Source organism: Aplysia californica, unplaced genomic scaffold (genome assembly GCF_000002075.1).
Source record: "Aplysia californica isolate F4 #8 unplaced genomic scaffold, AplCal3.0 scaffold00229, whole genome shotgun sequence".
Classification (NCBI taxonomy): Eukaryota; Metazoa; Mollusca; class Gastropoda; order Aplysiida; family Aplysiidae; genus Aplysia; species Aplysia californica.
Window position 1 is genome coordinate 420,148 of NW_004797499.1, and position 68,117 is coordinate 488,264.

Sequence of the window (68,117 nt, forward strand, 5' to 3'; positions counted from 1 at the left end):
TTAGACTGCCTACTGTGGGCTATGTTTCGTGGGTGCACATTTGAGATGTGCCGTCTTATTACAAATATTAATGTACCGCCAAACTCTCTACGAGTGTCGTCATCGTTTGGGTTATCCCACAGAGCGATTTATAGGTCAGGTTACCACTGTTGAATACAATGTATCCTATTATGTTTAGGTAAAGCGTGTGGACTTTGGCATGGCATAGTAGATGTTTTATGGCGCTTTTAACACAGAAATGATAGTTAAGGCGCCAGCGACGACCTTGTTTTGAAATAATACTAAAATTTGGCTAGTGTTTGTTTCTGACTTCTTTTATTTTTTGTTTGGGGATGCTTTTCTAACAGAACATTAAAACATTTTGGGCTGCACTGTACGACCGTGCTCTATGGACGAACGGCGCCTGATTTTTTAACCTGTGGTCAGTAGAAGGTACCTGACTGCACTACCAGAAATGTGACTTAGGACCCCTGATAAAAGTGGCATTGCATTCAGTACATATGAATCCCTTAGACGTGACTGAAGAACTTGTAGCTGGCTTCCACAGGAACCTAGTAGCTAGACTCTAGTTCTAAAATTTCTTGAGTGCTCTTCCATAACAAGGGATGAAGCTGTGTAAGAGGAACGAACGTTCAGACAAAACTACTCAGTTCCAACTCCATCCTGTCCCAAATGATTTTGTAGATTGCTAGCATAGCAAAACAGTTACTATGACTATGAGTATGAGTTTTTTTCTCAGACGAGAAAGGTGTAAATTTTTACTGATAAGTTGTAAGTTTTATGAGAAATTGCGTAGATCTATCTTTTTTCCCCTTTTCCCTCCTCCTGAACGTTTTCTCAACATCAAAAATATGAAATTAACAACATCAAAATCAAAATGAGACTCAAATTACTCAAAAACATTTTGGACTTCAAAAGGTGATTTTAGCCTCATTCTGACTGTTTGCATGAGACTTCATGCTTCATGCCCAACAATATTACACACAAGTGAGTACTCTTGTACTTGTACAGATTAAAATAAACCAGCAAACAAGATATTTTATTTGAGCACTGTGCACCAAAAGTAAAAAGAATCCACCAGTATCTGCACAAAGAAAATGTTTATTTCAGATAAAAACGTATTACAAAGACAATCTCATCATAATGAAATCAGAACAACATACAATTTATAAAAGGAACTTGAGGAAACAGAAACTACTAGTAGGACATCTCCAGGTCTAAGTAAGTTTAGTAAGACACAATTTTCATAGCAATAAATCTTTCACTTGGAAACTCAAGGTGTATGGGAATTATTTTGAAATTGAAGGAAACCTTCTCAAGAGGTAATAATTCAGGCTGTGCCCTGTGAAATTTCTGTGAAAAGAACAGGAACCCTCAAATGTAACATTAGTACAGGATGTAATAGTTGCGATATAATATTAATATTAATATAAAATTAAGACTTAATAGTATAGTATAAATTTACATATTATTAAGGTGTGCATTTTTCTTCGTTTCCCCCTCACTCTCATCCCCAACAACAAAATTTTAACCTCTCCTTCTTTCACTACCTATTCATATCAGTTTCAAAGAGGGAACTGTGACAAAATAAGGTATGGTACACTTTATTAATAATAATCATAATACCCCTCTTGTGAGTACTCTTTACACTTAACTTGTATAAAAGAAAAGACATTGCTACAGGCTGTATTTCCACAAAAGACTTTGCTTCGTACCGGGGTACAAATTAACATACAGTCAAACCTGCTCTTTGGCGCTCATATGACCTTATTCAGTTGCGAGCGCCATAAAACCTCTACTAAAACTTTTTTTTTTTAAATCCTGCTCTAAATAAATGGTCACCTGTCCACCAAGACAATCATCTGTACAAATGACAACTTCCCACTTTCCCCCTTTTTTCTATTTCAATGGCTCCGATGTCTGTCCACCTGTCTTAAAAAGGAAATCACTTTTTCCTCGACAATGGGTAGCTGTCTTGGACAATTCAACTGCTCTTCATTTAGCCAGGAAAGCCCTAGACATGGGAATTCACCCCGTGTGGGGACAGTAAAATTTAGGAAATCACTTTTTCCTCGACAATGGGTAGCTGTCTTGGACAATTCGACTGCTCTTCATTTAGCCAGGAAAGCCCTAGACATGGGAATTCACCCCGTGTGGGGACAGTAAAATTTAGGAAATCACTTTTTCCTCGACAATGGGTAGCTGTCTTGGACAATTCGACTGCTCTTCATTTAGCCAGGAAAGCCCTAGACATGGGAATTCACCCTGCGTGGGGACAGTAACATTTATATGTATCTTCTTGCAGGTAGGTAAAAAAAAAACAACAACACATTCTTATATTATCTCTGAATACACTACTATGTACTTGACATGTCAGAGAACAGTAGATCCTGAGTCTCTGAAAGTTTGAAGGTGGTTGGTGGGGAACACCACTGGTAGGTCCTGGTTTTTTTTCTTTCTTTCTGTTGTTTTCTGTCTGTCTGTGTTACTTTTTTAAAATAAGAAAATAGAAAGTTTTGCTTGACAGAAAATAGATGAGCTATAATATATACAATGTCAAACACACACACTGAAATGATTGAAAATTGATGTATTTTACCTATGAAGAAATAGGCCCACCATCAGGCATTCATTTAATTTGCCCACACACTCAGTATTGAGTGTCATCCAAACACATAAATACACAAACTAACTTGCTTAATGTTTACAGACAGCACTTCATACTCCACGTTACAGTCACAGTGCATTCAGATAGAAGGTCATTTGTGGCAGAGACAAGTTTTACCTCGGCCACATCCTGAACGCAAAGTTAACACATCAAAAAGCGATGAACTGTCATTGTCATTCTAAAGAGATACATTCAAGATTCTGTCTTTCCTTCACTAGTGCAACATATTTTTCACTGCATAATATCCACTTTATGCCGTTATCAATTAAAATGCACTTGCAAAATACAGTTCACCATCACTATGATGAAGGCTGGGCTTGTTTCAGTAGGTTGCGCTGTTCGTACTTCTCGACCGACTCTCTTTGGGCCTGGTCTTTGATTCTCTGCCTGGTCTCCATGAGAACTTTTCTGTTGCTGATCACAGAGTCCCTGGCTAAGACAAATCCAGACAGGCCTGTGGCGATGATCCCTATCCTGTGAAAGCGATCAAAGTAAATTCAAAGAAAAAAAAAGGTTTTACAATAGGCAATAGGGTTCATGAGTGGAGTTTACATACCGGTATTTTTACACATATGTAACAGAGGAGAGTGATGAGCTTACTGGGACCCAAAAACCTTTTGGGTAATAGGAAGTTCCATAAACCACCGGTAGCCCTTAAAAGGCAGATAAAGATACGTTAGTGGAAATTCTCTATGCTCTATTTGAAAAGGAGGAAATACCATCCCACAGGAAGGAAGGCCACCTAATCAAGGGGCCAAAGAAGGGAGACCTCAGCAATTGTAACAACTACAGAGGCATTACACTCCTATCCATACCTGGGAAAGTCTTTAACAGGATACTCCTGTAGAGAATCAAGCTGGTAACAGATGAGAAGCTCAGAGGAAACCAGGCAGGATTCCGCAAAAAACGATCATGTGTGGACCAGATCATTACTCTGCGCATCATTGTTGAGCAATCGTTTGAATGGAATTCACCACTTGTGGTCAACTTCATTGATTATGAAAAGGCGTTTGACAAAGAGGACAGGGAAACTCTGTGGAAACTCGTGCCGCATTTCGGAATACCTGACAAAATCGTCAAGCTTGTGAAGGCGACCTATGACGGAACAAACTGCCTAGTCTTCCACAAAGGACAACTCTCAGAACCATTCCAGGTACAGACAGGAGTGCGACAAGAATGCTTGCTCTCCCCTTTTCTCTTCATACTGGCAATTGACGGGGTCATGAAAGAAGCCACTAGAGGCAAGCGTAATGGAATACAGGGGATCCTGCACGACTTGGACTTTGCTGATGACCTTGCACTGCTCTATCACACACATGCTCAGATGCAAGAAAAGACCAAGGAACTCAACAGCCCACCAAGGAGTGTTGGCCTACGTATACATCCCGGAAAGTCAAAAGTAGTGAAGCTAAGAAAAGTTTCAAGCCCTGCTGTGACAGTGGAAGACACTCCCCTAGAAGAAAAAGACTCATTTACCTACCTTGGAAGTGTCATCGATGGTAAAGGTGGAACCGAGGCAGATGTTAAAGCAAGAACCGTCAAGGCAAGGTCAACATTCAATCAATTATCAAAAGTCTGGAAAGCAAGCAACATGTCACTGCGCACCAAGATTCGACTCTTTAACTCCAACGTCAAGTCTGTGCTCCTCTACGGCTGCGAAACTTGGAAGACAACAAAGACAGTATACTGAATAAAGTCCAGACTTTCATCAACAGATTCATGTATGAGGAGTATTCTAAGAATTAAGTGGCAGGATAGAAAGAATGAAGAGCTGTGGGAAAGTACAGGACAAAAGGATATAGAAATAGAAATAGGACTAAGAAAGTGGCGATGGATGGGACACACCTTAAGAAAGCCCAGCGGAAACATCACAAGACAGTCACTGCAGTGGAACCCACAAGGAGCATGAGGCAGGGGTAGGCCACAGGAAACATGGAGGCGTGGAAAGGGACAGAAGAGAGATGAAGCTCACTTGGAACGAGCTTGGAAGGATGGCCCAGGACAGAGATAAATGGAAGGAGCTTGTATATGTGGCCTATACCCTGCCAGGGGTGAAACGCATTGATGATGATGAATATGAAGTTACTGTGGGTTTTTTATTAATTATTAAAAGGGGGAAAAATGTTGTCCCACATTGTTGTTAACTTAAGATGTAGTTCAAAAGCACCACATAGAGCCTACACAAATCACTGCCAATGTACAACAGTAACATACAATATTGTGTTCTGACTAAAAAAAAATCACTCTAAATATTCATAATTTAAAAACAGAAACAACTTCAGCTGACATACTTGAATGAATCAAAAGATTTGACCTTTCTTAAAGTACTTGGTAAACCATTCCAGATCTTGGGGCCTTGGTATTCAAATGCCCTTTCACCCATTGTTTTAAATTTCATTGAGACGGTAAAACAAATTTCGTTTTGACAGCTGATGACCTTAAACTGTGAGTTGGAAAGTACAGTCTTTTTTTAATTGATAAATAAGATGGCGCATTATCATTCAAACATTTGTGACCTAGGGTGGCCAACTTGTACACGATTCTTTTCTCAACAGGAAGCCAAAACAATGTCCGTAAAAGAGGTTTTGCAGAGTCTCACTTTCTTCTCCGTAAAACTAAACGTGCAGCGTTGTCTTGGACAGTTTGAAGTCTTTCAACTTTCTCCAGTGATATTCCAGATAACAAGGAGTTACAATAATCGAGTTCTGATAGAATTGAGCTAGTTACAGTATACCCCCCATCCCCTCGCCCCTCCCCTCTACGCATCCAACTTAAATACCCCCCCCCTCCAAAAAAAACCCTATCCATCTCCCATTCCGCTTATTGGAGAGAGTTTAAGGGGGGGGGGGGGGGGGGGGGGGCAGAATAATCTAAATTATTAGAGGGGCGGAATTAAAAAACTTTGTATGTATAAATAATGGCAGCCATATGAAATGACAAACATACAAAAGTTGGCACTGTTCTGGAGAAGTGGTCCGGGCCTAACTCCATAGACATTTATACAACGAAGTGGCTAGCTGTACTTAAGTACGACTAGCCTGAGAGTCTAGCCGTACGACTGCCAGTCTAGCCGTACTTAGATTTAGGTTTGGCCTTATTGACTCAAACCTGCTGAGTACAGTAGTCTCCGCCTAAACGCATGGTGCTCGGGATGGCTCCTTAGTGTGTGTTTATACGGAGTGTGCGTTTACATGAACCTTAGTAAAGGGAGGAAGGGACACAGTCATCTCAATTCCTTATTACTCTAGTGATCTCCCTTGGAGGAGGGAGTCATTTTTGCAGATAATGTGACGACACGTGACTGTTTTGTGAAGGATTCCCCGACAGGGATTAAGAATACAAAGGCGTTGAATGGGGGGGGGGGGACAAACTCAATGTAACGAATTTGCACTATAAACGTCGGGATCAGATAGCCTAAAAGGAAACTGTTGGTCATAGTCATAGAGACAACGGACAGCCCCGTGGCTTTCCAAGCAACCACCTCTGACCGTAAATTTATGCAGAATCATCCTCGAGAAACATTTTCTCTTGTGATTCGTTGAACAAGTACGTTATAAGGTCTTCGAGCGCAGCTTATTAGGCTTACTTGGCTAATCTTTAATCCTATAGAGGCCTGTCTAGTGTTTTACGTCATTTACGCATGTCGCGTATCAGGCCTAGATCTAACTTCTAACTAAATACAGTGGAATCCTATTACAACGAGAGGGAGGGGACCGGAGCAAAATGTCCGTTATAGCAGGATTCTCGCTATAAGGGATCGAGTAATAAATTCAAGGGAAACTGTAAAGTAGGCCAAATCTATGATTTTGCGGTTCTGTTTATTTCCTTTTAATATCTCCCCTGATGATGATTTGGTGGTTTCAACATGACCTTTAGGTCTTACTTGATCAAAAATCGAATCAGGTTTCTTTCTCTAGTGCTAGATCTAGCGATGTTGACTGACAGCTCGGCGTTGGCGATCAGAAATAAAGGGCTCGTGGCTAACTCGCCTGCATTCCGTCAGCTTGTGCACGTCACTCATTCACTCCACCCATCACATTGCTGTGACCTCTCCATCTTCATCGGAGAAGTGAGAGGCATGGTAGGCCTTGATTATCTAAACTAGGCTTACACTGGCCAATCAAGCGATGCGTTCTGCTTGTCTGCGCATGCCACACCTTCCCTACTCAATCGCTCCGGCCTTCATTGTTGACACATATTGGCTCTCCCATTCTTTGTTTCGCTAGATCAACAGCAAGTTTCTCAACTGGCGAGGTTTTTTAATTATGTATACTTGGCCTATGCACTGTGCACAGCAGCAGCAATATTCCGCTATAGCCGACTCGTATGTTTGTCTGATTGCGCTATAGCAGTATTTTATTTACAAAGGTAAAGAAGAGAAAAAAACGGGGTTTTAGAATAGTGTCTTTATAACAGACTTCTCGTTTTTTCCTAACTCGTTATAAGTGGACTCCACTGTATTACACGCAGTCACTCAAACTCAAACACCAGTCAGAAACCTTCTCTCAAAGATACATTTCCAGTGACCAATCAAAAAACATTTCAGTTCCCCCAATCTTTAATTCTATAGAGGCCTGTCTAGTGTTTTACGACGGCATTTACGCCCCAACATTTATCCGACTAGCCCTAGACCGAGACCTATGCGTCAGTGGAAAGTAGTAGGGTGTGTAAACGCTGTCCATCACTCTCTTTGTACAGCATGAGGAGCACTCTCACCAAATATCCCATTTTCTAGTAAATTCTAGGCTTGTCTTATGCAGGCTGTGCAGGTTGGCGTGAAAATTACCCCTTGCCAAGCTTAACTTGTCGGCGTGTTTCAGATCGGAGCGTGAGTTTAGAGGGAGTGACCGTGCGTTTGAACGTCATAATTATATAGTAAAAAAACCCTCAGATGACAAAAGCGTGCGTTTGAGCGGAGCGTGCTTTTGTATGGCGTGCGTTTAGGCGGAGACTACTGTACACAGGTCTCATTAGATCTAGATCTAGTAATTATTCAGGTTTAAAATACATGCAAGTCAGTGAGGCACCTTTTAGTTTTGTTTGAAATACAAATACTTTAGGCATTGCAAACTAAAAATTTCATTTACAATTCAGCCATCAATAATAATAAGTACGGCTAGCCTGATATTGTACTTAAGTACGGCTAGACAATGAATCAGGCTAGCGAGTATGTACGGCTAGCCTGCCAGTCTAGCCGTAATCCTAGGCCCTATACATTAGAAAACAGGTCTCATTAGTAATAATTCAGGTTTGAAATACATGCACTGACATTAAGGCACCTGGTTTCTCTTTAGGTAGAATCTACAGCAAACTGATAATTTATTCATAATTCAGTAGGCCTATTTTTTTTTGGGGGGGGGGGGGGGAGGGGGGAGCAGTCTAGCCATCATATTAAAAATAAGCACGGCTAGCCCAGCTCTCTAAGTACAGCTAGCCAACAAGTCTATCCTAGCAGTCTAGCCGTCATTAAGACATGCGATTAAACGTAGAAAGACGCAAACTATTTTTAGGTACGGCGTCCATCTTGTTTGACGTCACACCAGGATTCCTCTCCGATCACGTGACTACATCTAATCATAGCCTACCGGATGGCACCAAAGATGGAAGTGTCTATGTTATAACGCTTAATTTACACCACGTTCTCGGAAGTTCTGATGGCCGAATAGACAGCGTGTCTGCGTTTGAAGTCATGCAATGATTTTAGGAGCGGTTCGATTCCGGTCCCTGACTATTTTTTTTTCTCTTTTTCTCCTCCCGACAGACCAACAGTTTCATAAATTATAATTTGCAGAGCTTCTTTGAAGCTTGTTTGTTTTTTAATGTATATTAGCGATGAAGAATGCAGGAAGGGGGGGGGGGGGATAGATCTAGATCTAGATCTAATCCTCTAGGCGTCTTTATGGCAATTTTCGTACACTTCCATCTTCGGTGCCGTATGCGGTTGGCTATACTTAGATGTAGTCACGTGATCAGAGGGGAATCCTGGTCTGACATCAAATAAGATGGGCGCAGAACCTAAAAATAATTTGCGTCTTTCTACGTTTAATCGCAAGTGTCATTAAGTACGGCTAGCCTCTTCCTTAAACACAAAATCAAAAACAAAAACGGAAGTCGATTAAAAAAACTGAACTGAGGTGTCTGCCAAACCTATTTGAGACTAGATCCATTTTTGGCACTATTCTGAATTATGTTTTTTTTAATGCGCTGAGAACAATATTTTGGCACTATAAACTGCCACCATTATTTTGTGAATTTAGCGGGGAGTCCCCCCTGCACTCCCTCCCCACCCCCTTTTTTTAAAAAAGGCAACTTACGGTTTTGTTTCAGATTGTGTACATACAGATCATTAAATGTTTATGGAGTAGGCTAGTTAGGCCGGGACGACTTCTCCCGAAGAGTCCGTAATTGTATAGTTACCACAGCAATAAAAAAGAACAAAGAGAGGGATGTATAATATAGAATATAATGAGTCACAACGTAGGCCTACTAAGTCTTAGAGTAAATTAAGAGTTTATAATGTAAAAAATCTCTGAAACTGAAAGAGCTTCAGAAATTAAATCAGACCAGAAGCCAAGCAGTGCATGTGGTGTAGGTAGGGGTGGGGCGAGCGGACGGACGGGTTCGTTACTCATGGACTCAGTCAGAGCGAACGGGTAACGGACGGCCATGAGAGCGAACTGCGAACCTCAAGACAGTTCGTTTTTTGGGTCCGCTCCACAATTTGACTCTCTCAGCGAGCGGACTGCGGATCTCAAGCCTCAAGCATGAAGTCAGTTGGTTTTTTGGGTCTGCTCCACAATTTTATTCACTGGGCGGGCGGGCGAATGGACGAACTCTAGCAGATGAGATACTCGACGCGAGATTAGACCCGTCGTCTATTGTTTGTTAATTAGGCCTGATGTTTCAAACCACTAGCTGTGCCACAGGGAGTGAGAGAGGCTGGTGACGTAGTACTATGTGTGTAACCTTTCACCTCATGCGTGGGGCTCACTGTGTACGTTCCAATTATCTCAAAGGCCGGGGGGGGGGGGGGGGGGGCGCGGAAATTTCCGTCATGAACGCCTAGCTACAATGTGAGGCAGGAGGGTGATTTTAAAATTATTTTTGGGGGGTGGGGGGGGGGGTTTAAAAGTTGCAGGCAATGGAAGGAGTCGTTCCCCTCCGTCCGTCCGCCCGCCCGCTCGAATGCATGGAGTCTCTCGGTCCGCCCGTCCGCTCGCTCGCTAAACGAACTGTTGTCTCTGTCCGATGTGTAGCGAGTAGCGAACTACTCCTCGCAAACAGACGATTCGTTACCCGTCCGCTCGTTTGCGGGTAATGCCAGCGGGTAGTTCGGTACTCGCGGACGCTAATTTTGCGAGCCCGACCCAACCCTAGGTGAAGGCTAGTTGAAGGGTAGGTAGGAGTAGGGTAGGCGTAGTCTGTAGTCCTCGCCTTTCTTCACTACCCCGATTACGAAGGAATTGTAATACGATACTAAATAATACATACCACCCTAGGGCTATTTTTGTGGAAGGAGTCAAGATCATTTCTAAGCACACTTCACAGATGCAGCAATCAACTGGTAATTCAATCAGTCTAACGAAATGCACTCCAGAGGATCTGGTTTCACCCTTGCTCGTCACTGTTGTTCGGGTGAAAACTGAAAACATTGGAGGTCACAGGTCAAGACTCTTTTGTTCAAGAAACTACGAACAATAAATATGGTCATGAGTAAATTTTCTCCTCTTTATTTTTCTTGCCGACATTGGCTAAAGAATAGTGTCCCTTAATATTAGGGCTGAAAAAAAACCCTAAATGAAATATAAACGCAATGGCAAAAAATGGAATTTTAAGTAGAATGGCTAGGATGTTTTGTAATTTGAACGCAAAGCGATTCTCATGTGCGAAATTATTCATTGGGTAAAAAATACCATTGCGGCACCGTAGAAAATCTTTCCGGAAGTGTAGCGTGGGCCGTGTGTGTGTGTATGTCTACTACTGAGTGTGCCTCTTGTGGTACAAGTGTGTGTTTTTATTTTTGTGTTCTTCATGGTGATACAGCAAAAACAGTCTTTGAGTTTAAGTCATACTTTTTGTGGTGAAGTTAAATTGAGGATTTAGAATGGCTGACTTCGAACAAGAAGAGGGGGATTTAACTATAGATCCGTCTGAAGTTATTCAAGTAATCGAACTCAATGACGATGGCGATGGATCAGGGGATCCTTCTAATGTAAATGATGACTCTGGACTCTCAGGTTGGTTTGGACTTGATCTAGAATCTAGACCTAGATTCTAGATCAAGTCAAAGATAACATTTTACTACGTTGATTTTGGACCTCGTTTGTCACACCCGGGATCCCACTTTTTTGGCAAAGGCTTTAAATGTTAAAACGACTGGACACTAGATTTCTAGATCTAGATATAGATATCTAGATCTAGAAAATCTAGATCTAGATCTAGATGTAGATCTATATTACATCTAGATTCTAGATCTACAATCTAGATCTAGAATTCTAGATGATCTAGATCTAGTATCTAGGGGAGGACTTCCGTAACGAGCGACCACTATGAGACAGAGCAGAATTGAGGGCTTGGGGTAGGGGTAGGGTTAGGGTTAGGTCTAGGCCTCTTCTTTATTGTGTTTGATGGGGTGGTCGCTAGTTACGGCAGTCCTTCCAGATCTAGTTTAACTTGTTTCAGATTTAGGGTTAAAGTAAGCATGCACTCATCTCTCACTCTCTCTCTCTCTCTCTCTCTCTCTCTCTCTCTCTCTCTCTCTCTAGTAGTCTCTAGCGCAGGGAAAACAGAAAAAAAGGAAAAAAGAAATTTGAGTCATTATCATTGACCCAATACACAACTTGAATTCCAATTTGAGTTGAGTTTTTTTTTTGTATCGCATTGCACAATTAGAATTAGATCTAGACTAGATCTAGATTTCTTGATCCATCCCATGATATTTGTCCCTACGCGAAAGAGGATGAAAAAAGGAAAAATGAGGAAATGCTAGATCTGGATAATTTCCATCCTTCTTTTGAAACTCCCTTTCTGCCAATAATATCTTGTTGTATTCACACACCCTGTTCGAATATAATTTCATAGTATTCACACACCCGGTGCGAATATAATTTCATAGTATACTCACACCCTGTGCGAATAATATTTCTAGTATTCACATAGTATACTCACACCCTGTGCGAATAATATTTCTAGTATTCACATAGTATTCACACACCCAGTTGGAATAAAATTTCACAGTATTCACACACCCTGTGCGAATAAAATTTCATAGTATTCGCACACCCAGTGCGAATACAATTCCATAGTATTTACACACCTTGTGCGAATAACTACAGCCATGTCTGAGACAGTATCAATGTCAAGCGCCATATGCCGATCAGCGCGATCTTAAGATGGCGCAGAACCATATATGACGATCTGCAGAAAGCGCGGCCATCTCAGATCTCGAGATGGGCGCGCCATCTACGAATTATTTCCAAAAATGAATAGAGCTGCGCGATCTTAAGATTGTGCAAAGCAAGCAAGAATTGCGCCATCTGCCGATCGCTTGGAAACACTCACAAACACATACAACATATTGTTTATTTACACACATAGAGGCGAGAGTGGCAAAGAAAAAGAGAGAGAGGGGGAGCAAAGCACTTAGAAACGAAATGCAAAAAGTCAAAAGAGAAAGGCTGTATGGGCAAGTGATACTTGCGTCCTCTTGAACCTTTCTTTTTAATTTTTGATATTAATGATAAATTCTGCGGAGTTTTGTTTGTGAACTTTGCAAAATCGTTTGTTTGTGTGTGATGGCGCGTCACGACCATTTTGAGATGGCTGCGCTTTCTGCGGATCGTCATATGGTTCTGCGCCATCTTTAAGTTAAGATCGCGCTGATCGGCAAATGGCGCTTGACATCAAAAAGAAGATTTGATCTCTATGTGTATCTCTTAACCGTTAATTTACAGTTGAACCTGTGTAAGACGGCCACCCATATCCCATGCCCATTGAAAGAGAAAAATGGCTGTATAAATAAGACAGGTGGCTGTCTTAGGCAGGACTGATCAAGATGAAGAAAACAAACCATTCCTTTCTGAGGTCCCAACCCAAGAAAGCCATATTGTTGTTGTTGTTTTTGCTGTTTGTTTGTTTTTTTTCTTTTGTTCCTGCTTTTTTTGTGCAACTGCAAGGGTGACAAAAAAGCGAAATGTGTCAGACAAGGAGGACCGAGTGCTATGGTAAAACAAGCTCATGGGTCGCCACCACTTGAAGACTGGGTAAACAGTTACCACTCATCTCACTTACGATTTGTGTATGAGTTCTGGGCGGGGCTTATGGCTAATATGGGTTATGAGAGATCACACACTTCCCTCACCAGCAGCTGAAAATTTGTTAATTATTAGGCGACAGTGGGAGGGGCTTACGCAATATGATCGGCTGGAGGGACTACCTAACATTAACAACGACAGGTGATTGGATTCATGACAGCTCGCCCACAACGCCAGGGGTCAATGCACAATTTATGACAAAACGTAATGGAGTCACTAAGTTGGCCGTCAAAGCAGGTGTTTTTGTTTGGTGTGATAGGGGTTGTGTGTTAAAATATGGTGGCTGCGGTCTCGTCGGACAGGTGCCCGTTGTACAGTTAAATTTTATATTAAAACGCAAGGGGAGAAATGGAAAGTGGTCGTTTGTACAAGTGGCCGTCAGGACAAGTTCGACTGTACTTCATGGACACCTCTATTCTAGTGAGAGGCGAGCCTTTTGGTTATTCTCACCCGGTGTGCCTCACCATGATAGGCCAACCAGTGTAGCGTTCACCTTGAACAAACGTTCCAGCGCTCTTGTGTTGAAAGCATGCAATTTTGTCTGGCCCGTGAGAGAGGGGGGGGGGGGAGAGAGAGAGAGAGACAGAAAGAGAGAGAGAGAGACAGACAGAGAGAGGGAGAGAGAGAGAGAGAGACAGACAGACAGACAGACTTGCAGAGAGAGAGAGAGAGAGGAGTAGCGTGAGAACTTTCGGGCAAAACAAAATGGTGACCCGCGTAGTTCGGGTCGATTCGAAAAGTGAAATAGCCGTAGCATCTTTGTAGACGACCAAATTAGCTCACTTTTGTGCAATAACGTCCTTTTTTCTTTGTTTTTGTCTATTTGATCATCCACACCGATAGACAGTATTCCGAAATTTAAGAAAAACAGATCTTATTTTACACTGGGTGAGAATAGGCTGGCAAGTCTCACGCGTGGTGAGAGGTCGATTGTTTTATTCTCACCCGCGGTGAGGATAGCCTCCATTACTTAACATGCTTCCCCCCCACCCCCGAAACACCCCTTGATAAAAACAAGTGAAATTTTTTTCATTACTGATTTTGTACTGAAAAATAGCAGCACATCTATGTCTCTCGCTCTCTTTCAAAAGAAACATCAATACTGAGTATTTAAGTCAGTTGACATATTCCAGTACACTATTGAGGCCAAACCCAGAGAATACCATAATTTATCAGGGTCAGACGTCACACTTACAGAGCTCATGACAGGAATTAAAAAATTTTTGCTTGTTCTTAATGAGTTTTGTTATTCGAGAGGTCAGTACAAAATGGTGTTTGACACATATAAAAATAAACCACTTAAGCTAAGGCATGCAAACGTTCTGGCAGCAGACATGCAAGTCACTCTCATATAATAATTGCTCTTTCCTCTTTGCATTCATCATCCATTGATTGTAAATTAAATTACTTCAAAAGACCTCTTTGGGAGCATAAAGGTCATGTCAGTTACTGCTGTATTGAAAAAACGCTCATGTCTGATAGTATTCAATGCCTAGTTTTAACGCTTCTTTTTCTGTGTAATGAATATTTATTTTATTTGTACCTCCTGCACATCTTAGTCGTAGGTTTATTATTGATTTTACTCGTTTTTCTTGAAGATGAAGATGCTGATGAGAATGAAGAAATGGACACAGATGAAGCAGCTGCTGGACCCGTGCAGGATGACTCCGCTCTCACTTTTCTTGGTCATCACAATGATGCAGGTTGATTTTCTGAACTGTTCTTTCACCAGTCCATGTAGAAGTAGAGTTATTGTTAACACTTTTTTGGTGCTCTCAGGTTTACAATATTCTTGAAGATGTCTCATTTCAAAGTGAAGTAGCAGAAGGAAGTCATAAAAACTATATTACTTACTTCAGTATTACATGTTGAATGGGATGCTAACATCAAGCCGTCTTAGTATAAGTGGAGATGTTACTAACTATAGTAAATATGAATATAGAGAGTTTGTAGAAGTTTTAGATGGCATTGCCAGCTCTATAGGGCTATCTGCTGCTTGAATTAAGTAATTTCCCTAATAAGACATTTTTGACATGCAACTAAACTACGGAACTTAATTTGAAGACATCTTTGTCAGTGGCATGGTGTGCCCATCTGTGTGTTTGTAAAAATATATCTGTACTTCAATTTTGTGTCAATTCTATTTTTAATGTAAAAATATTATCTCTATTTTGTTACTCATGTTTGATGCATGTTGTAAGTTGTTTCCAGGGCTATAATACTGACTATTATAATACAATACGTATATGTATTCGATTCCTTTTTCATGCAGTTTGTTTGGGTTTTTTGGTTTTATTTCCAGTAATTTGTACTGAGATCAGCCCAGTCAACAGTCATTTAGTCATCACAGGAGGACAAGATGACCAAGCCTTGGTTTGGAACAGTCGTGATGGATCAGTTATGTTCCAGTGCACTGGTATGTGTGTGTGAGACAGTGTTTGTTTGTGTGTGTGCATCATGTAGGAGTGTGTGAAGACATTTGAAAGGATCAATGCTTTTTTAAAATATATGCTCTCTTATGCAGTTATCTTTGTTTATTATAGATTACCTTGCTTGCTTATTTAAAACTGAAAATTTTCTTTTCTTTTCTTTATATTTCAAAACCACATTGAAAAGAGGTCCTTTGGCACTTATATGACCTTATTGTGTTGCAAGTGCCGTAAAACTCTTACTAAAACTAAAAACGAAAAGAGACTTCATTACCTGTTTGTCTGTTTTCTCATGTTTATTACTGATCCATGAACAGAAATCAAAGTTGAAATTTTTTGGGTAATGACAGGCCACACAGACACTGTTGTCAGCGTAGGATTCAGTTTTGACGGCTCATTTGTGGCTACAGCTGACATGAAGGGTATGATAAAGGTGTGGAAGGTGGAAACTGGCACTGAAGTCTGGTCTTTTGAGGTCTCTGATATTGAAGTAAGTGATCTGGATTGTTTTTAATTCTTACACTATGAAGCAAGCTACTAATTTTAAAAATTTGTTGTTGATGTTTTGGGGTAATGTGCATTACTGTGGTCAACGTTTGCTGTTGTGAAGTCTGTAGTTAAAACTTAAAACTTCATTACAATGCATTTATAACTTATTATACCCGACACGAAAAGGATACAGACAGAAGGGCTTTGTAATCTAAGAACCTTGAAGTTAAGCATGGCATCTTTTGATAAAATTTGGACAGTTGTCAATCACCTACAATTGAATTAACATCATGCTAAACATTGATTGTTTGCTGCTTAAGTTTTCCTATTTCTATAATATAAAGATTGACATGAATACTTGTGGTAAGTTTCAGGCTGAAAAGATCCACCATTGTTTATACTTTAGCTGAAAGTAATGTTCACCCATTACGACAAGTTTAAACTTTTATCATTTCTTTGAAAACAGCCAATCACAATAAACTTTAAAGAGAACATAAATTGGTAAGTTGTTCTTAGATATATAAAAAAAGCTTGTTCCATGAGGATTTGATGGCTGAAATAATCATATTTCTACTTGCAAAGTTTTTTGCATCGTTTGATGATAGAGACGTGTGAAAAAAAGGGCTATTAAAACTTGTGGTATGCAGGTTTTCTCCATGTTTGACAATGAGTCACATTCCCTTAAACCAATTTCGTATGTTTAGGCTATATCTTAGCATTCTGACAATAACTTGTCGCGAAAGTTTGAAAATTCTGGCCCTCCAACTGGATCATTGTATCTGTCAATGAGAAGTTACACCTACTGTGATTTTATTTTACTATTTCAACCCGTAACAGTAACATATTTTTCCATTAAGTGCTTTCATTATAGTCTGTTACCTACATTTCGTACTTCATTATCATATATAAGTCTAAAATTTCAGTCTCACAGTATTTTTCACTTGTGCTGTCTCGTGTGTTGTCAGTGGCTTCAGTGGCACCAGGCTGCTCCTGTTCTTCTTGTTGGGACCAAAGAAGGGCAGGTCTGGATGTGGAAAATCCCCTCTGGTGACTGCAAGACATTTGTCGGCTATGGGCCTTCGGCATTGTGTGGACGCATTTTGCCTGATGGTAAGGATGTAGTTGTTATCGTGCTAAGTAATGTAGAAAAGTTGAAAATACGTTGATTATTATTATAAGCTGTACCAGTTTTATTCCTTCTACTCTTCTTTTTTTCTTGCACTCTCTCTCTCTCTCTCTTTTTTTTTTTTTCCTTTCTTTTTTCTGTTCAGGAAAGGAATTAATGAAACATGAGATATGGAATGAGATAATGTAGCAGAATGTGCTGTATTCCACGTGAGTGTGTTCTTGGGGGTTTTTTTCACAGGAAAGAGAGCTTATGTTGGCTATGATGATGGAGCAGTGAAGGTTTGGGACCTTAAATCTACTGAAGCGGTGTTCACAGTATCTGGTGAGTCTTTAGCACGTGTTACGTTTTGCCAGAATAGTTTTGATTTGAGCCATAGATGAAAAGCGTAAAAGAAGAATTTATTATTTAGTTTCCTGCTCTGACAGTTTATGCTGTTTTATGACCTACACGTTGTGTCCTTTGGAATCATGAAGTCTCAATAAATAGAGCATTCTAGCATAGTGGATCACAAGTTAAATCAAGAAAAAAGAAATTAAACATTTCTGTAACTAGACCATGGCCTTATTTCTGAGTGCATGTTGTGTAAGTAGTTGTTATTTACTTCCAGAAGTTCTGATTAACCCAAGCGCAAGGTTTGGTTGTTGTGAGTTCATTATTGTCCAATATGTTGTTTTCTTTCTATTACTCTATTGAGCTTGATGCACTTGTTCTTAATGAAACATGATACAAAATGTACCTTGCCTATATTTCATTTTTCTCATTTATTATTTAATATGTGTGGCATCGTGACGGTATCAGGCACGCGTGGTTGGGCAATTTTTTTCAGCTGTTCTGTTTTTAGCTCAGCATATTTCATGTCCATTTAGGAACCCATATTTCTGTGTTGATTTTATTTTAAAAATAACATTGATCAGAGGCACAACAAATATAAATTTGCAATTCCCAAGGACACTCAAGCTTTGCAAGTCACCAAGCTTTGGTGGCCATTTTCTCACAAGTTTTGCCACTAACACCAGGCGGCCCCCCTGCTCTTTGTATCACACATATTTCAACTTCTATTCATGATAGATGGGATTTTTTTAAACAAGAAAAATAAACAAGCTTTAATTAAGATTATTACAGTAACTCCATATGCCAAAAAACTGAAGAACGCCTGATTCCACCGCATTGTGACATATATATATGGTGCCTCTCCTCCCCCCCCCCCCCCCCCCCCACCCCACACACACATACGCACACACAATTATTTTTGAAGAATTTTCTAATCCCCAGGACATGACGGACACAAGGAACCTGTTTTTTGTATGGATCACAACAATGATGGTTCCTTGATCATGTCTGGCTCTGGAGACATGACTGTGAAAATAATCAGCACAGTGAATGGAAAGGTAAGGGTGCTCATTCATGTATATATTTGTCCCTTGTTGTAAGACTTGATTGTTAGTGGGATGGGGGCTTTTGTTTGTCTTCTTACACTGCGTTTGATGCTTTGAATTGTTCTTTTTTAATAATTGAATAGTGTTTTCATAGTTGTGTGTGTGTGAGGGTGGGGGGGGGGTGTTGATGCTAAAGTGTGGTTTGTTGAGATCATCTTACTGAATGTATCTGTTTTAGACCTGCATGTTTGCCGACAATCGTCTGAAATCCGACAATCGCGACGCGACCCGCGAGGCCGCCGATGCTATCGCTAGGCCCACCTGTATCAGTCAATGTGCGAAATGCGAGGCCTGGCCGACTGCCAGCGTCCCCCTTTTCTCCCGTCGGCTTTGTCGGCACTTTCGTTTTCGTGCCGACTGCCGATGTCGGCGTTTCCGACATAATTGTCAGAACCTGAGTAGAAATGGGAATACGAAAAAGGACGACGACCTAAATTATCTACTTTCAGTTTTGTGCTCGAGCGGCCATTTTGAATTTCGCTTTGTTGACAAATTCAATTGTTCAGATCGTGTGGATTCATTTCAGTCCGACTCACTTAGATAATAGAATCTAGATCTAGATCTAGATTTATATAGATCATTATAGACCTCATTGGAGGATTCATATTCCAATTCTATTGTGTCATACCCTATCATAGGTTGTGCTGTAATATTAATGTTGGTAAAAGGCATTTCATCAGGTGCATGAATTATTTATTTATTTAGAATCTAAATATCTAGACTCAGCTGAGCCCCTCTGTTCGGAATCGGATGCGGATTTCTAGTTCAAGGCCTATTCCTAGAATCTAGTTCCAATTCACTTGTTCTACAAGATCTTGATCTAGTTTTATTTAGTTTACTAGATTTATATGGAGGATTCATATTCCAATTCTATTGTGTTATTGTATCAAACCTTATTATTATAGATCTAGCAATGTGTAGATGTAGGCCATTATATTATGCTCCTTGTACGCCTTGTTTGTTTTGGAGTGTGGTTTTTTAATTTTTAAAATGTTTTTCATTTTGGACTTTTGCTGGCCTTTTCACATGAGGCTCGTTGCAGGTTCTTTTTGGGGGTAGGGGCAGGGTTAGGTCTCTTCTTTGTTGTGTTTGTTGGGGTGGTCGCTCGTTACTGGAAGTCCTTTCTTATGACACCCACAAAAGCTCTTTTGGGGGTGGGGGTGGGGGGTTGTGCAAAATTTTCAGACAATCTGGTTGAGGCTCACATGCAGGTCTACTGTTTGCAAAGTATTTGTGGTTGCTCGATTTTTGTTTTCTTTATCGAGTTTAAAAAAAGAATTTCTGGCATGTTGGTCTTAATTCCAGCTGAATCATTATAATTGATTTCAGCATGTCTGTCTTTTGTGGCAGTATTTACTAAGCTTGGAACCAACTTTTGTCTTCTGTGCAAATATTCTTGTTCATGAGGTTTTAATAGAATGTAAAAAGGGAAATGTTGATCAGGTTGTTTTTATATTTGTGTCTCATTGTCAATGGATATATCCTTTCTGCTCAATGGACAGGTTGTAGCCACTCTCAAGTGTACAGAATCTGATGGTGATGAGGATTCTGTGGAGACTGTGGGGTTCTGTAAAACGTAAGTTGTTGCTTCCTTACCTGAATGCAGCTGTGAGTCTACAAGAAGTCTCCATGGTGACATTCATTTCAAATTTTAGTGTTTCTATAGCGTAAGTTTATGACTTTTTCTTTTTCAGAGAAAAGATAGAGTCAAAATAAATACTGTTACTTGCTTCCCCGCTCCTGATACATGATTTCTTTATGTGGCTTTGTTTTTGTGTAATGAATCTTTTACATCAGGGGATGGACTTTTAACCACCCAATATGTTTGTTTGTTGTAAAATAACCATGTATAACAAGCTTTTATTAATTGGCATATTAAGTAGTTTCCTTGAGCACTAGTTTACTGAAGTTTTTTCTAAAAACTTTCAGGTTATCGCATCTTACTGGGGCTTTTATTAATATTTTAAAAATGTCTTTATTTTAACAATAGCCCTTCAAGCTGTGAAATGTTAAGAGTGAAGTTGTTGTTTTTTTTAAAACCTCCTCTCCAGGCATGAGTATGTGGCCACTGGCACTCTGAGTGGTAACCTGGAGATTTGGAACCTGCCCTCCAAGTCTGTGAGGCACAGATGTGATCATCCGGTGAGGCTTTTCTCCTCTTTCTGTCCATCCTTCATTTCATTATGAGTGTAGTAATAACTCATACATTCACCCAGTTGGAGCACTGTCTTGTTTGTTCTGGTCATTAATTTGCCATTTTAAAGATTAGAAAATGCCTTACTTTCAGAAACATGTGTAAAGCTTCTCTCCTTTTTCTTATTGTAACTTTTTAAATTCTTCTCTTTTTCTGTTTGTGATGCCTGTTTTCTTTTTCTTTCATCATTGTTATTGTACACTTTAAGAACACCCGTTTAAAGCTTTTGATTGTAATTGTCTCTCTCAGATTCTAGGCCGCCTTATTTCTTTCTTTTTTTTTATGTGGGTAATCACAATTTTTATTCCAGTGATTATAGCCATCTTTTTAGCATTTACCTAACAGTTTATCGCTTTAGCTATATAGGTCATTGTCTAGAATTCAGTGAAATTCTTTTTGTTCTTTTCTGTGATAACATCCCCCCCCCCCCTGTCATATGACCATTATACTGTTGCTCTACATTATGTTGAAAGGGTGTGGTCTTTGTACCTCTAATTTATATCTGTATTTTGTTCAAGATTGAACTGACTCATGACGCTCTTAGTTAAGCTGATTTATGAGACCTTTGATTAAATGTATCTGTTCATGAGTGACAATGATAAGGTTGAGTTTGTTTGTTTTTTTAACAGTAAGGAAATGTATTTTATTGTTGTAAATTCTGTTATATTCCATAAAGCTTGTGCTGCTTAGTATAATTTGTATTGCTTCTGCACTATCACTCAAAATTTATTTTTGTCTTTCCTCTTGTTTTTTTTGTTTTTTTTTTCCTCTGCTGTGAGACTCATTGTGTTGATGTGCTTCTCTTTCCTCCATTTGCTCAGTATGGCATCGTGAAGCTCCGCTGGTCTGCGTCCTCCCCTATTCTCTACACTGTATGCCTTGATGGCTGCGTACGGCAGTTTGATGGACGCAATGGTCAGCTAATGAGGATGTGGCAGGGTCACTCTGCAGGCATTTTGGATTTTGACATAGCCAGGTAAAGATTGCAGCTAAAATAAATACCGAACTGAGTAAAAGTGAAAGTTCTGTGAAACAAAGATACAGTTTTTGTGGTTGTTAAAATGGATTTATTGAGCATTGTCTTCTGAGACAATCATTGGTACTGTTGTTTTATAAGAAGTAAGACAAGGGCGAAAAATCTCGGAGGGCCTGTGTGCAAGTTGCGCTCGTTAAAGATCCCGTGGTGGTCTAAAATCGAAAAGAGTAGGCTTCGGCCGCCACCCGGGCAAAATTCAAAATTTCCTACCAACTGAAAAATGTAATGTGTCCCGCGCACTCATATGACCTTATGCAGTTGTGAGCGCCGTAAAACACTTACAAAAAGAGAAGAAGTAAAAGATGATTCTTGAAGACAACCTTTTTTTTTTAACCCTCTGGCTGAGGTGTGTCAGCTCCTTAAGATTATCTTGCAGAAACACAAACCTTAAATGAGAAAAACACAGCTTATTGCTTTGCAGTGTAAAAGGCAATGAATTGTTATGCAGGATACTTTTTTTTTTTGGCTGATGTTTTGTGCACTGTCACTCATTTTTTTAACCAGTTTACGTATGGTTGGGTATAAGATCTCTCAGAACTTTAAAAATTCCTCTATAATCATAATTCAATCTTTACTGTGTTCTTGTAGCTTCAGATGCAATATTTACTAAGATCATAAATGTTTGTTTTCATCCCACTGAACCGGTTTACAATCGTATTTTACTCATTTGTTTCTGTTTGAGTTTTGTTGTTTTCTTTTATATGACTTATCACTATCTGTAAAAAAAAAAGTGTTCTACAATGGCTGCAGTAGCCACTGTGCATATTATATTATATAAATATGTTGTATATTATAATCTCTTTTTTTCTGTTTTTCAGAGACGAGTCATTCATTGTTACTGCTTCCGATGACTTCACGGCCAAAGTATTTTCTCTCGCTGATGCACCGAGATAACATTGCCAGTCGTTGGGTGTCTTGGAAATGTATAGCTCAGTGTACAGTGTGACTGGAGATGTATGAATATGAAATTGTGATGAAGGAATAAAAAAAACTTTGTGTGAAGAATATTTCTTATGTCGTCTGAGTAAAGTTAATTATTTGGGAAGTGGTTGTTTTTACAAGTGATTGTCCTGGACGGTTCACCATTGCACTGTAGGTTCAACTGTATAATTTCAAAGGTAATATGTAGAGGGGAAACGGCTTAATCATAGTAACCTACGTTTTTGGCTAAAGCAAGTTATGGTAGGGAGCTGCCTCTGTGCAAGAGGATGATGAGTGTGTTCCCACGCCCACCCCTTTTTAACCTCAGCTACTGGAGTTCATTATGTTCATCTGATTTAAAATGGCACTAAGACAAATCAGCAAACATAGGTGGTTGGCGAGCACTCTGATATGGTTTGCTCCTTCTTTCCCATCAAACATCAATCAGTCTCATCTCTCCTCTTTTTTTTTCTATATTAATGATACTCTCTATTGACACCTATAGTCTCTGGAACTTGTATGACATATTTGTGTTGCAAGTACTGTAAAACTTGCTAAAATTAAAACTAAATTGACAAACTCATTTTGATTCTTATGAGCCAACTGCGTTGAACAGCCGTAACTATTTTTCTAGAGGGTGACTTGTTGTCCATTAGGATCAGATCATGTCACTTGCATGACCAGAAATGAGTCAACAATGGCGTAATAAAACACCTATCAAACAAAAACAAAGGGTCAGATCTTTGTACTGACTGTTAAAAAAGTCCACATGTACCCTTTTGCGTATCCATCAGTGTGCTCAACGATTTCAGTGATTACCCAAAAAAATGTTTTTTATTTTTTGTTTGTCTGTTACTGAAAACATTCTCATACACCTATTAATATATAAGGAGATGGAAAGGGTTGGTTACTTACTTGGTTGGAGAATAGGCATCATTGCAGGCGGCACAATGCCATAGCTGCTCCTCCCTCTCCAGGATCTATGAAAGGGTCTGCCTGCTGATCGTGCCTGTTAACAGCTGGTTAGATATTCTTCTGGTTTTTCCACACAGGTTGCTGTCTCTCCCCGTCCCTCTAGAGACACCAGCTTCCCTTAGTCTATCCATTGTGTGTGAAGTGGTGCCTTCATCCTCTCTGTTGTCGTTGAACCATGCTGTCAATGCTGCCATGACTGTTGGTGGATCTAATTGCATGGTGCCGCTAATCTCAGCCTGGCCGGCTAGCTTATCAGCACGTTCATTGCCTTGAACTCCTGCATGAACAGGGCTAAAGATCCATACAATCCTTGTGAGTCTGCTGTTTTGTACTGCCTCTCGCCAGTCTGCATACAGTATAATCCACTTATATCGACGTCCGATTTATCAGCATTTTGACATCGACATAATTTTTCTTTCAATATCTTCACTAAACAATTTCTCTTATATCGCCTTTTTTTCGGCCCACTCTACTTTATCGACATGCTTCCTAGGTACCTGGTGAAGCCCACGAACATAAATAGGGGACAAAGCCACGCATATGGTCAGCCCATTAGTTCTTCATTACGTCCGCATACCCGCCAAGTAGCCTATATTCGACACACCAGGCTTTAATACTAATAGGTCATGTAGAGCCTACACAGTGTAGTCTCCAACACAGTATAGTGCCTCACAGACGTGAGCGTCTTGGACACTGGGCATCACTTCTCTACCCCCACTCCCAATCGCTCACTCCTCTTCCCTATCCCATTCTCAAGCTCAGTCTGTCCTTGGCAAGTGCCACGGTCAGCGAGTCAGTGCCTCACCTTTACATTTTCTCGAGCAAGCGACCATAAACAGGCCTTACAGGGATGCTACAACAAAGTTTGCGCTGGTATGTAGTGTGCCTCGCGCTGCTTGATTCTTTGTACATGTACCATACCTCCAACCCCCTCCCTTCTGCCTCTTGTTGGTTTCAAAAATGAAGGGAAGCAACCAGCTTTGAAAAAAAGTAATGTTGTCTTTTACCGCTGACCTCCCCTTGTTTTTCCTCTTTGGCTTTATATTTTCATTTATCAACATTTTTTCGACATCAAATCCACTTCCCAAAGCATGTCGATATAAGCAGATTATACTGTGCATCATGTGTTTCTTCACTTTTTCGAGGGTACTCATGAAGCCCATGCGGGACGCTCAATGTTAAAAACAATCAGGAAACGACAAATGCAGTTTTTGGGACACCTGAATAGACATAAGGGTCTTGAACATCTAGATCTCACTGGCAAAATTGAGGGCAAGCGAGGCAGGGGTAGGCCCAGAACAACATACACGTACATTGTACTTAGGGAACCTAAACAAATGGGTCACAGGTAAAGATCAGGGAAACGTAGCTTTTTTTTTAGAGCATCCGAGCAAAGGAATGAATGGAAACCCATGATCGCCGATGTCTGTCGCAGATCACAGTTCAATGAATGTAGAAGGCGGGCTTCAAACCTGCCTGTCAGGGCCAACTTGGGCAGAGAGTGAGAGGAATACAACGTCCCAGGAGAAAGACTGAGATACTCAATAAAAATTCTCTCCAAACGGGAATTGAACTCAAGTCTTCTGTGTATGATGACAAAGCACCTACATGTAACAACTACGCCACAGATACCAGTTTCAAAAGTCAAAAGCACAGCCAAATTTTAACAAATAGGCTACTGCACAAGAAGCACTGTATAGAGTACATGTAATGTTATGATTATAATGTATACACACACTCTCTTTTTCTCTTCACTCTCTCAAACACACACACACACACACACACACACACACACACACACACACACACACACACACACACACACACACACACACACACACACACACACACAGAGGGAGAGAGAGAGACACAGACATATGATTCACTTACAAGAGCAATGTACCTGGCTCTGCATAACCTTTGAAAGAGTGACATGTATGCCATAATTCAAAACAAACAGTCAGACAGGTAGTCAAGAGTTGGGTATAAGAAGTGAAAGGGAGGGGGGGGGGGGGGGGGGGGGCTTACGGGCATACTTTTTAAAAAATAAGAGTTGGTTTCTTCAATGTATTTAAGTTTAAATCTTATGGGACAGGTTTTCAATTATTACCACACCTCATAACGGCCAATCTTGGGGTGAGCATAAAGTTGGTGTTATAACGGGGCAGGTGGAACAACGGGTTCTGATTATCTAATGCTGTCCTCTGTTAAAAGCACCGACTGCCCGGCTCAGGGCTGATTCGTGAACACGTTAATTCAAATTGGAAAAAAATCAGTGTGGGCTACAACTGCTACTACAGCCGCATCAGAGACTTCGACTTCTTGCCCTAATGCATGCAACCCAAAGACTTTAGAATTTTAATTATAACCTTGTCGATGCTATAGCTAAAATGTACAAGACAAAAAAGAGGTTGTAACTTCTAAGACATAAATCGACGACAATCAGCGCTAGCTCGCAGAGTCTTGCATCGGAGACCGAGAAGGGAAGACGGAAGACTATCATCACTGCGCAGCTTCCGAGTGGGTGCCGTGTGTTCAGTGCGTAGGCCTATCTCTGGCGCAAAGTTAAATGGCAATGTTGGGGGGGGGGGGGGCAAAATTGCGTTAACCTAGTAGCTTAGTAAGGAACACACAATTCGGGCAGTTTTAAAGGGCAATTAGTATGTTTATAATTTATAAAGAAGTGTTCTTATTCGTGCATTGGCAAAACCTGGCGGTGTAATTTTAAGGAGGAAGAGGGGGCGGTTTAGCGGGGGTTGACTGTTTCTTTATTTAAATTGGGGGTTTTGTGTTTAAAGGGTTTTTTTTGGGGGGGGAAGGGGGGATACCTTAGGATACATGTGCTTTGGGGGAAGAGAATAGATATAAAGCTGCCCGTCTGCAGACTACGGGCAAATTACGTTGGAAAAGGTTTCGCCCACAAACAACGCACATTTTGCGCCTACAGTAACGCCAATGTGTCTACTACTACTACTAGATGTAAAACTACAGGAGCTGAAAAACAAATTGGGAAATCAGACTAGAGCACACACACACACACACACACACACACACACACACACACACACACACACACTCTCTCTCTCTCTCTCTCTCTCTCTCTCTCTCTCTCTCTCTCTCTCTCCGTTCTCCCCCCTCTCTCTCGCGCGCTTTCTCTTTTTTCCCCCTGTCCCTCTCTGAGTCCCTCTGTCGGTCTGTTTGTCTGTCTCTCTGTCTTTAAGGAAATAAAAGTTATTTGTTGGCGTCTGTTCCCGTGACTGTCTGTAGTGTTGTGGGGAATTGTCACCGAAACCGCCACAGTAATCCTATAGGCTACATGTGTATAAGTATAAGGCCTACGTACGTCATTTAGGTCTATTATATAATGTGGTGATGCAATAACAAAGGAAAGACGCTTGCTTATACCACCTGATGGCAACACGCCGGAAAAAGTAAAGTAGAGTATAGGCTACAATGTGAGATGTTTCCAATGGGCTTTTTTTCAACGGAAAAGAAATGCTGAAACAAAGAGAGAAGCCTACAGGTAGTAGGCCTACAAGCTGCACACATCCACAACAAGTAGAAGTGGAGCTTTTAAATGCTCAAAAGAGACAAACTTTTCTCTGCCAGAATTGGTCTCATCGACCACAGCAGAAGTCATAAGTCATCTTGACCTTTAATTCTTCTAATTCTCTCTATTTCAAAGAGTTTTAGGACACCCCACGCCCTCACATTGAAAACTGAAATAGCGAGATATTTTTAAGACGAGGAAAGGTTCAGGAACAGTTACTCTTGACTCCCAACGAGTTTTCCTTTCCGTGACAGACCGCGCAATCCAAACAAACCACTGATTTCACTGAACAGCCTGACAAGAATGCCTTAAACCCGACGTATTGTTTATTTTTATTCGACAAGGCGAAGAGTTTGCCGATATAAGCTGTGTTCTGCTCAAGTTGTGAGGACAGAAATATCTATGGATGACGAAGACGTAAAAGAATTGAATCGTACGTGACAGGATCTTGACAATCTTCTCATATCTACTGAAAACTGATGGCTACTAAAGTACTAAAGCCTAAGTCAGAAGATAGATCTAGATCTAGATCTAGATCTAGATTCTAGATCTAGTGGGTGGATTCCGGGAGATTTTGTAGTTTCGTTCGTTAAAGTCAATAGTAGAGGGGTTTAGCCCCCCCCCCCTGACCTAATAAAATATTGAGGTGGAGGGTAGAGGGGGGCATGCCCCCCTGAATTTTATGAAGTTGATGTTTTGCAGTGAGGTTGCATTCCTGCCCTTCGAAGTAGACTGCCAGTCTAGCCCTACTTAGATCTAGAATCTAGTCTTGGCCCTATCGACTCAAGCCTGTTAAGTATACAAGTCTCATTAGATCTAGATCTAGATCTAGTAGTAATTATTCAGGTTCAAATACATGCAAGTCAGTAAGGCACCTTTTGGTTTCGAAGTGACTTGACTCTATTCGGACTCGAGCTGAATATGAAAAAAGGAAGTGGCTATTCTCATCCGGGGTGAGAATAGAAAAACGATCTACCTCTCACCCCGGGTGAGACTTGCCAGCGTAGGCTATTCTCACCCGGTGCTAAACAAGACCTGCTTTTCCTCATTTAGGAATACTGTCTATCGGTGTGGATGATCAAATTGATAAAAGCCAAGAAAAAATTACGTTATATAGCACAAAAGTAAGCTAATTTGATCGTCTTCAAAGATGCTATGGCTATTTCACTGTTCGAATCGAGCCGAACTACGCGGGTCGCCATTTTGTTTTGCCCGGAAGTTCTCGCAAGATCTACTCCTCCCCTCTCTCTCTCTCTCTCTGTCTCTTTCTGAATACTGTCTATCGGTGTGGACGATCAAATTGACCAAAACAAAGTTAAAAAATGATGTTAAAACACAAAAGTAAATTAATTTGGTTGTCTATAAAGATGCTACGGCTATTTAACTTTTCGAATCGAGCCGAACTACGCGGGTCGCCATTCTGTTTTGACCGGAAGTTCTCGCGCTACTCCTCTCTCTCTCTTTCTCTCTCTCTCTCTCCACTGCCCACAGACAAAATTGTACGCTTTTAGTAGGCTACAGTTGTAATGGAACGTTTGTTCACAGCACAGAATTCTACAATTTTTCTGTTATCACAGTGTAGAATTCTGTGGTTTAGGGTGAACGCAAAATTTGTTGGCCTAGATCTAGGCTATAACGGTGAACGCGCACCGGGTGAGAATAGCCAAAAGACTCGCCTGCACTATTCTCACCCCGGGTGAGAATAGAGGTGGCCATGAAAAAATGTTATTCGGACTGATTCTTGTCCAGCATGACATCACTTCCGACTTCCGACTTCCTGTGACTCGTGACTCCGGCTTCCTGTCCTGCCTCACTCGTGACTCGCCTCAGGCTGGGTAGAGACCGGGATCGCTTTGGGCAAAATGGCGTTTTAAGCAGTAGCCGAGTTTTTATCTTATGATGAATTTGAGGCCGGCCTGACTGAAAAGTTATAGCGCTTTTAATAAATGTTTATTTGTCAAGAGGTCATCAGAAGCAATTAAAGATGGCTCGTTAGCGTGTGTCGGGGTCGGATGGGCGGCGTGCACACGTGTGGTTGTGTGCGTGTCAGGGAGGGGAGTGGGGAGGGGGGCACTATCGGTCCGGGCGTTGAACGTGGCATACGTGTCAGTCTTTTTTCCCCCGGCAACTGATCATTATTACAATAATAAGCTAGTCTTGGTGTAGATCTACGCAATAAATTGTGCGCTGGTCTATGGAATCAAAAGTTGCCCTATGCTCAGCTCTACACAGCAACACAACTTTTTCTTGGTAAACAATCGAGATGACAAAGGCTTGTGTATTTGAACGAATCGGTCTCAGCTCATAATATGCAGGTGCCAGGTGGTCTGCTAATCTTCAGTTTTACCTTTTTCTACAACAAAGAAAGTGGAAAACGTGGGGGGGGGGGGGGGCGTATCAATGAGGCGGTGGGCATCGGATCGGCAGAAAAAGTGTGGGGGAAACTTAAAGGGATCCGATCGCGAAAAAAAATGTAAAATACAAAGTGCATGATCAAATCAATGAAAACTTTGTTTTTCCCAGAGCTGTCAACACAAATATTGATATCTTTACATAAAAGCATGTTAGAATGACTGGTTTCCAAGATATAGGCCTTCAAAAATTGAAAAAAAACCCCAAAATTTGTCATTAAGAGCTCAGAACCCTATTTTAACCTCTTCCAAATTAGTCAAAACTGCCTCCTCATTAGTGAAAATCACACAATCATTACAAATACATGCATAGACTTAGCTGAATTTTTTTCAGACCTCTCTGACCATAAGTAACTTTTCTGGACTCCTCTGAAGTGGGCTTTGGTGCAAAAAACGCCTCTTGGAAAAAAATTAGGGGAACTCTGGTACATCCTCGGGCAAAAAGCATCACAACAAGTGAACAAATTAAGCTACAGGGCTAAATCATACATGCATCAAATTAAAGCTCAATGCAAGCTCTACGGGGCCAAATGAAAATTGTTTACTAAAACCTCTCATAACACTCCATAATAGGGCCCTAATGCACAAAAACCTGCCATTATTGAGTGAAAATTATTACGTCTGCCGACTGGAAAAAAATTCATATAAAATCAACACATTGTGCTACAAGGTTGCATTATGTATATATCAAATTAAAGCTCTTTTCAGGCTCTGTACAGTGAATTAGTTTATAGAAAGAAAAAAACCTTCCAATCATTTCAGATATGGACAATAATGTGAAAATAGTCATCAATATTGGTTAAGAAAATTAAGATTTCTGCTCAGGGGGTTTAAAAATTGGAATTAAATCAACATACTGTTCTACCGTGGTTCATCTTGTATAATATATAGATCTAGTTCTAGATTTATTTATCATTTTAGCTGAGAAAGAAACCAGTGGCTGGGGAAATACAATGTATCATCGTGTGTCCAGTAAGTGGATGGAAGAAAGAGTGGAGGGGGGGGGGCATTTCTCCAATTAGCCTATCAGGTGACATCTAGGTCTAACTAACTTATTAAGTCTAGCTCGCAAAATATGGCCGTCTGCAGTTGGACCGGATGGCTGACGCAAGACTGATGATGTTTTTCTTATACGTCATGATCTAAGTTCTGTCAAAATCCTGTCCTGGCTAACTGTATGTGGAATACCCGAATTTTAACTGAACTTGAGACTAGCAAACCTGAACCTGCATAGAGCCTGCTGTTTTGCGGGGATATGCGCTTTACAAATGCTATCTATTATTATTATTATTATTATTAACAATATTAAATGAGACTTGAGTCAACAAAATTTAATGAGATTTTGCTGAGTAATAAAAAGAAAAAAATGATGATTTCACTCAGATCTAGGCCGACTACTTTCTCATGGTGACTTCAGAAAACAGTTCAAAAAGTAATGTAGCCTAGATCTACTACAGTGGAACTCGGATTCAACGAGCTCGAATTCAATGTGAACTCCGATTCAACGAGAGGAAATGGGTTCCCCATTTTTTTCTTCTTTAAAATCAATAAAAATAACCCGGATTCAATGAGCAATTAAATCAGCAAGCTCGGATTCAACGAGGTGGCTTCCAGGGTGAGCAGCCCCCGTAGACGTGGCTTCGCTCATTTTAATCCCACAACGAACTTTATCTTTTCCGGAAAACCATCCATTACACCTGCATTGTGAACCACTATTCACTTAACCGATTGCATGCGACCAATCAGCGGCCTTCTTTCCTACCAACACACGCGTTGTTGGCACGTGCATGTATCTACTCTAGGCCTAGCGAATGTCGAGGTCGGATGGGCGGCTTGCACACGTGTGACTGTATTGGAGGGGGAAGGGGGGCACCAGCGGTCGGGGGGTGGAATGTCGCAGATACAAACGCGTCACTGTCTTATTTTCCTCCTGGCAACTGATCATTATTTTACAATGAAGCTAGTCTTGACAAAGATCTACGTAATGAATTGTGCGCTGGTCTATGGAATGAAAAGTTGCTGTATGCTAGGCTCTACACAGCAACACAACTTTTTGGCAAACAATCGAGATGACACAGGCATGCATTTGAACTAATTGGTCTTTTTTTGCACAGCTCATAATATGCAGGCATTTCAGGCACCACTTGTTACTTCTCTTTTTATACATTACTTGCTCAGTGCCTGTAATTATCAACACAAAACCTTATGTTCGCTATATAGTGAAAACTCGGGATTCAACAAGATTTTAGTTCAGGCCCTGCGACCTCGTTGAATCCGAGTTCCACTGTGCTACAAATTCTTGAAATGATAAATGCTACTTTCATATATATATGTTATATTATATAATATAGGGGGTGCCCATTGGCCTTTTTTTTGTCATTGGGGGTCGGGTTGGGGACGATCGCCCCACTCATCTCCTGAAAACAAATGCTTTCGTTTTTGAGTCGACAAGTTGGACGTGATTGGCTTATGCCAGGATAGCCGCTTTGCGCCCTCAATCTGGCTAGCTAACCGCCCCGACGAGACCTGATCCCCCATTTTGGGCACCCCGTATAGATCTTATAAGGCTATTAGATCTACTTGTTCCTGAAAATGACAGTTTAATGGATTTATTTAAGTTTTAGTTGCAATTAATAATAATTTAGATCTATTACAATTACACGTTATTAAATTTATAGTAGTGACTGTAACTCAAGTAACTGACTACAGTGTAAGCTGGCATTTCGCTTGCTCTTTGATAATTGCTTTCACTACTTTCAGTTTCGGAAATTTGATTCTCTTGTCGTCATTCCTACTTAGGCTAACATAATATATATTTAAAACAAACAAAATGCTATAAGTTTTAAAAGCTTTAAAACGCTAAGACTTAGTTAGGCAGGCTAGATGTTTTATTCCTTGGGCCCTCCACCCAAATTCCACCGATGATGAAAATGTAAGTTAACTCATTAGCTACGTATTATTTTCGGCTTGTGGACGAATTTTTTTCGGGAGGGCGAAATGAGATGATGACTAGTGCGCAGTTCACAGGTCTTGGGGGCCATAAATTCAAATAAATATAAACATATTATATACCAACTTTTTCAGTATGGTTTGTAGAATACATCTGTATTGTTTATTTGAGTAATTTTCAACTTTGGTTCCTGTAAGAGGCGATTATGCAACACAATTGTGATTGGCTGCGGATAAAATTTGAAAACAAAAAATTTATAACCTCAGATGAAACTCAAAAAATATGTTTGCACCTAGATCTAGTCAAGTTATACATCAAAATAACCATAATTGTATATAGAACAGGAAAATATTGAAAAATGAGCAGTTATTTACATACATTCCATAATATTTGTACATTTGGATCATAACCTCCGATATTGAAAAAAAATTAATTTTATAATGATTTTGAAAAAAGGATCCCAAACAGAAAAAAATACTTGTATCTTATATGGAATTATTCAGAATTGCATTTGGAATAAACCTATACATGTCTTGGGGGGTACTTTTGAGTAAATTCACCAAAAAGTAGGGATTTTGGGGAGAAAAAAATATTTTGACTTTAGATTTAGGCCTAGATCTAGCACTCAAAAATATTGATTTCTCAATTTCAGTGCACTGGCAATTTGAGTCCAGTATTATCAATATTATAAAGAAGAGTCCTACACTTCTTTAGTGAGCAAAATAATGATACATTTTGTTGTGTAAAAGTACTAAGACTGGTGTCTGGGCTATAATTTGGGCTTCGCGATAAAACAAAGTCGCATAAACTTCGAAATTGTGTTTCAAAACTGAATCAAAACTTCCGATTTTCGGTGGAAACGCTTGACCCGGAAGTCAACTTTATATTATGACCTTTATTTTAACATGGATATGTGGATTGGAATAGAAACCAAACTAAAATTGAACGTCGGTTCTCGAGCCGCCGGTGGCGGCTTAGCGTACTGACGGCACTTCAGCCGCGCCGCCCCCCACGGCTCAGCGTAGCGAATGAGTTAAGTTTAACTTTAACACCCCCCCTCCCCAAATCACCAACACTCATCTGGCACCACTCTTGCCCACAGTACTGTGTACACCGGTTGAAACTTACCAGTAAACAGTGCAGTTTTTTGTCGAGCTGGAATTAACATGTGACTTAAAATAGAGTACAAATACAGTAAATTGAGACAGGTATTGTTGAATTTGTGCCAATGATAAACTGATGAACGATAAAAACATCATGAAGTTGTAGTACTGTTTTGTTTCCTCTTACTTTAACTTATGAGTCTTTTTTAGAGGCCTACTCATGTCATTGTAAAAAAATTTTTTAACTGTTAGGGTTTACCTGTATTACCTGTCCTGGGCAACAACGTCATTGCACACCGGACAGGTCCATAAGTGCTTAGTTCCCCCCAGCACCAAAGCCCGCAAGGTATCCATACTGATTGTTCCGGTGGTTGTCTGATTATGGCAACGTCTATCCTTTCCAGATAATCGTTCCTTTCTTCCTTCTCCCCTCTCTATCCCCATTTCCTGCATCCTAATGATTGTGTGGTGTTCTGCTGTCTCCTTGTCTTCTTCATCCCGCAACTCTTTCTCCAGGGTCTTCAACACTTCTCCTTTGTCAAATTTCACCACAACATCAACCATGGCACTGCCTGCCAGCCTATCAGCCTCCTCATTGCCTTTCACTCCAGAGTGCCCAGGACAGAATATCCACGTGATGGCTCTAAGTGATGAGTGTTGTATTGGGTTCATCCATTCACTCCGAAGAAGCCCTTTCTCAACCCTTCGCAAGATGCTCTGGGAGTCCGTGACAATGATGAGATGAGTTGTTCTTGGTCTTGTATTATGAAGCTATCCAAGCGCTCTTGTTACGGCCTCAATCTCCATTCTCATGCTTGAAGTTGTTCTTTCTATGGCCCCTGACATGCCATGAACCTTTTTGTTCCCACTGTTCACCACTAAACCCCATCCACTTCTCTCACCCCTCCTGACTGATCCATCCGTATAGATCACTGGGTCCTCTGGCTTGGAATGCTCCTCAATTAACTGTCGTATATCATTGTCGTTAATGACAGCAGCACATTCCCGTCTTTCACGACCCATAGTGATGTGAACGTTGGCCAGGCTTCTGCAATTGGGGCTCAGTTCAAACCACTCCTTTCCACAGCATATTTCATCGATGCCACAAACTTTCCTCAAGGAGTCTTCGGCTTCTGCCATCCATGAGCTGCCCCGTTTGATCCTGTTTCCTTTGATGCTGCTCAGGTTGTCATGCAAAGGGTGCCTCGGGTCTCCCAAAACATTCAAGTACAGCTTTGCCTGTGCCACCTTATGCCTCACTCTTAAATGGATGTTGACCCCTGGTTGATACAATGGATCTCCGAAGCTCTGTTTGAGAGGAATGTGGTGCTGAGAAGTGGGCGATGGATGTCAGACCCAGTAGTGCCTCAGGACTGCCATAAGGATCAGCATTTGGACGGATGCTGCAGGACAGGTTGAACAAGGTCACAGATTGGTGTGAGGAATACAATGCGGTCATCAATCCAGACAAAGCACAGGTCATCTGGTGCTCACTCAACAACCGTATTGTGAAAGATCCTACGCCTCCAATTGTGTTGACCACTTTCTCATAGAGACAGACAGCATGAGCTGAAGTACCTGGGAATCACCCAGGACAGGACACTTTCGTTCCGAGGACATATTGACAATGTTGCTGTCAGGGCTCAGAAGGGCATCAATGTTAGGGTTTACTGTTAAAAAAATGTTTAAACTGTTTGTATTTGCTGTGCTGTTTTACAGGTTATCAGAAAGACAAGAAAAAAGCAGAAGCTCGTGGCAAATTGGGAAATGTTGCAGAACTCTGTAACTGTATTGGGGAACTGTACTCCAAGTATGGTGAGTATAAAAGTGTAGCAATATATAAGGTATCATAGAGTGAGTACTTAATTTTCTTTACAACTGCATGAAAGTGTGAAGAAAATTTGGTGATGACGTTAAAGTGATAACATTAATAATTCTACATCTTTGGTTTTGGTAAGTGTTTCACGGCGTTCTCAGCAGCATAAGGTCATATGACACATTAAACATTTTCAATTTGGTAGGAATTTTGAATTTTGCCCAGATGGTGGCTGAAGCCTACTCTTACTAAATTTAAGACCACCAAGGGACCTTTAATGTGTGCAACTTGCACACGCGACATCCAAGATTTTTCTCCCTTAGCCGAGAAGCTTAGGTGTTAGATCTTACCTACCGTAAGACCAGGGGTGTGGCTGAAAGTAAGGAGTCAAGGAGTAGCAGTAGATAGGCTGCAGAAAGAGTCAAGAGCTCAGAGGAGGGGGCAACGGGGAGGGGGAGAGGGGACAGAAAGTGGAGACAAAAACAGATGACAGAACATGGTTTGAAAGAGAGCAAGAAAGGAAGTGAAAGGAGAACATTTTAAAGAAGAAAAGTTCTGTCACTGTCAGGTTTCGTTACCTGGGACCTATTAAATGAGAGGCGAACACCATAACTTCTAAACCACAAGAGCTGCTTTTAGATCTTTATGTTATGACTCAAATATTATATATTGTTCATCACTTGGTTCTATTATTTTTACTTGAGTTTAGTATTGACCTTTATTTGTTTAAGTCTTTACAACCTTTATAATGATTTACAAATTGGTACTTTCTGATAGATTAATGTACAGCTGATTTGCGCATCTGATGTTATTTATTTAGTATGTCACTGTTATCGATGTTGTGCATGCGTATCAAGTAGGTAGCTTTTCTTTTGCAGCAAATTTCCCCACAGCGCAAAGCTGCCTTGCTTTTTTAGGACATTATCTTTTTGGTTCACTGATATGGACATAAATATAGGTGCCTTTTGTGTTTTGCTCAATGAAAGTTTGAGGTTAAGAAACATACAAATGATAGAGTAATAAAATGTAAACTCTTTCAATGTGTTATTTAAACAATTTGTTATGAAGTTGTTATATTAGTTGAGATCCCAAGTGGAAGTGTTGAAGTGCCATCATCCTCTCCTTTCTGTTGAATTTCCCAGGGAAGTATGAGGAGGCCATACAGGAGCACGAGCAAGAACGTCACCTGTGCCAGGCAATCGGTGACAGGATCGGGGAAGCAGTCGCTTGTCGCAAGATTGGGGAGTGCCACTGTTCCCTAGGGGCTTATGCAGAGGCCTTGTTCCTCCAAAAGAGACATCTCACACTTGCCAGGTTCCTATCTTTGTTGAAATTCCTAACTAGCAATTCTTCTTCCAGTATAAATTCGTTGTCATTTCCTTTCTGTTCAGTTTTTACTGTTTATTTCTTTAAAATAACATTTGTAGCACATTGAGAAGGAAAGGAGATGCATTTTCTTGACTGATGAACATTTGATTTTGAAAGGTAATAAGAATTAAATCACTTTTTAATGCATCTCCAGACCTGCCACTCATCCCGATTTAGTCGGGATATCCCGATTTTTTGCCCCAAATCTCAAGCATCCCGATTTTCCCAATTTTGATCACCAGTATCCTGATTTTTTTGTCGTTGCATCTGTTGCGTCCGATTCTTAGAAAAAAAAATAAAAAGTTCTGCAATCTCTTTTGCCTGGAAGCACCGATTGGACTTTTTATCGGCAGGAACTTGGAACGCTATTTTCTAAAGCATTTATACCGAATCTGGTAGTTGACTCACGCACGTTATTTCAACTAAAACTGACGTAGTATCGATTTTGAGTTCCCACTTGGATACGCTCAAGATCTACTTTCGCTTTTATAACCCAGAATTCTCCGATAGTGTCCTGATTACTTTAACGATTATGACATGGGCCTAAGAATAATCTATTCTTCGTCTTGAGTTCTGGTTAGTCGGGCCCATCATCAAGATCTATCAGTGGAACTTTCAAATGCTCATTCGCATCACATGACAGACCTCGTATGTGTGGTGAGTAGCGCGTGTGTCGGGGACCATCGGTTGTCGGGGTCAACAAAGTTCATTCACACTGGTCGCATTGGTCGAGGTGTGTTTCGGGATTTTACCAGTGTGGGACGACCGAGGGGAGAGGGTGGGGGTATTTTTTTTGACACTTTGGCCTAAAGTGGATGCCGTGATACAGATACTAATTGAGGGGAAAGGAATAAGAAAATAAAATAAATGAACAACCTTGACGCGATCTTTTTTTCCAGGGGGGGGGGGGATGCCTTGAGTGTATATACGATGGAAGTCAAACGTTGTCACTGTATGAAAACGCTGACTTTTTTCATGGATGATTAGAGTTATGTGTCAGCTATTTTCAAGACTACGAGAGTTTCAGCTTTAGTGCACCCTGCGCTCCCCCAGTCTATCCAACTCCAATTCAAGTACATTATGCTGTCTTTGAGTATTCAAAAAGCTTTGTCTTGCATACTTGCCTCCTACAAGGGAACCAGCCCCCCCCCCCCCCCCCCCTCTTCCCCAGTGCCCCTTTTGACTGATTTGCCGTTGATCCCGATTTTTTCCACTAGATCCTGATTTTTTTATTCTAAAATCCTGATTTTTAGATTTCAGAGAGTGGCAGGTCTACATCTCCCTACATGTTTTCACGACTGAAGAGGTGTCTGGGGGAAATAATGAACGCTAATTATTTGAATAAAAATATGCCTTGTTTTGTGTGTGTGTGTTTTTTTTTTTTTTAAGTTTGTTTTGTTTTGCAGGCTCAAACTTTTTTTTCTTTTCTGTTTTCTACTCTTATGATCACAGAGAATGCCAGAATCACTTGGAGGAGCAGCGAGCCTGGGCCACTATTGGCCGCACGTACCTGCACCAGGCAGAGTCTCAGGATTCCGTGCAGTCAGCCGGGGCCAGCAAGAAAGCAGAACGTGCGTTCGCTCAGGCGTTGGAGGTCTGTGAGAAGGTCAAGGACTCTCTCAAGCTGCCCGAGTACATGGCCATGAAGTGCCGGTTGTACATGAATCTTGGTGAGTGGAAAGATAGTGTCCTTGTTGTGGGATATACAGATTTAATTCAGTTTTGAGCTGCTGTCATGATGGAGGGTTATTTTCGCCTTGAGGTCTGTGGTTATTAATAGGTGAAGTTGGTAAACCAAGAAAACGTGAATAAAAATATAGTAGAGGATAAATGACAATTGAAATTTCATAACTTCTCTAAAGGTTTTGATGAAACAGATCAATTCATGTTTGTTTAACTTTTCTATCTCTTTCTTTTTAAAAAGGCTTACAATAAATGTATGTTTTTCTCCTAGTATGAATACCATACAGTGGACCCCATGGACACAGTTGGACGATCTGGACTTTGCAGATGACTTGGTGCTTCTGTCACACACTCTGGAACAGATGCAAGCAAAGACAACAATTTTAAACAGCCTATCAGAGTCTGTTGGATTGAGGATCCACCCCGGAAAGTCGAAAGTCCTAAGGATAGATGCACTACGAAAGGAGCAGGTCACAGTTCAAGGAAATGCACTAGAAGACGTCGAATCCTTCTGCTATCTTGGAAGTATAATTGACAGAGGGGGAGGAACAGGCGCTGAAATAAAGTCCCCCTTTGGAAAGGCACAGACTGCATTTATATCTTTGAACAGGATTTGGAGGACCAGGGATATCTCATTACAAACAAAACTTAAAATTTTCAACTCAAATGAGAAGCCAGTCTTGTTGTATGGATGTGAGACGTGGAACGCATCCCAGACGTGCATAAAGAGGATCCAGGTTTTCTTAAACAAGTGTCTGAGGAAGCTACTGAGGATCAAATGGACAGACAGGATCACCAACGAGGAAGTATTAAGAAGAACTAGACAGCCCAGTCAGAGATGAGGTGGGAAGAAGACGTTAGCGATGGATTGGACACACTTTCAGGAAGTCAAGCAGCTGCATAACAAGGAAAGTGGTAGATTGGAACCCACTGGGTAAAAGATCAAGGGGAAGACCACGTGGAACCTGGAGAAGAGTCACGGAAATGGATGTACAGAAAAGTGGGAAGACATGGAGTGACATCAAACGACTAGCCCAGGATAGGGAAAGGTGGAAAGTGTTTGTTCGTGGCCTATTTCCTGATCCAGGGTGAGAAAGGCATTGATGATGAATACCGTACAAGGTATTCAAGATTTGTGAAGAGAATGTGTGCAGCATGAATTGATGTGTTGTTTCAAATGATCCCTTTATCTCTGTTGCAGGAGTAGTGTTTGATGCCCGGGGAGAAAGTGCGCAAAGTGGAGATGTGATGAAAAGAGCAGTGTTGATTGCAGAGTAAGTCTCTATTAACTCCATCATTACTCGGTTGTTTTACATGCCCCTTTTGCCCTTCCAGCATCCTTTGATACTGTTTGCACTGTCCAAAAATACTATTGGGTTTTAATGTAACAGCCTGTTGTGTAATTGCACGACTGATAGTCACAATTTGCTGCAGATAGAATTTGTTGTAATTAACTTTCGCTTTTATTGATACAGTTTAGATTGTTTAGGAGACGGGCTGCTTTGACTAAGCCTTTCAGAGAAAACCAGTGGTATGTGGGAGACATCCCGACAGAAAGACTGGGAGCATTTGATATGGGAATTGGATGTTTGATTACCGCAAATCTTCCAAGTTTGAAATGTTAGAAGCTCACTTTATGGGTGTGTGAAATGATTTAATTTATCATTTTGTGCCTTAAAATGACTTGAAGTTCATATTCCAATACACTGAAATGGGCATTAAGGTGAACCCTTTTGTGCTTCCATTTGGGCAGTAATTATTCTTGTTTCACTGGTTCATGTTTCAAATCTGCCCTCAGAAAGTTCAAACTGGATGACGAACTGTATATGTGCCAAGAGACCTTGGCCAATATGTACCAGAAAGGTGAAAATTACAGTTTGGCGCTTCGTTCACTTGAGGTGGCCTTGCGTTTGTCACGAAAACTGCGGAACAAAGTTGGAGAAAGAGAATCACTTGTGCAGAAAGCATTGGTAAGTTATGGTCTTTCAGAGTCAGCTGCTTAATTTAGACAAGCATCATGTTGTCGATTGGGAAAACTTGTTGAAACCTAAATGTTTGTTTTGTTGGTGAATGTTTTGTGCTGTAATGATAGTTCTTTCTCGGCATCACAATTTTGTTTTTCTTTGGTCTAGTTTCGACAGTTGCTGTCTTTCCATTGGAACAAAGTTTTTGTGTTCTAATGTTCATCGCCTGGTTCACTTATTAAGCAGAACGCTTTCTCTTATAAAGACAAAACTGTTTTTGGACAGTTCATTTTTTCCTTTAAACTGATGATATCATGGCTGACCCTCATTACGGATTTGGTAATAAAATTTCAGGAAAATATAATTGTTAACTCTCCTGATTCTGATTTTAAACAATCTATTTGCAGTTCGACTACCCCTATTCATCCCCATTTTTCCAACGTTTAAGGAATAAAAGCGATCAAATCCTGACAGTCTATGTCATTATGTCACATGCAGCTGTCTAACTTTATTATCCTCTATTTCTAATCTAAGGGCCCTTGCAGTCACTCAGTGCCACTTTGCCCATGAAAAAACTTAAGTTGTTCCAAAGCCGAGAGTGCTGCAAACAAAAGTCTAGAAAGGTGTTAATAAATTCCCATGCCTTTGCGTCGTTGGTGAAGGCCTAGGCCAATGAGAGAATAGGAAAGAAAACAACAGATCATTGTTTGAAACTGGCTTTGTGTTGTAACAGTGTTTGCAATGTCCAGTCAAAATTTCATTTGTCCCTATTTGGACATTGCTGGTTTGTCCCTATTTGGGTACCGCTATTAGTGTTGAGAGGATTGTGTAACAACACCATGTCATGTCTGTAATTCTGTTAATTCACTACCTGTATTGCCTGTATTACCTGTCCTGGGCAACAATGTCATTGCACACCGGACAGGTCCATAAGTGCTCAGTTCCCCCCAGCACCAAAGCCCGCAAGGTATCCATACTGATTGTTCCGGTGGCTGTCTGATTATGGCGACGTCTTTCCTTTCCAGATAATCGTTCCTTTCTTCCTTCTCCCCTCTGTATCCCCATTTCCCGCTTCCTAATGATTGCGTGGTGTTCTGCTGTCTCCTTGTCTTCTTCATCCCACAACTTTTTCTCCAGGGTCTTCAACACTTCTCCTTTGTTAATTTCACCTCGCCATCAACCACGGCACTGCCTGCCAGCCTATCAGCCTCCTCATTGCCTTTCACTCCAGAGTGCCCAGGACAGAATATCCACGTGATGGCTCGAAGTGATGAGTGTTGTATTGGGTTCATCCATTCACTCCGAAGAAGCCCTTTCTCAACCCTTCAAAATGAATTCACTGCATATCATTACCGCAGATATAATCAAATTTCCCTTTCCTCAGATTCACGTCAGCACTGGAGACTTGCTGGCCGCAAAACACAGCCTCAAGCAAGCACATCGGCTGCGAATCGACTCGGCAGTGAACGAGGTCAAGCTAATCAAGGTTTTCAAGTCAGGTTGGTGATTTATCATAGAATCTCTCTTTCTTTTTTCCTCCTTTTCTTTTCCTGCTTGTTTGGTTGAGTCAGAGGGTAATACACCAGCTCATTTATGACCTTTCTGTGCTTGGGAAAAGTAAGACATTCAGAAATGTAGGATGATTATGGCGGAAGCAGATCCTTCTAGTGGATCTTTCTCTTAACCAGATTGTTGTTTTTTTCTCGGATGACAATGTCTTGTTTTCAAAATTATATCTTGAATTTCATTCCATTTAGAAACGAGCAAGCCATGTTCAAATGTTCAAGCATTTATCACAATATGTGCATTCTCAACTCAGTTTTGTTAATATGTGTATCTTGTCCATAGTAAACAAAATTCAGGATGCCTGTCAAGATCTCGAAACAGAGTCTGATGACAGGAAACTTGGCAAACTGCACGAAGTTATTGCCGACAATTTTGTAGAGCTCGGATTGTACAATAAGGCCGTGGAACACTACATTCATGTGGTAAGTAATTGAATCTGGGATATTGTGACACTACAAAGCTATAAGAAGAGTTTATTATAAATGCTATGAATTTTATACAAATTTTGATTCTGCTGTTTCTTTTTAAGATTATATCAATTAGAATAAAACCAATGGAGAATATAGAATTGTCATCATTAAGGCCAAACATGGGTTTTTGGGGTCCAGTTTGGGTCAAACAATGTCTTGGGGGTTTTGAGAAACTTCCCTTTAAAATTATTTGCTAAATCGAATGGAAGTACTCCCAAAGCTCTATTTCAAAGAGAAAGCTCCATAAAGTTAATAACATTGTGAGCCAATATAATGCTTTAGAGCGATTTTGAGATGTTTTTGCTCATTTCCTCAAAATGTTCATTTTTTTGGCTTTAAAAGCTAAGAACTCAAAAACCGTTCAATATAAAGACATGATATTTGGAGGGTAAGTGTGCATCTTGCAATTCCCCCCCCAAAAAATGATGCTAGCTTTTTCTAATTTTGGAAAAAAAATATTTTAAATAATTTTTTTCTTTTGCTATTTTGATTATTTTTGTCATCACTATTGTGCTAGTCTTCTAAAAGTAATAAAATGATTAATATTTACTATTTCAAGAAAAGCTAGCGTCGTTTTCTTAAGATTTGTGTGCAGATTACCAATATGTAATTAGTTCATAGGTAACATGGATGGTTTTTGAGTTTCTAGCTTGTGAAAATGGTCCTCCAGATAGCCCGGTTTCACTCTAATTTGCCTTTTCCGTGATTATGTAACTGAATATGATTCCCAAAACTGAATATTTTTAATACCTGAATGGAGAAAATGAGAAAAAATAAGTAAAAATAATGTAATTGTAGATTTTGGTGCTAAGAAGTAGTGTAGCCTTAAGGTCTGTTTACTGCCTAATTCACTGTACCTGAACTTTGAAGTTATTCGGTTTTCTTCAACATCGTCTGTGTCTGTAGCTGAATTATGTTGATACAGGATTCTCAAGAATATGATGAGGTCACACAATTTTAACTCTCGAAGCTAAACTTGTCAATGTTTAGCAGCCAAAAATTTACAGAAGGTGGCACACACCGCTTTGAACTAAAGGGTAAAGATAACCATGCAAGCAATGAAATTCTATCATATGTCGTAGTATTGCTGCTTCACAATGGCTGCATGGCGCAGAGAATGGTTTACAACTGACAATGTTATGGAAATGATTGCAATGCTGATTCAGATGTAGAACTTAAGTCAACTGATGAAGACTTTCTCCTAAATTACGTTCATAAGGTGTAAATATAGGAAATTATATCTGCTTAATCCAATGAGGAATGAGGGTCCATAATTTCTCTTCCGGTTTTACTTTTAAAATGGATCTATTGTCTTCAAATGAGACCTTGTTCAGGAAAAGAGTTTTCAGAACATACCTGTTGTGCGTTTTGACAATTTCAGTTGGAATGGGCTCACTTGATGAGCAGTGAGGAGAGAGCAGCCATCTACGTGTCGGTGGCACAGACGTACGCTGACCTGAGGCAGTTTGACAATGCTCTCTACTACTACCAGAGGGAGCTCGAGGAGTGGGGAGACAACCAGGAACAGGTCTTGCTCTTACTTGGTTTTGTACACAGTTGAACTTGCTAGAGCTGCCCCTTTTCCTAGACAACCAGTTGTACAAATGACCTCTTCCACCCCCCCCCCCCTGCATTAAAAAAAATGTATTGCAATGGCACTGTCCAAGACGTTTACCTGTCTAAGAAGACCACTCTACTCCTTAACAATGGGTGGCCATCTTAGACAATTTCAACTGTATGTTATGCATGCATGGGTAGAAGGCTAGGGTCAAATGTTCACATTTTGATGTCACTCTTTGATAATTTAAATATATCTAGAGCATTTCTCATGGGAGCTTGGAATGGTCATTAATGTATACAGTTTGGAAAATACAAATTCAGTTCCCAAGGCTCTATAATCAATATAAATGCCTTGAACATCTTGCTTTCATTGGACAAAATAGATAACAAGAGAGACAGAGGAAGGCCAAAAATAATGTACTTAGAGTAAGCTAGAAAACTTGAAAATATGGGTAACGGGAAAATACCACTTTTGACTTTGGGAGACAGCACTTTTGACTGGGATAGCGAACTATGGACATAATTTTGTGTCAGAGGAATGGAAGAATTTAATGTACTTACAGGGTGTATATGATGCTTTTTTTGAGATATGAACTCATCCCTTTTCACACCTGTCCTATTCTGGACTCAGATGGGACATAAGAACTGCACCACCTTTATGATTCTCTTTTCCGTAAACAGTTGCTTTTGTTCCCTGATTTTAAAAGGTTATGATCTTTGTTTTATTGGATTGGATGAATGAGGCGGTCATGAAGATTCTATTTTCCTCTTCTTGCTGTGTGTGAACTAGTTGTTATTGAGTCACTTTACCATTTCCTAGAAAACATTTTTAAAAAGAGACTGTTAAGACATTTAGTATTATGCATGAAAGTCATCTTGTCCTCAACATTGTTATTCTTACCCCTTTTCTCAGGCCTGTAGAACTTACTTGAACATGGCAGACTTAGAAGAGAAGAAAGGTTCTAAATATGGAGTCACTGGAAAGCTCTACATGTCAGCATTTGAGGCTGCACGTAAAGCTAAGCACAGAAAACTACAGGTGAGCTTGCTCTTGATTTGTGTGTTTGTTTTTTGTGGGTTTAAGTCTCATATAAGTGATCATTTTAGGGTCAACTTGCTCTTGTTAAGTTGACTGACACCAGACACTGTGAGACATGAACAAGCTCACCAACCTGTGGAACGCATCTTTCAGCAGTGCAAGGCACAGAGCCCTATTACAAGAAACGTGACCTACCTCATTAATACTATAGGAGAAGTTCCATTCTCTTTACTCAAACAAATACTTTTCTCTTTGTTCTTGAATTGTTTTCTGATTTGTTGTTTGTTTTTGTTGTTGTAGTAATTTTTTGGTCACTTTTTTCTGGTTCCTGTTTTCCTCCTTTCTTTAACTTCGTGTAATCACATTTCTGATTCCCAATTTTTAAAAAAAGGGCAATGAATGCTGATTTACGAGCTGGTTGTTTTACAGATCCAGTCCCTTGAGGCTTTGATAGCTGTGCAGAAGATCCACAAACAGGCCACTCATCAGCAGGAGACGGAAAAGAAATTGGCAATGGTACAGAGGAAGAAAGCTCAGGAGGATAAGAGCCTCAATGAGGAAGACTCTTCTATGGATGAGGAGGAGGAGGAAAAGGAGGAAAATAAAGGAGACCTCAGTATTTCAGATCTCACTGTTTCTGGTAATTTTATTTTCTTCTAATCTGGTTTATTTTTAGAACTCGGTCAAGGAGCAACAACCCCCCCCCCCCCCCCCCATTCCCCTGGGTCTTCTATGGGTTAGGCTCTTAGGTGGATTGCAAGGGGCATAACTATGCTCTATCTGCTTGGCATCCTGGTTACCTCACTTATTTATTGACTGTTCTATGGTGAAAAAACCCATAGGAGATGCTGCTGCTCCAGAGAAAATAGGGAGGGGGTTTTGGTTTTTATAAAATTTACTCTGCCTGTTTGCATGTTTATAAGTGCTGTGTGTTGTTTGAGGTGCAAGTGAGGACAAGTGGTTTTGGGCTTTTATATGAGTGAAATTCCACAAAGCTGTATTGTCACAGTGATTTGATAGCGTATTTGAACTATGCAAGAGAATAAGTTGCAATGCTGCGTTTGTGAAACAAAAGAATGACCAGTGAAGAGGCCAGATTTTGTAAGGCAATTGGACGCTTTGGCTGCATGATGACAGAGGAACGAGAAATTAAGCAGTTAAACAACTGAACAATCACTTAGAGTTGAATTGGACTGACAGAATTCAAGTATGTATCTGAATACATTCTGTGCAAGTGTGCATGCAATTTGAAGATTTAGCTGTCCGCCAGCCCAGGCGACTCTCAATTTATCTTCTTCAACCCCTCTTACCACATATATCCTTCTCTTGTCATTAAAAATGACCAGATAAGGGAGAGTGTGGTAAAACTGTTCAAACTGGATTCTTAGTTGGATTTTTATTTTTAGAACGGGTTCTTGGGCCCCTAATTTATTGAGAAAAAAGTTCCATACCACAGAAAAAGTGAGTCCTTAAGAGATTAATGGGATATTTCGTGTTCCTGACATTTCAGAGGACTCTGATGAAGGTGGGCCAAGTTTTGTGGAGTCTGGCAGACCAAAAAAATCAAATATTGCCAGGGTGAGTAGGAAGAGTCCTCACTTTTTGAACATTTCAAGTGAAACAATTTTATCTTTAAAAATGTGCTAAAACCTTTTTGAGCCAGTCCAGTTTACAATGGATATGTGGAATTTTTTAGGAGATGTTATGTTTCATCGTGGTACCTTTCTTTCCATTCTTATCCTTATGTCTTCTTTTAAATACATTTTCCAAAATGCAGTTATGTTCAACAAGCTTTTTTTTTCCAATTAAATCTGTATAAAAGGTTTTGAAGTTTTAATATCATTTTGATGTGAGAATTATTTTACAGACAAAAAGTGTTTTTTTTTAAAGAACTGTTTTCTTTTACCTCAGATGTGGATGACTTGAAGCTTTGGGTTTGGTGTTTTAAGATTTCAGTGAAATTGTTTCTTTTCCAGTTTGATAATATTCAGTTAATATGCTTTCTTTTTTCATATTTTATGTGCTTCTGTAGATTTAAGAATAAGAATACCATGGTGAGAAAAAAATGTAATGCAATGCTTATGTGAATGGTGAGAAAAAATCTAATACTTTGTGAATGCAAACCTTTAAAGTTTCTTTAAGATAAGATGTAAGATAAGATAAGATAAGATAATACTTTATTATCCCAGAGGGAAATTTTTCGTGGCTGTTCAGGACCGTAAAAACACATGCAGGTATAAAAAAAAAATTAAATTATTAAATGAGAACATTATGCAACATCATGTTGATGATGACATTTAAATCAATCTCAGTAATGATATTTTATGTTACAATGTTACATCACTCTTCAGAAAAATGAGAAAGGTGAAACTCCGCTACATCGTGCATGCATCGCTGGAAACTTGAAGAAAGTCAAGACCCTAATTTCACAGGTAATGTATTGCCTCACCTCGGCTGAAAAGTAATCTTTTCTTTCATTTTATTTATGTGAGTGTGTTGTGACAAGATAAGTACATTTTCAAAAAAAGGAATGAACATTTATGTGAGAGGGTCCTGTTTTTTTAAATTCTATTGAAAGGAAGATGACTGTTTTCTGTAATTTCTGCATTATCCCTATCCACACATCGTGTTTTACTATCGTATCCATACGAGGTGGGGAACTCTGTACCACCACTTTCTAAGAGGAAATTTACTCATTAATTCAATCTGTACGCTTTGCATAGCAGTCTGTCAAAATGATTTTTGAGAAATACTGAAAGTTTCAAAGAGATCTTTGTTCTAGAAGTATTCTAAAATGTGAAGAATACAACCCCGGGGGTACAAAAAACCCCAGGGTGTATGGATAGGGTTAACTAGATCTGTGACAAAATTTCTGCCTTGCCATCTGTAAATCTCTTGTCCCTTACTCAAAATATTTTTCTGGGTTTCGATTTGCTTTCTGTGTTATGTCCCAGTGATTGTTATTTTATAAATTGCTAGCTGGCCTTGGATGACTGACTAAGCACTACCAATAACAATGGATGTGATCTAAACCTAAGAGAAATTTGTTATTGTTTTTGTCTTGAGTCTGAAGTGCCTACTGTCCATAATGACATAAATGATCTCTTCAGTTCTTGTCTTGTCTTCATTCATCCCTTTCACTCACCTCCACACTCCCACTTTCTCCTAGAAAAATGGTGCTCTTGGGTGGTTTGCTCCTTTCCTATCCAACATCTATCGTCCTTATCACTCCTCCTTCTTTCTTTGTATGTTACTCTCTAGGAACATCTTTAATTTGTGGCATTTTTATGACCTATTTATGTTGCAAGTGCCTTAACACTGTTACTAAAACTAAGCCAAATTTTTTTGTTTTTCTACTCTTAGGGCCACCCTGTGAACCCACGTGACTACTGTGGCTGGCTACCTTTGCATGAAGCCTGTAACTATGGTTACAGGGATATAGTTGAGTACCTTTTGGACTGTGGAGCTTGGATGAACGACCGTGGTGACGTCGACTGCGAGGGACTCACACCTCTGATGGATGCTGCAAACTGTGGGAACTTTGATGTGGTCTCCCTGCTTGTGGACAGGGGTGCCAATGTGCTCGCTAAAGATGATCATGTATGTGTTGACTTTGTTCTTTATGCTTTTCTATACTTAAATTAAAGACTATAAACGTACCATCTTTCATCTAAGCCCGCCTCCTAAATGATCTAAATTGTGTCCGCTGGGGGGCATAAAAACACCTACATTAAACAAAATTTAAACTAAACTAAAATAATTACCAATGTTGTACGTAGTTTCTACACTTCATCTAAATCCTATGTCGTCCCCTCATTCCTAGTTCTTTGTGCTTCTTGTGTTCTTTTTTCAAAGAAGGCCTCGATCTAGAACAGGGTCAAGTGGATAGCTCAGACTAGTTTCTAAAAAGGAACTGTTGTGAAAAGAATGACTGTGAAAATTTTGCTTTGTTTTGTACCTTTCTTTACACACTTTTGGCCATGTTTCACCAGGGCAACACAGCACTTGACAGACTTCGTAGCTGGCACGGTGCGACGGATGATGTGCTCAGTGCAGCAGATACTCTGGAATATCAGCGTGTTCAAGCCTTGTTGCTTCGCAAAATGGGTAAATGACAGTTATCACTTCTTGACCTTAATAACATTAATGTTGTATTTTTTCCTTCAACAAGAGGAGATAGATTCCCCCTTTTTTTTTCTTCTTTAAAATAAATAAAAATGACCCAGATTCAACTAGCACTTAAATCAGCAAGCTCGGATTCAACGAGGTCGCTTCCATGGTGAACAGCCCCTGCAGACGTGGCTTTGCTCATTTTTCTCCCAGAACGAACTTTATCTATTCCCGGAAACCATCCATTGCACCTGCATCGTGAACTATTATTCACTTAGCCGATTGCATGCGACCAATCAGCGGCCTTTTTTCATATCAACACATACGTTATTGGCACGCGTACATGTCTACTCTGATGTGTGTCGGGGTCTGATGGACGGCCTGCACACGTGTGACTGTGTGTGCGTGTCGGGGAGGGAGGGGCGCCAGTGGTCCGGGCGTTGAATGTCACAGATACAAATGCGTCAGTCTTTTTCCCACCCTGGCAACTGATCATTATTACAATGATTGATATGCTAGTCTTGACGTAGATCTACATAATGAATTGTGCGCTGGTCTATGGAATCAAAAATTACCGTATGCTAGGCTCTACACAGCAACACAACTTTTTGGAAACAATCGAGATGACACAAGCGTGCATTTGAATGAATCTGTCTTTTTTTTTAACACAGCTCATAATGTGCAGGCATTTCAGGCACCAGAGTGTACTTGTTACCTTTCTTTACACATTACTTGCTCAGTGCCTGTATTTATCTAGATCAACTCAAAACCTCATGTTTGCTATTACGAACACATGGATTCTACTAGATTTTAGGTCAGGCCCGGCGACCTCGTTGAATCCGAGTTCCAATTTACTTGCTATTTGTAAGAAATTCTGAATCTGTCCCAACAGTAGTACAGTCGAACCTGCCTAAACGGAAACCTTTATAAAACGGAAACCTGTCTTAACGGACTCTCCCCGCTCCCCCCTTGATATATTCCTCTTTAATTACCTGTGTAAAACGGAAACCTGTCCAACGCGGAAACGGAAAAAAAAATCCACTCCCTTCCGAGGGTTTCACCTGCCTAAGACAGATAATGCTTTGCCCGCTCAGCCCTGATTTGAAACAAATCTCGCAAGTTTGGTTCTGCCGGCTCTAAACTTAATGGTATGGCCATGCCGCTGGGCGAGGAAAGGGAGAAGAGGTGCAATTTGGGGGTAGATGTTACCATATCATGTGAGCCCTGAGCGATGCAGATGATCAGTTTAGTGTTTATGTGAAATCTCACGACTGCCCGTGAGAGTGCTCGAGTAGCCAGCCACCTCGGAAACTTTCCTCGGTAGCCAGAAGCCAGAGGTGTGAAATTAGATTGACCAATGCCTGCCGCCCTGATCGTATGGCCAGCCGAGAAATGAGTTCCTCGAATCGTTTTTACATTGATGGCAGTGAGGGGTGGGGCTAAGGGTGGAAGCAAAGATGTTCAAATGTTTCTGTTTTTAATAGGTCAAACAGTGTCCTATGAAAAGCAAGCACTGGTGGTAATTGGATAAGTAAGACTGACGCATGTCATTATCAGACAGGATAACAATTGAGAAGTGTGAAGTTTTGACCACTGCTTGCCGATCAGACAAGCGATCCTTGATCCCACGGGTTGGGACTTTGAACCCCCCCCCCTTCCATCTCCCCCTAAATTCCCCTGTCTAAGACGAAAAATGTCTAAGATGGAATTTTTTTCCCTTGCGATTCTGCCTTACACAGGTTCGACTGTATATCAAAGAGGAATTTGGGAGCTGAAATAAGCAAATAAATTGTATATTTTTGTTGAAATCTAGTGTCATGCCAGATAAAACCTTGCCAAGGAGATTGAGAATCTTTAAAACTTCCCTAACTATGTAAGTTGAAATACTAGCCATTTGCTTCATCTGAAGCTATTTGAACATGATAGTTTGGCCCCATTTCCTATCCTGTGGACTCCTCTGGCTAACTAGTTTGTTCCCAATTATTTTTCTCAGTCCATTTTGGGAATTACAGCGATTGATGTTGACATGTGTCAGATAGATTAAAATCATTGTCACTGATAGTGAGTCTAATGTCTTAATCCTTTTCGTCTGAAGTGTTTTACTATCGTATGGATACGACGTGGGGAATTCTGTACCACCACTTTCCAAAGAGGAAATTTACTCGTTAATACGATCCATACGCTTTGCATAGCAGTCTGTCAAAATTGTTTTTTGAGAAATACTGAAAATTTCCAAGAGACGTTTGTACTAGAAGTTTTCTCAAATGTGAAGAATACAACCGCGGGGGTACAAAATGACCCCAGGGCGTTTTGATAGGGTTAACAACTGGACTGGGACACCACGCTTCTAGAGACAGAATTAGATTATTTAGAGGAATCCGAAATGAGGTACCACATATGATCTTTGAGCAGGGATGGATGTCTTTAAGAAAGGATTTCAGTGCCATGAAGTCATCTCCATAAACACCTACGTGTTTTTTGTCATGACCTTGGATTAATAGTGATGGGAATGGACGTGTCTTGTTCTGAAGTACTATGTTTGATATGGGTTTAATGCTGCTATATAAACATGATTGTTATAAATGAGATAGGACTTACAAATTTCATGTCTTTCTCAGATAAAACCTTGCCAAGGGGACTGAGAATCTTTAAAACTTCCCAGACTATGTAAGTTAAAATACTCCCTGCTGGGAATTAAAACTAGCCATTTGCCTCATAATCCAACATAATATCCACTGAGGTCATGTTGGGACTGAGTTTCAGACAGACTGCCTTTTCCCTATAACTTTAAAAATGAGACAAGTTATGGGCATAAATTATTTAATTGACGACATGTATTATGTTCTTCAGGACGTTCGGAACAGGATAGCTCAGGGACTCCGACAAGTGGGTTCACAGCTCACAGTGTGAACGAAGAGCACAATTTGTCTAAGAAGGTACATGTTGGTTCGAAGCCCACCACATCAGGAATGAGAACAAAACCAAAGAGTTTTCGTCTGCCAGATCTTGAGGACACCGACAGCTCTGAGGAAGATGTGGCATTGTTGAGGTCTCCTCCAAAAAAGACGCTTTCAAGGAAAAAGTGAGCTCCTGATGTTTTTTTAATGTTGTTTCCTTTGTTAATGCCATTTATACTCATTGCTTTGAGGCTCATTTTCTCTCTGAATTAAGTAAAGGGTGGTTGGAGGATGGGGCATCTTACCTAAAGACAGTGCTTGCGGAGGGGGTTATAAGTTTCATCATTTAATCTTACATATAACATTTCGCAGGAAAGTTTGTGCTCTTTCTACTGGGAAATTTATTAAAAGTCTATTGAATATAACCTTTTTTTTGCCTGTATGTTTTTTCTCTCTGTATTTTGAGGTTTTAAAACCTCCATTTTTAAATTTCATTTTGGGAAAATTTTTTCCCCTGCCAAAAAAATTGTAACCAAATTTATTTTATGCTCAGGGACCAGGGATAAAGATTACAAAATCATATTTTGATTTTGAAATTGTTGTTTCTCATCTATTTGATCATTATTATGTGTTGTTTTCAGAAAATTTAGCTAGTGATGTGTCTTTTTTTCTGTTTTGAGTAGTTTTCTGCTGAAATGTTTCCACTTCATTATACTGTGCCTATGTCTAAAGATTGAGTAAGACGGGATGGGATTGGGGGGGGGTTGAATTGTTGTCATCTCTGCTTTTACCTGGACATTATAATTGTTTATCTTATATCTTGTATTTTTCTTTAACAGACCAGTGGCATCAACAAAGAGAAAAAATCCAATTGAGGATGAAACTGTTCAGATGGAAGACTTCTCTGACGATGGAGATTTTATCTTTCCACTCTCCCCTGCTCAAGATGATCCTTCTACCAACCCGACCGAAGCCTACCGTTCGGCCATCTGTGCCATCGCCAGTTCTGCCCCCAAGCGATTAGAGGCTGACTTTACTCAAACTGACAAGAAAAGTGACTCTTCTTCAAATGCTCAGACAAAACGGACGGCCTTGTTAGCCGAGGATGAGGTTGGAGATGATTGGTTGATCGAAGATCTCAAAGCCCCGAAACTGAAGCGGAAATCGACTGCCGTGAAAGAAATCTTGACAACTACCTCAACTAGAGCCACCGTGGCTGGCTACACTAAGAGGCGTAAAGTGACTGATAAAGCCTCCAAATTTTCAGAGCTTGTGAGAAGGCGGCAAAAAGCCAAATCTGATGGAAGAGAAGGAAGGAGGAGGCCATCATTTGTTGACAGCGATGAAGAGGGCTCCCTTGATGGAAACAGTCGCAGCAGTGACGTCGTATCGTCGTCGGGGATCCCACTGGAGGAAGAGGAAACATTAGAGCCAGAGCACACTGAGCAGTACAACATTCAAGATGAGAAGGAGAATTATGTCTGGGACTCGGATGATGACATCTTGTGTGAGATTGATCCGGTTTTTGACTACTCACTTTCAGCCAGCCAGTCAGATGTGAGCACGCTACCTGAAGCAAATAGACCCTCTGACATCACTGTGACAAATGAACCTTCCATTCGCATCCCTGTCTCCCAACATACCAGCACTGAAAATTCCTCTGTTCGTTTCACTGAGAGTCATTTGGTTCAAAAGTCATCCAATAGGGAAAATTCACACATTGATCGTAGGCATTCTTTTAGTAGTATTAGAAATGAGGATGGAGATACACATGCTAGCTGGAAGCACAACAGTGAGAGGAGTTGTGGCCAGCCCAGACAGGACACTCTTTATACACAGAGGATGTCTCCAGCAATGGCGAAGGAGGTCACGCCTGAGAGGAGAAGCGATCCTGTAGCGAGACCTGTGCTGAGGTTCAAGGTACAGGTGGAAGATAAGACGCTCCTCATTCCGCTGCAGGCTTCGGACAGTGATAAGAACATCTCCTGGCTCGCTCGTGAAGTGGGTGAGCGTTACTTCAGCATGTATCTACAGCGTCCAGCTCTTGCTCTCAGCACTTCTGATGGTATTTTACTGTGCCCTGTAGACCCCATATCTTCGGTAGTGGCTGACAATGACCACCTCAAGGCAACGGTCACTCTGTGGGAGCGGCCACAGCTGGAAGAGCGCTACGCGAAGGCCTGTCAGATGTTCTGCACAGAGGCCAACCACAGCGTGTCTGTGCGTCTCCACGACTGTGAAGCAAGTGGTCAGCTCTCCCTCAGTGACCTTGGCCTTGGTCAACAGCAGCTTCAGCCAGTCTACCGTGCTTTAGAAGGGCAAACAACTCTCACTAACCTAAGCCTGGCCGGAAACCGTCTGGGAGATGCGGGCCTTGTTCCCCTCACGGAACTTCTCCAAGATATGCCCAACCTCAAATCATTAAACCTGGAGACAAATGGCTTTTCATCAAAAGGATTATGCACTCTCTCAAAAGCTCTAAAGAATGGCTGCCTGCAGAGTCTTCAACATCTCAACTTGAGCCACAACTGCCTGGGAGACTCAGCAGCTGAGTGGCTGACCAACATTCTCAGAGATCTCATCTCTCTCACAGACTTCAGTGTGGCCGCGTGCAGTCTCTCGGCCAAAGTTTTTACTCCCAGCTTCTGTGACGCCCTTAGAGGTACTGTATCTAATATCAGTATAACTTAAATACTAACAGGGGGAGTTATGTTTCACATTTGTAAAAGTATTGTACTGTCTAGCATGCACCTAACAAAATCAGCGCGATGCGGAAATTATTTTTTTATGTATGAATTTCACTATGTACGTGATTTAACTACAAAGAATATATACTTGTATAAGAAAAAAATCATGACCTGAAAATCTGTTCCCTATGTGTATGTTTCACTTTGTGCGGGATCCCTATGTACGTACTGGACTGTATAGTTGTATGTGACCAAATCTAGATTTGATGATGAATTTGACACATAGATACTCAAACTTCACGTAAACACATGTCAGGAAAAGGGATTCTCCTGGTTTTTACATGTTTTTCTTTTAGTAGTGTCAAGATGGTTGTAGTTTCGAAGTCAACATTTCTTTTTGTTTGCTCACGCTGACCTCTTGGTATTTGTATTTGTCATGGCCATGGTAACTGATCTATTTCTTTCTCATGAATGTGTGTTTAATTTCTTTTATTTCATCATATGGAGATCTTCAGGTTTTAAAGCATGAAAATGCATGCAGCATTGTATGAAAAAAAATGTATAACCTTAGATCATGAATGAAAATGTTCTGGTGGTGGAGAAAGAGTTTTATATTTGGAAGATGTGAATGTTGAAGTAGTCAAATTTGTTCATACTCTCAAATTCACTGTCTTGTTTTCTCTAATTTGATGCATTCTCCGAAAAGGACCTTCAAACGCTTCTAGATACTGTTGTAAAAGAAAGTGAACATAAAGGATTATTGTTGAATGTAAAGAAAACAGAATGCATGGTAATATCCAAAAAAGCAGCAAATCCTAGTTGTAATCTCATTAGCAAAGGTGAAAAGATCAAACAAGTCCAACAGTTTAAATATTTAGGATATATGATAACATCTGATGCCAAATCCTCCGCAGAAATAAAAAGGAGAACTGCAATGACTAAGACTAGTTTTAATAAAATGAGCCCAATCCTGAAAAATAGAAACATCTCAATGAACACCAAAATGAAAGTCCTGAAATGCTATGTTTGGTCAACCCTTCTATATGGCTGTGAATGCTGGACAATCACTAAAGACAGTGAAAATAAAATAGAGGCAACAGAAATGTGGTTTCTTAGGAGACTGCTAAGAGTATCGTGGAAGGAAAAGAAATCAAATGAGGTAGTGCTTGATGAAGCCCACGTGGGACGCTCAATGTTAAAAACAATCAGGAAACGACAAATGCAGTTTTTGGGACACCTGAATAGACATAAGGGTCTTGAACATCTAGCTCTCACTGGCAAAATTGAGGGCAAGCGAGGCAGGGGTAGGCCCAGAACAACATACTTAGGGAACCTAAACAAATGGGTAACAGGGAAAAATCAGGGAAACGTAGCTTTTCTGAGAGCATCCGAGCAAAGGAATGAATGGAAAATCATGATCGCCGATGTCTGTCGCAGATCTGGCACTGGATGAATGATGCATTCTCCTAAACTGGGAACATCCACGTTTTATAGTCCAAATACAGTCAAACCTGTGTAAGACGGCCACCCATTGTCAAGGAGAAAAGTGGCCGTATAAGACAGGTGGCCGTCTTAGGCAGGACTGATCAAGATAGAGAAAACAAAATATTCCCATCTGAAGTCCCAATCGAAAGTGGCCACATTGTTGTTGTTTTTGTTGTTGTTGGTTTGTATTTTGTTTGTTATTTTTATTTTGATGCTGATTTTGCGCAAGGGTGACAATAAAACGAAATGTGTCAGACGCCGAAGACCGAGTGCCATGTTAAAGCAAACACATGGGTCTCCACAACTCAGAGAATGAGCGACGCTTCTGTCGCAAGTTCATGTTGACATCCATTGTTACTTTGTTACGGACTGGGTAAACAGTGACCACTCATCTCACGTACGATTTGTGTATGAGTTCTGGGCGGGGCTTATATGGGTTATGAGGGATCACATGCTTACCTCACCAGCAGCTGAAACTTGGTACCTATTGGTCAACAGTGGGAGGGGCCTACGCAACATGATTGGTCGGAGGGACTACCTAACAACAATGACAGGTGATTGGATTATGACGGCTTGCCCCACAACGCCAGGGGCCAGTGCACAATTTATGACAAAACTTACTGAATTCACTAAGGTGGCCGTCTAAGACAGGTGTTATTGCTTAGTGTGATAGGGGTTGTGTGTTAAAATATGGTGGCCGCGGCTGCGTTGGACAGGTGCCCGTTTTACACAGTTAAATTATATTTAAAAAACGCAAGGGGGGAAATGGAAAGTGTCCGTTTGTACAGGTGGCCGTCTTATAGAGGTGGTCGCCAGGGCAGGTTCGATTGTACATTAAATATTTCCTGAAATGTGAAAGAGATTTGGGCACTTAATATAAAAAAAAAATTCTATAAGAAGATAAAGTCAGAAAGAAAGGAAAACATGGTGCTTTTCTAGAATTAGTATAACCCGTAAAAAAAAACCCACTTTCTACCCAAAGCCATTAAATGACATACAGCTTTTTCATTTCTTTTTGACTCCGAGGGAATTTCATTTTATTGTTTGTCCAACGTTCGAACCGTAAGAGGAGTTTTATGTGTTGTTTGTTGTTGATTCAAATGAGCACAGCGCACTGCACAGGGAAAGTGACATTAAGAGATTTAGAGTGTAATAAGGGAAGAGGAACTGAAAAAATGTTTTGTGGGAATATGAAATTGAATGTTGAAATCGAAATGCAAGATTTGAAGGTTTCCTAAGGCCTGCCTGATTTCGTTCTATCCTGAACAGGACGTTCCCTAAAGCGACTGATCTTTGCTGAGAACCAGATTTGTGATGAGGGAATTGCACTGCTTTTGTCCAACTTGCATGCTGACTCCTTGCTTGCCCTTGACCTCTCACACACAAGGTCAGAGTCCACCGCTGAACTTTCTGAAAAGTTACAGACCTTTATCGCCTCAGATGAAAAGTGTAGCCTCACCGAACTAAACTTGTCCGGCTGCCATCTCGTTGCTAATGATGTGCTGTTCCTGAACAGGTACTACAGGCTGGTGCCTCTATTTTCGGGCCACTTTTGATGAAATTTTTTTTCAATTCGTTTTTTAAAAATATCTTTTTCTTGCTGGAATATAACAGATTTTCAAGAAAACCTTAAATCATTGCCGTGTTGCTGATGATAGCATATACTTAATTAATTCTTTGTAGACAAAAATAGTTTTTAAACATTTTTCCACCTCCCTCTCTGATCTAGATTTTTTTCAGCTCTCCATGGAATGCATAAATCATGTATGTGCACATGTGATCACAACAGATTTTGAGATAATGCTAGGGATTTGAGTGCACAGTTGTTGATCCTGGTTTTTTTTGTCTCTCTGCATTTTTCTGTCTGTGTGTCATGACTTTTTTTTCTGCATTATATGACTATTATCATGAGGATATTCTGCTTCTTGATGCAAACAAACAAGGGTGGGTGGTTGGTGGGTGCTCTGGTGTGGTTTGCTCCTTCTTTCCTATGAAAAAAATCTATTGTCCTTATATTTCTTTCTTTTGTTTGTATGATACTGTCTACTAGTTATTCTTGTCATCTTCTGCACTCATGTGTCCTATTTGTGATGCAAGTGGTGTAAAATTCTTACTAAAACCAAATTAAGAACTATTTGTGTTTGCAAGTAGGCCTACCACAAAACTCTTACTCCAACTCAAACTATAAACAAATAATGGTTTCTGGGTCTGTCTCCTCCCCAGGCTAGTGGCTGAGGTGTCCAGCCTGCAAAAGCTGAGCATTTCTCAGAACCAACAGGTGACCTGCTCCAGCCTGCAGAAGTTGCTCTACCTCAGTGCGTACAGAGGAAGTGGTATGGAAGAGCTGACGGCTCGGGGCTGTTCCATCACTGCACCGTTAAGCTCAGAATTCTTAGCTGCTTTCAAGGAGAAGATGAGAAGCGCTCGTCCCCTCCGTAAATTTGTTTTCACTTGTCGTGGTCTGGGGAAAGTGGAGGTGGAGAGTATCCATGGTATGTGGACTTCTGTGTGGGGTGAGGAGGCGGTGGTGAAGGTGCTGGGTCCGTCTGTTTCTCTATCAGTTGTGTGAGGTGGGAGAATGTTTCTGTCAGTTGTGTGAGGTAGGAGAGTGTCTCTATCAGTTGTGTGGAGTGGGAAAATGTTTCTATCAGTTGTGTAGGGTGGGAAAATGTCCTTGTCAGTTGTTTGAGGCGGGAGAATGTCTCTAACCAGTTGTGTGAGGTGGTAGAATGTCTCTTTCGAGTTGTCTTAGGTGGGGGGGAATATCTATGTCCGTTTGTCTGCATCATTTCATCTGTCCTCACTGCCCTCGAATTTGGTTATTATGATTGCCTCTGTCCATTTTTATCCTTCATTTCATTAGCTGTATCTACACTTGAATTTGGTCTTTGCAATATAAATATTTTTCTTAATTAAGGAGAAACAGATTTTTCATTATACAGTGCAGTCGGTTTAAAACGAACACAGTTAATTTTTTAAAAAGCGGTAAAGCGAAAGAAAATATAATCACAGATTAAAAAAATATATATTTGATGAACCGCCTCTTTAAACCAAAAACCCTGCAAAACTGAAGGACATGTAGTCATGTAGCAGTTCTCTCAGATTTTGATTTAAGCGGACTCTACCACATTTTTCTTTAATGAAAATCAAATTTTTCATCATATTTCTAAAGGTTAAACCTCCTTTTCAGTAAACGCTTTTAAAGAAATAATATGTTTATGTTATATTTTTTTTATCTGTGATACATGTAACTGTAGTACATTGTATTTATTTGTGTATAAAGACATAAAATGGGTGGTTGGGAGCTGCTCTGGTGTGGTTTGCTCATTCTTTCTATCTAATATCTATCATCCTCATCTCTCCTTCTTTTCTTTTTATGTTACTCTTTAGTAATACCTCTAAACTTCCGAACTCATCTGACCCATTTTTGTTGTATGGGCTGTAAAACTCTTGCTAAGATAAAATATTCTCAGATCTCTAATCACCAACCTGCAAACTTTGTGAATATCCTAGCTAAATGGATTATGTTATGAGATCCCATCATGAGCTTTAATCGAATGAAAGGTTTACAGGCATTACCTTCTCCTTTCTAGTAAAAAACAGTAATAAAATAGCTTCTTGTGTACATGCAGGGTCTTGGGGATAAAAAGGCTTTTCTCACAGCACTGTTTCTTTGATATCAGTGGAGTCAATGTCAATAGTGATTCTACAAACCAACGAAATATAAAAATTAAAAAATTTTAAGATTGTCTGGCTCCGAGTTGCATGCCCCTCTCATCCCCCCTCTCCCCTTGCCCCATCCCCTCAGTACACTATGTTTATATAAATATATGATATGTTTACATTTGTGCAAAGTTTACTAAGTTGAAATTTGTTAAATTATGGAAATACTTTGTGACCCTTTTCTTGTTCTGAAAATGGATAACATATTAATATTATAATATTAATTGGCTTTGATTCTTAAAAACATCTTGGAACTTCTGGGTTGTTGTTTTTTTCCCACGTGTAAAAAGTTGTACAATATTTTTATGAAGAATAAAATTGAAGGTGCTCTGATGTGTTTGCTTTCTGAGAATTTCCTGTGTGTGAGTGATGTGTAATGATTTTCAAGTCTCTAAAGTCAGTCAGAGGTTGTGTTGTGAAAATGTTTATTTCTGTTTTGAGTGTAGCTCTTGGTATGTCTTTGTATTTGTCCCCGGTAAGCACTCTGTGGAGCTTGATAAATATTTGTTTGAGTTTGATCCAGGTTAATTCAATGATGTTTGAGTTATGTGATAGAGAAAAGTAATACATGTACAGTATAACACGGATAGGTCGAACACAGAAGACTCGAAATCGCTCATCTGTCGCACTGTGCCTGCTCTCCCGGGTTTTTTTCTCTTTATGATCTTTGTAAGAAATCCTTCAAACTACGGATCCCTTGAACTGCCGAGGCCGGTGCCGACGAATTCGAGCTATCTGTGTTGTACTGTATTAAAACAAGGTAATTTTGCACTGACGAGGCACGAATGAAGAATAAAGATGGAGGAGAAAAAACGAAGCAAAGACTGCATGAACTGAAGAGGACTAGAAAGTGGACCAACAAGCAGATCATTACGTTATGTATCATCTCTTATATCTAACATGTGTTCTTCGTCCTTTTTTCTTCGGGTCACCCTGCTTTGGGACCGTTCACAAATGACGTCAGCTAAAATTTTGCCAAAAATGAACCCCCCTCCCTCTGTCATCTTGTTGTCTTTCCCAGGAACACCCCCCACCCCAACCACCCCAGTTAACGTCTACCAAAATGTACATGTACATTTAGATAGAACCTGTACATAATGCATGTTATATTTACCCCATTGATCTTTATTTTATTTTCTTTTTGAATATGTATAAACTATTGTTTATTAAAGAACACAACAAAGGAATAAGCCTTCCTGAACTGTCAAGTTTTTATGCCCCCCCCAAAAAATATAGTCCAATATTATTATATAACTGTGTTAATTTTTGGCCAGGAAAATAATATGGTCTATAATATTGTTTCTTCCTTTCTTTTCTTTTCTTTTCTTTTTCCCCCTTTTACTTCTAGAGCATCATGGATGACGTCAACTTTGTAAGGACGCTCCCCCCCCCCTCACTTCATGTCAACTTTTGTCAACTTTTAACTGGGCCCCCTCTGAGCTGACGTCGTTTGTGAACAGTCCCTCACTTCTCTATCTTTCAATTTGTTTCCATTAGAAAAGGGAGTGCTTATTTAGGCCACATATGGCCTAAATAAGGTAAGGAAGGGGGGTTTAGCTTATTTAGGCCACATATGCTCAAACTACCCTTTTCAGGCAACTGAGTTCGTTCCACTTTCATGATAGTGCACCTTTCTCATTTAGTACAGTTTTGTCTCAGTGTACAACTTATAAATCATAATCATAATGAATATTGTTAGAACAAAGCACAATACGCCAAATTTTGCTCAATCCCAAAGGTTTGAAAGAGGGCCAGATTTTTCCTTCATGGAGGGGCAAAAGCTAGGCTACCATTTTGGCACACTTTGGTCAATTGAAAAGGTCAAGGGATCCAGTAATAAATTCAAGAGAAATAGTAAAATAGGCCTGATCTATCAGTTTGGTGTTCTGTTTATTCCTTTTTGTATTTTTTGTTGTTGTATTCCTCTGATGATGATTTGTTCAACATGATCTCTAGGTCTTACTTGATCAAAAATTGAATCAGGTTTCTTTCTCTAGCCCTAGCAATGCTGATAAGTCGGCCTTGGCGATCAGAAAGAAGGGGCTCTTGCTCTAACTTGCCCGCTGTGTTGTCCCCCACCCCACCACACCCTGTGGTGCGTTGCGTCTGCTTGCGCACGTCACACATTCACTCCATCCTATCACAGCATTGTGACCTCTCCATCCCGCACCAGAGAAGTGACAGGCGCGGTATGCCTAGATATTTTTTAACTCTTTTTTTTAAACATGTCATAAAATCAAATTGTGCCATTTTCTTTGATAAGAACAGCATTAGCAGTGGACTTTTTAGACAGCGAGTCTCTGATTCAATATTTCAAAAAAATATGCTAATCAATTGCAAATTGATAATAATAATAGTATAGTCCTGTAGAGGACAGGTGGACTCAGGGGTCTGCATAGCGAAATACTAGGTTCTAGGATGTGAACCCCGGAGTCACCGTAGTGAAATAAGGTTTGGTTTAAGTAAGGATTGGTGGACCACGGAGTCAACGTACATGTAGTGAAATAAGGTTTGGTTTAAGTAAGGATTGGTGGACCCCGGAGTCAACGTAGTGATAAATAAGCAGGTTTAAGGTGAATCCCGGGGTCTACCTAGCGAAATATGATACTAGGTTTTAGGACTGGTGGACCCCGGGGTCACCGTAGTGAAATAAGTAGGTTTAATTTTAAAAGGATTGGTGGACCCCGGAGTCACCATAGCCGTAGAGGAATAAGAAGGTTTAATTAAGGATTGGTGGACCCCCCGGGACACCGTGATTAAACCTACTTATTTTACTACGGTGACCGCAGGGTCCACCTATTCTAAAACCTAACTAATATTTCGTTATGTAGACCCTGGGGTCCACCTTAAACTTAAACCTACCTATTTCACTACGTTGACTCCAGGGTCCACCAATCCTTAATTAAACCTAGATCTACTGATTTCACTACGTTGACCCCGGGGTCCACCAATCCTTAATTAAACCTAGATCTACTTATAATTTCACGACGTTGACCACGGGCTCCGCCTGTATCCTACTATAAAATAAACTGAGATCTACTTATTTCACTATGTTGACCCCGGGGTCCGCCGATCCTTAGTTAAACTTAAATCTACAGTGGAAACCTGATATAACAGGGATGGTGGGATTAGAGAAAATGTCCTGTTATAGTGTTATATCCGATCCCTGTTACATCAGAAATGCAAGGAAAGTAAGCATTTGTGGACTAATCCAGCTGCACATATTATTCGGGGGTAGTTTCCCTTGCCACAAGTACCCACAAACTGGGGTTTTGGCACCAACTTTCTCCTCGCCTCTTTAAACCACATCAGAAGAGATTAGTCCACAGCATCTTCATCGGGTAGTCTCATCTTCTTTCGATCCAGAGCAAACTTTCCATTGGAGTATGCTGCCACTATCTTCTCTCTATCCTTTATAATGATGTGAATCGACCCTTGTGGAATGTCGAACTGACGACAAATCTCTGCCAGTGGAGCTTGCTTTTTGTCAACAGCCTGGATTATTTCGAATTTTTTGTCAATTGAAAGGCATTTTCTCTTGCGCTTGTCATCGTTGGTGACACATTACGCGTGCGTGTTGCTAGGTTTCAGGTTAGACCGAGGTCTACAGCACACCGCAGTCCTCTCTCGCTTCACACGCTGTGTGTGCTTGCAGTTGCAGTGGCATGGCTTGTGTGGGCTTGCTCCATCACTACGTTACCCCCCCCCCTTCTCTCTCTCTCTCTCTCTCTCTCTCTCTCTCTCTCTCTCTCTCTCTCTCTCTCTCTCTCCCTCCCTCTCTCTCTCTCTCTCTCTCTCTCTCTCTATCTCTCTCTCTCTCTCTCTCTTACTTTTTACACATTGTTAACGAGCCTTTGTCCCTGCTATAACCGGTTGGGCTCTGATGAGGCCCTGTTATTGCCGATAACTTTTAAAAGAGACAAAGAGTAGGAAAAAACGGGTTTTTTAAAAATCCCTGCTATAACCGGATCCCTGTTATTACAGGGCCTGTTATATATGGTTTCCACTGTACTTATTTCACTACGCTTGCTCCGGGGTTCACATCCTAAAACCTAGCATTTTGTTAGGTAGACTACGGGGTCCACCTATCCTTTTGGCTAGATAGACCCTGTGGTCCGCCTATCCACTTCCTTGATAATAACTGAAAACAATACTTGCCAGTTGTCATGAATAGTGAAGAAAAATGTGAAAAAAAAATAATGAGGTAGACTATAATTTGTCAAAAAAATTGCAAGTGCAAGTGAAGATCATAAGATAATTTTGTTATTTTCTGGTCATATTTTCTCGGTTTATAAAATGTTCCAGTGGGCCTACTACTAGATCTATGTCTCTGAAGAAAATTTTTCTTGACTTTATTAGCTTTTTACATGCACTTGAAAGCATAGAATAGACTATATAGTTTCACACAAATGTATGCACAATACTTTTAAAAAGAAAGATAAGGTCATTGTTGTTGGGGTTGTTTTTTTACGGAATCCGTTTTACGTTGAGAAAAGCGCTAAAAACAAGTTAAAATTTTTTAAGAATGCCCATAATATTAGGAATCGGAAATTACTATCTTGATCTAGTTGGCTTACTCTTTAATAACCTTGAGCAGTTAAGAAAAAAAAGAGAGAATGATATAGGATTTGTCTAAATATAACCATTAGCAATAGAGATATTGCCCATTTTGTCCAATTATCCTTGCAGGTAAAATCACCCTGTACTGTACCTCAATAAGCACAAAAAGAATATTTCTGTGACTTTGTATAGAGGTGTTTTGTAGTCGAGTTCTACGTAAAATTCTCAACAAAATAATGTACATTTGGACCGTACAAATGAGATAGACACTCATGCATTCAATAACATTCACACATTACACACACACACACACACACACACACACACACACACTCACACACACACACACAAACACACACACACACACATACAAACACACTATTATATTTACTCTCTCTCTCTCTCTCTAGATCCCTCTCTCACAACAACCACTCACAAAACAAACACATACACAAACACTACACACACACACACACACACACACACACACACACACACACACACACACACATACACACACACACACACACACACACAACTCTTACCCTCGGTCCACTTTTCATTTAGTATAATCCTCTATTTTGAAATAATCCCCCGCACTAAATAAAAAGATCAGTAGAATCTCGACCTTCCAAATCCATGGTTAGTTCAAGAAATCTACAATATGATGTGGCCTAAATAAGGTAAGGGAGGGGGGTTTAGGTTACTTAGGCCACAAGTGGCCTAAATAAGGTCACCCTTTAAAAAGTTTTCAGTGTGTTATCTTGTTTATCAGAACACGCACTCTCAACTGAGTGCACACATTTATACATGTACAGGTTGCCTGATAACTATCCCAGATATTAGGTACAGAAAGGGAAGCTTGTGGGTTATTGATGGGTGCTCTGATATGGGTTTTTTTCAACTTTCCTATCAACCATATGTCATCTTTATCTCTTCTCCTTTTTGTGCTTGATTCTCTCTTGTGACACCTCTAATCTTCGCCGAGTGCCGTAAACCGCTTACTAAAACTAAAAGGGAAACGTTCCTTCATTCCAAATTAACTTTTCGAACATACGCTAAAGTAAATCACCGTTGTGACGCCTGGAAGAAAACAAGTGAAGTAGTTTCTTCAATGAACGGAAAAGACAGCTAGACTTAAATAGCTTTACGAGTAGCTACATGTACAAAGATATCGGCAGAGACTGAACAATACAGCGACAGACAGAATGATAATGATAGAGACTAAGGCAGAAAAAGAGACAGACAGAAAAATAGAGAAACAGAGAGACAGAATGATAGAGAGATAGAGACGCAGAGAGACAGACAGAATGAGAGAGACACAGACATGATGATAGAGACACAGAGAAACAGAGACAGAATCATAGAAACACCGAGACTGAGAGACAGAGGCAGAATGATAGAGACACAGACAGAATGATAGAGATACAGAGAGACACAGGCATCGTGATAGTTGATAGAGAGACAGAGACAGAATCATAGAGGCAATGAGAGACAGAGAGATAGAGACAGAATGATAGAAACACAGAGAGGGAAAGACAGAATGATAGAGATAGAAACAGAGACAGAACGATAGAGACACAGAGAGATAGAGGCAGAATGATAGAGACACAGAGAGACACACAGAATGATAGAGATATAAACAGAGAGATAGAGGCAGAATGATAGAGATACATGTATAAACAGAGAGACAGAGACAGAATGATAGTTAGAGAAACAGAGACACAGCGAGATAGATACAGAATGATAGAGACTCAGAGAGACAGCTTTCCAACTATAAGTTAATGTGATATCTGGTTTTCGTCTTAACAAGAAAGGAAGGGGTAAAGAAAATAAATGATAGAAAACAAAAACAGGAAACACCCCACCCCCTCTTCAACCCCCCCCCCCTCCAAAAAATACACACAAAAAAAATAACAACAAACAAACAAACAATCCCACCCACTTTAGGCTACAATTAATGCGAACTGAAACACTGACTCTGAAAATTCAGGTTTTCGCAACGTGTGGGCAATGTGCGAACGCGTCCTGTCCTCAGAGAAATTGGCGCGCACAACCCGCAAGTTGCGCACACAACTTTTGGCCTCAGCGCAACTTTTGCCATTTTCGTGAATTCGCCAATTTTAGGCAATTTTCTGCAAAAGTTGAGAAATAATCATTTAATTTCGGTAAAAAGAACCGAAATCTTCTTCCACAACTAAAAATAACGACGCGAAATTAGATCTACCACCAGGGTTACCACTCCTGGGTTTTTGAACCCTGATCTGGGTATTTCGACTTGGGTCCTGGGTTCTGGGTACAAGGGAAATTTGAGTAAATCTGGGTTCTTGGCTCATTTGGTTCTTAATACAATGATCACATATAGCCTACTGTGTTATTATACTGAGATTAAGTAGGCCACCTACACCGTAGGCTACATTACACATATTATTATGTTGTCATTAAAATCTGGGTACTGCACGCGCTGTAAGCAATGTTATTTTCAATGTTGGAGTATTCTGAAAATTGCTTTGAAGTTGAAAATTAGTCTAATTAATTAACTTAAAAATTTTTTTTGTTGAATAATAAAAACATTTTTAAAACCTCAAGCCTCCCCCCCCCCTTATATAAGCTATGTATCTGGGTTTATGGACTGAAATCTGGGTTTATTTTGATCCAAATTTGGCCGGATCTGGGTTTGTGTCAGAATAGAGAGTGGCAACCCTGTCTACCACTTCCAATGCACTAGATCTACGGGATGCCCCCACCCAGTGCCCGTTGCGGTGCGGATGAGATCGGGTCGAAATGATCGCCGACTCATTGCCTGAAATCTGAAAACAACGCGTTTGTTTTTGAGGCAACGAGTCGGGAGCGATCGATTTGCGCCTTCAGTCTGTCGAGCAAACTGACCCCTCCCGACCTGACCTCCCCAATGGACCTGTTTGGACTGAATCATCTTCTACTTCTTCTAGATCTAGCTAAATCTAGACTCTAGATCTAGATCTAGATATAGAGTAAACTCAATCGTAAACACGATCGTCTGATTACTTAGCTTTCGTGGTTCCGTAGCACCAGGTAGATAGATCTAGTATAAAGATTTGTGAAAGACTTTAAATCTTAGGCCAGGAGGGTAAATCTAGACATGGATCGATTCATCCAGAAAACCCTAAAGGGGTAGTTCAAATATATATAACCTTACGCCTGGAAAATGCCTAAAATGAGGAGGGGGGTGACTCCTGTAAAAGAAAAGTGTAAGAAAGGGGGGGGGGGGGTCCTCAACCAATGTAATATAGAATCTATTACACGTTTGTAAGGTGAAAAAATAACAAGGACAATAATTTATGACAACATAGATTTTCAAAAACAAAACATGACATAAAAAGAGTAAACTCTGCTATTCACTTAATCACAAGTTTTTCCGGAAATGTTCCGCTTATACCATATTTAGTTATTAGGTTACGTGTGTGTATGTATGTTTTTCATGAATACTATTATGTAAAAGTAAAGCGCATAGAACAATTTTGTAACACAGATTTGCGCAATATAAAGGGCATATTTTTAGCGAATAAACACTAGTATAACGGGATTTTTTTTTTGGGGGGGGGG

General features: G+C 40.3%; 2 protein-coding genes and 1 long non-coding RNA gene across 3 annotated transcripts; 2 read left to right on the top strand and 1 right to left on the bottom strand.

The window, feature by feature from the left end:
* Positions 1-1,083: 1,083 nt before the first annotated feature.
* Positions 1,084-10,338, bottom strand: LOC101864149. Its single transcript, XR_220532.3, has 2 exons — positions 10,160-10,338; positions 1,084-3,142 (listed from the first exon to the last, which is right to left on the bottom strand). It is a non-coding gene; the product is annotated as an uncharacterized LOC101864149 (long non-coding RNA).
* Positions 10,339-10,612: 274 nt separating this feature from the next.
* On the top strand, positions 10,613-22,703 carry LOC101864303 (angio-associated migratory cell protein). The gene is made up of 11 exons (XM_005099900.3): positions 10,613-10,905; positions 14,580-14,684; positions 15,284-15,397; positions 15,761-15,900; positions 16,865-17,009; positions 17,266-17,349; positions 18,301-18,416; positions 19,967-20,040; positions 20,516-20,606; positions 21,480-21,634; positions 22,513-22,703. The coding sequence occupies exons 1-11, from the start codon at positions 10,773-10,775 to the stop codon at positions 22,586-22,588; spliced, it is 1,233 nt and encodes a 410-aa protein (XP_005099957.1). The 5' UTR covers positions 10,613-10,772; the 3' UTR covers positions 22,589-22,703.
* Positions 22,704-26,775: 4,072 nt separating this feature from the next.
* Positions 26,776-59,511, top strand: LOC101864527 (tonsoku-like protein). The gene is made up of 19 exons (XM_005099901.3): positions 26,776-27,573; positions 35,324-35,419; positions 36,563-36,734; positions 38,241-38,458; positions 39,673-39,745; positions 40,270-40,441; positions 41,820-41,934; positions 42,284-42,423; positions 43,853-43,999; positions 44,945-45,070; positions 45,500-45,710; positions 46,581-46,648; positions 47,422-47,502; positions 48,434-48,670; positions 49,063-49,177; positions 52,031-52,262; positions 52,917-54,739; positions 57,519-57,765; positions 58,473-59,511. Exons 1-19 carry the CDS (start codon positions 27,543-27,545, stop codon positions 58,816-58,818), a joined length of 4,650 nt encoding a protein of 1,549 aa, XP_005099958.1. The 5' UTR covers positions 26,776-27,542; the 3' UTR covers positions 58,819-59,511.
* The last annotated feature ends 8,606 nt before the right edge of the window (positions 59,512-68,117 follow it).

Excerpts from the sequence above, each read along its gene's own strand:
- LOC101864303 (XM_005099900.3), top strand. The coding sequence starts at position 10,773 with ATGGCTGACTTCGAACAAGAAGAGGGGGATTTAACTATAGATCCGTCT. Across the intron at positions 14,685-15,283 it reads TGGTCATCACAATGATGCAG|TAATTTGTACTGAGATCAGC; the intron begins GTTGATTTTCTG and ends TTTTATTTCCAG. Across the intron at positions 17,350-18,300 it reads AGCGGTGTTCACAGTATCTG|GACATGACGGACACAAGGAA; the intron begins GTGAGTCTTTAG and ends TCTAATCCCCAG.
- LOC101864527 (XM_005099901.3), top strand. The coding sequence starts at position 27,543 with ATGGATGACGAAGACGTAAAAGAATTGAATC. Across the intron at positions 39,746-40,269 it reads AGAGCAGTGTTGATTGCAGA|AAAGTTCAAACTGGATGACG; the intron begins GTAAGTCTCTAT and ends ATCTGCCCTCAG. Across the intron at positions 41,935-42,283 it reads AATCAAGGTTTTCAAGTCAG|TAAACAAAATTCAGGATGCC; the intron begins GTTGGTGATTTA and ends TCTTGTCCATAG.